This window comes from Arachis stenosperma, chromosome 5 (assembly GCF_014773155.1).
Source record: "Arachis stenosperma cultivar V10309 chromosome 5, arast.V10309.gnm1.PFL2, whole genome shotgun sequence".
NCBI classification, from domain to species: Eukaryota; Viridiplantae; Streptophyta; class Magnoliopsida; order Fabales; family Fabaceae; genus Arachis; species Arachis stenosperma.
Genome location: NC_080381.1, coordinates 141,740,718 through 141,812,806, shown reverse-complemented (window position 1 = coordinate 141,812,806; position 72,089 = coordinate 141,740,718). Strand labels below are relative to the sequence as shown.

At 35.6% G+C, this 72,089-nt stretch overlaps 1 protein-coding gene across 1 annotated transcript; it reads left to right on the top strand.

Moving 5' to 3' along the window:
• The first annotated feature begins 23,748 nt into the window (after positions 1–23,748).
• Positions 23,749–24,924, top strand: LOC130981608 (putative F-box protein At5g55150). Its single transcript, XM_057905184.1, has one exon. It carries the CDS (start codon positions 23,749–23,751, stop codon positions 24,922–24,924), a length of 1,176 nt encoding a protein of 391 aa, XP_057761167.1.
• Positions 24,925–72,089: the final 47,165 nt, after the last annotated feature.

Below are 72,089 nucleotides of genomic sequence, written 5' to 3'. Positions count from 1 at the left end.
GAAAATGCTAGAAAATCGTAGAAAACCATAGAAAACCCTAGAAAAACCTAGAAAATCCTAGAATACCCTCAGAAATCCCTAGAAAACCCTAGAAAACCCAAGAAAATCCTAGAAAACCCTAGAAAATCCTAGAAAAACCCTCGAAACCATAGAAAACCCTAAAAAACCCTCGAAAACCCTAAAAAAATTCTAGAAAATACTAGAAAAACCCTAAAAAACCCTCGAAAACTATAAAAAACCCTAGAAAATACTAGAAAATCGTAGAAAACCATAGAAAATCCTAAAAAACTATAGAAAACTCCTAGAAAAACCTAGAAAACCCTAGAATACCCTCAGAAATCTCTAGAAAACTCTAAAAAACCCAAGAAAATCCTAGAAAACCCTAGAAAATCCTAGAAAAACCCTCGAAACCATAGAAAATTCTAAAAAAACTCGAAAACCCTAAAAAAACCCTAGAAAATACTAGAAAAACCCTAAAAAACCCTCAAAAACCCTAGAAAACCCTTGAAAAACCCTAGAAAATCCTAGAAAAACCCTAGAAAAATTAGAAAACCCTTAGAAATCCCTAGAAAATCCAAGAAAACCCTAGAAAATTCTAGAAAAACCACAGAAAACCCTAGAAAACTTTAGAAAACTATAAAAAACCCTCGAAAATCATAGAAAACTATAAAAAGCTCTCGAAATTCCTAGAGAACCCTAAGAAAATCTTAGAAGTACCCTAGAAATCCCTAAAAAACTCTAGAAAACTTTAGAAAATCCCTAGAAAATCCTAGAAAATCCAAGAAAACCTCTGGAAATCCCTAGAAAAATCTAGAAAACCCTTAGAAATTCCTATAAAACCCTATAAAATCCAAGAAAACCTTAGAAAACCCTAGAAAATACAAGAAAAACCCTAAAAATCTTAGAAGAACCATAGAAAATCCTAGAAAACTTAGAAAACCCTATAAAACTCTTAGAAATCCCTAAAAATTGTAGAAAACCCAAAAACTTAGAAAACCCAAGAAACTCTAGAAAACCCTAGAAAATCCTAAACCATAGAAAACCCTAAAAAACCATAGAAACCCTATAAATACATAGAAAACCCTAGGAAATCCTAGAAAATACTAGAAAAACCATAGAAAATCGTAAAAACCACAGAAAACACTAGGAAATCCAAAAAAACTCCAAGAAAAACCTAGAAAATCCTAGAATAACCTCAGAAATTCCTAGAAAACCCAAGAAAATCCTAAAAAACACTAGAAAATCCTAGAAAAACCCTCAAAAATCATAAAAAACCCTCCAAATCACTAGAAAAATGCTAGAAAACCTTAGAAGAACCATAGAAAATCCTAGAAAAACATAAAAAACAGTATAAAACCCATAGAAATCCCTTAAAAATCGTAGAAAACCCAAAAAACCTAGAAAAACCAAGAAAACTCTAGAAAACCCTAGAAAATCCTAGAAAAACTACATAAAACCATACAAAACCTTAGAAAATTATAGAAAAACCCTCGAAAACCATTGAAAATCCTAAAAAACTCTCGAAAATCCTAGAAAACCTTAAGAAAATCTTAGAAAACCATAGAAATCCCTAGAAAACTCTAGAAAACCCTAGAAAATTTCGAGAAAATCCTAGAAAACTCTAGAAAACCCTAAAAACTCTTGAAAACCCTAGAAAACCCTAGAAAACTCCTAGAAAAACTAAAAAACCCTCAGAGATCCCTAGAAAACCTTAGAAAACCCAAGAAAATCCTAGAAAACCCATGAAAATCTTAGAAAACCCTAGAAAACCCTAGAAAAATCCTAGAAATTCCTAGAAAACCCTTAGAAATCCGTAGAAAACCATAGAAAACAAAAAAAAACCCTAGAAAACCCAAGAAAACCCTAGAAAATCCTAGAAAAACCACAGAAAATCCTAGAAAACCTTAGAAAATTATAGAAAAAACCTCGAAAACCATAGAAAACCATAGAAAACCCTAGAAAATCCTAGAAAATACAAGAAAAACCATAAAAAATCGTAAAAAACCACAGAAAACACTAGAAAACCCTAAAAAACTCCTAGAAAATCCTAGAATACCCTTAGAAATCCCTAGAAAATCCAAGAAAATCCTAAAAAATACTAGAAAATCCTAGAAAAACCCTCAAAAATCATAGAAAACCCTAAAAAACCCTCAAAAACCCTAGAAAAACGCTAGAAAAACCAAGAAAATACTATAAAAACCCTAAAAACCCTCGAAAACCCTACAAGAACCATAGAAAATCATAGAAAAACTTAGAAAACCCTATAAAATCCTTAGAAATCCCTAAAAAATCATAAAAAACCCAAAAAAACCTAGAAAACACAAGAAAACTCTAGAAAACTCTAGAAAATCCTAAGAAAAACTACATAAAACCATAGAAAACCCTAGAAAATTATAGAAAAACCCTCGAAAACCATAGAAAACCCTAAAAAAACTCTCGAAAACCCTAGAAAACCTTAAGAAAATCTTAGAAAACCATAGAAATCCATAGAAAACTCTAGAAAACCCTAGAAAATTCCTAGAAAATCCTAGAAAACTCTAGAAAACCCTAGAAAAACCTAGAAAACTCTTGAAAACCCTAGAAAACTCCTAGAAAAACCTAAAAAAAACCCTCAAAGATCCCTAGAAAATCTTAGAAAACTCAAGAAAATCCTAGAAAACCCTTGAAAATCTTAGAAAATCCTAGAAAACTCGAGAAAAACCCTAAAAATCCCTAGAAAACCATTAGAAATCCCTAGAAAACCGTAGAAAATCCAAAAAAACCCTAGAAAACCCAAGAAAACACTAGAAAATCCTAGAAAAATTATAGAAAACACTAGAAAATCTAAGAAAATTATAGAAAAACCCTCGAAAACTATACAAAACCATAAAAAAACTCTCGAAAACCCTAGAAAATCATAGAAATCCCTAGAAAATCCTAGAAAACCATAGAAAACCCCAAAAAACTCCTGGAAATCCCTAGAAAAATCTAGAAAACCCTTAGAAATTTCTAGAAAACCCTAGAAAATCGTAGAAAATCCTAGAAAAAACCCAGAAAACCCTAAAAAATCCAAGAAAATCCTAGAAAAACCCTTGAAAATCCAAGAAAACACGAGAAAATCCTAGAAAAATCCCAGAAAACCCTAGAAAACCATAGAAAATCATAGAAAAAACCTCGAAAACCATAGAAATCCCTAAGAAAACCATAGAAAATCCTAGAAAAATTCTAGAAAATCATAGAAAACCACAGAAAACACTAGAGAATCCTAATAAACTCCTAGAAAACCCTAGAATACCCTCAGAAATCCCTAGAAAACCTAATAGAATCCTAAAAAACACTAGAAAATTCTAGAAAAACACTCGAAAACTATAGAAAACCTTAAAAAACCCTCTAAAACCCTAGAAAAACCGTAGAGAATACTACAAAACCCCTAAAAACCCTCGAAAACCCTAGAAAATCTTAGAAAAACTTAGAAAACCCTATAAAACCCTTAGAAAATTCCTAAAAAACACTAGAAAATCCTAGAAAAACACTCGAAAACTATAGAAAACCTTAAAAAATCCTCTAAAACCCTAGAAAACCCTAAAGAATACTAGAAAACCCCTAAAAACCTTCGAAAACCCTAGAGAAACCCTAGAAAATCCTAGAAAAACTTAGAAAATCCTATAAAACCCTTACAAATCCCTAAAAAATCGTAAAAAATCTAAAAAAATCCTAGAAAACCCAAGAAAACTCTAGAAAACCCAAGAAAATCCTAGAAAAACTACATAAAACCATAGAAAACCCTAGAAGATTATAGAAAAACCCTCGAAAACCATAGAAAACCCTAAAAAACTCTCGAAAACCCTAGAAAACCTTAAGAAAATCTTAGAAAACCATAGAAATCCCTAGAAAACTCAAGAAAACCCTAGAAAATTCCTAGAAAATCCTAGAAAACTCTAGAAAACCCTAGAAAAACCTAGAAAACTCTTGAAAACCCTAGAAAACTCCTAGAAAAACCTAAAAAACCCTCAAAGATCCCTAGAAAATCTTAGAAAACTCAAGAAAATCCTAGAAAACCCTTGAAAATCTTAGAAAATCCTAGAAAACTTTAGAAAAACCCTAAAAATCCCTAGAAAACCATTAGAAATCCCTAGAAAACCGTAGAAAACTCAAAAAACCCTAGAAAACCCAAGAAAACACTAGAAAATCCTAGAAAAACCATAGAAAACACTAGAAAACCTTAGAAAATTATAGAAAAACCCTGAAAAACTATACAAAACCATAAAAAACTCTCGAAGAAAATACTAGAAAAACCATAGAAAATCGTAAAAAACCACAGAAAACACTAGAAAATCCTATAATACCCTTAGAAATCCCTAGAAAATCCTAAAAAATACTAAAAAATCCTAGAAAAACCCTCGAAAATCATATAAAACCCTAAAAAATCCTCAAAACCCTAGAAAAACGCTAGAAAAACCTAGAAAATACTAGAAAAACCCTAAAAACTCTCGAAAACTCTAGAAGAACCATAGAAAATCATAGAAAAACTTAGAAAACAGTATAAAACCCTTAGAAATCCCTAAAAAGCCGTAGAAAACCCAAGAAAACTCTAGAAAACACTTGAAAATCCTAAGAAAAACTACATAAAACCATAGAAAATCCTAGAAGATTATAGAAAAACCCTCGAAAACTATAGAAAACCCTAAAAAACTCTCGAAAACCCTAGAAAACCTTAAGAAAATCTTAGAAAACCATAGAAATCCCTAGAAAACTCAAGAAAACCCTAGAAAATTCCTAGAAAATCCTAGAAAACTCTAGAAAACCCTAGAAAAACCTAGAAAACTCTTGAAAACCCTAGAAAACTCCTAGAAAAACCTAAAAAACCCTCAAAGATCCCTAGAAAATCTTAGAAAACTCAAGAAAATCCTAGAAAACCCTTGAAAATCTTAGAAAATCCTAGAAAACTTTAGAAAAACCCTAAAAATCCCTAGAAAACCATTAGAAATCCCTAGAAAACCGTAGAAAACTCAAAAAAACCCAAGAAAACCCAAGAAAACACTAGAAAATCCTAGAAAAACCATAGAAAACACTAGAAAACCTTAGAAAATTATAGAAAAACCCTCGAAAACTATACAAAACCATAAAAAACTCTCGAAAACCCTAGAAAATCATAGAAATCCCTAGAAAACTCTAGAAATCCCTAGAAAATCCCTAGAAAATCCTAGAAAACCATAGAAAACCCCAAAAAACTCCTGAAAATCCCTAGAAAAATCTAGAAAACCCTTAGAAATTCGTAGAAAACTCTAGAAAATCGTAGAAAATCCTAGAAAAAACCAAGAAAACCCTAAAAAATCCAAGAAAATTCTAGAAAAACCCTTGAAAACCCAAGAAAACCCGAGAAAATCCTAGAAAAATCCCAGAAAACCCTAGAAAACCATAGAAAATCATAGAAAAAACCTCGAAAACCATAAAAAACCCTAAGAAAATCATAGAAAACCCTATAAATAGATAAAAAACCCTAGAAAAATCCTAGAAAATCGTAGAAAACCACAGAAAACACTAGAGAATCCTAAAAAACTCCTAGAAAACCCTAGAATACCCTCAGAAATCCCTAGAAAACCTAATAAAATCCTAAAAAACACTAGAAAATCCTAGAAAAACACTCGAAAACTATAGAAAATCTTAAAAAACCGTCTAAAACCCTAGAAAAACCCTAGAGAATACTAGAAAACCCCTAAAACCCCTCGAAAATCCTAGAAAAACCCTAGAAAATCTTAGAAAAACTTAGAAAACCCTATAAAACCCTTAGAAATCCCTAAAAAACACTAGAAAATCCTAGAAAAACACTCGAAAACTATAGAAAACCTTAAAAAATCCTCTACAACCCTAGAAAAACCCTAGAAAACCCTAGAGAATACTAGAAAACCCCTAAAAACCTTCGAAAACCCTAGAAAATCCTAGAAAAACTTAGAAAACCCTATAAAACCCTTACAAATCCCTAAAAAATCGTAGAAAATAAAAAAAACCCTAGAAAACCCAAGAAAACTCTAGAAAACCCTAGAAAATCCTAGAAAAACTACATAAAACCATAGAAAACCTTAGAAAATTATAGAAAAATCCTCAAAAATAATAGAAAACCCTAAAAAACTCTCGAAAACCCTAGAAAACCTTAAGAAAATCTTAGAAAACCATAGAAATCCCTAAAAAATTCTAGAAAACCCTAGAAAAACCTAGAAAACTCTTGAAACCCTAGAAAACCCTAGAAAATTCCTAGAAAAACCTAAAAAACCCTCAGAGATCCCTAGAAAATCTTAGAAAACTCAAGAAAATCCTAGAAAACCCTTGAAAATCTTAGAAAATCCTAGAAAACCCTAGAAAAACCCTAAAAATCCCTAGAAAACCCTTAGAAATCCCTAGAAAACCGTAGAAAACCCAAAAAATCCCTAGAAAACCCAAGAAAACACTAGAAAATTTTAGAAAAACCATAGAAAACCCTAGAAAATCTTAGAAAATTATAGAAAAACCCTCGAAAACCATACAAAACCATAAAAAAACTCTCGAAAACCCTAGAAAATCATAAGAAAATCATAGAAATCCTTAAAGAATCCTAGAAAACCATAGAAAACCCCAAAAAACTCCTGGAAATCCCTAGAAAAATCTAGAAAACCCTTAAAAATTCCTAGAAAACCCTAGAAAACCGTAGAAAATCCTAGAAAAAACCCAGAAAACACAAAAAATCCAAGAAAATCCTAGAAAAATCCTTGAAAACCCAAGAAAACCCAAGAAAATCCTAGAAAAATCCTAGAAAACCCTAGTAAACCATAGAAAATCATAGAAAAAACCTCGAAAACCATAGAAAACCCTATAAATACATAGAAAACTCTAGAAAAACCCTAGAAAATCGTAGAAAACCACAGAAAACACTAGAAAACCCTAAAAAGCTCCCAGAAAAACCAAGAAAACCCTAGAATACCCTCAGAAATCCCTAGAAAACCTAAGAAAATCCTAAAAAATATTAGAAAATCCTAGAAAAACGCTCGAAAACTATAGAAAACCTTAAAAAACCCTCTAAAACCCTAGAAAACCCTAGAAAACCCTAGAGAATACGAGAAAAACCCTAAAAACCCTCGAAAACCCTAGAAAAACCCTAGAAAATCATAGAAAAACTTAGAAAACCCTTAGAAATCCCTAAAAATCGTAGAAAATAAAAAAACCCTAGAAAACCCAAGAAAACTCTAGAAAACCCTAGAAAATCCTAGAAAAACTACATGAAACCATAGAAAACCCTAGAAAATTATAGAAAAACCCTGAAAAACCATAGAAAACCCTAAAAAACTCTCGAAAACCCTAGAAAACCTTAAGAAAATCTTAGAAAACCATAGAAATCCCTAGAAAACTCTATAAAATCGTAGAAAATTCCTAAAAAATCCTAGAAAACTCTAGAATACCCTAGAAAAACCTAGAACACTCTAGAAAACCCTAGAAAACCCCAGACAACTCCTAGAAAAACCTAAAAAACCCTTAGAGATCGCTATAAAACCCTAGAAAACCCAAGAAAACCCAAGAAAACCCTTGAAAATCTTAGAAAAATCCTAGAAATCCCTAGAAAAACTCTAGAAATCCCTAGAAAACCCTTAGAAATCTCTAGAAAATCGTAGAAAACCCAAGAAAACCCTAGAAAACCCAAGAAAACCTTAGAAAATCCTAGAAAAACCACAGAAAATCGTAGAAAACCTTAGAAAATTAGAGAAAAACCCTCGAAAACCATACAAAACCATAAAAAACTCTCGAAAAAGCTAGAAAACCATAAGAAAATCATAGAAAAATCCTAGAAATCCCTAGAATACCCTAGAAAATTCTTAGAAAATCCTAGAAAACCCCAAAAAACTCTTGGAAATCCCTAGAAAAATCTAGAAAACCCTTAGAAATTCTTAGAAAACCCTAGAAAATCCAAGAAAACCCTAGAAAACCGTAGAAAATCCAAGAAAAAACCCAGAAAATCCTTTAAAATCCAAGAAAATCCTAGAAAAACCCGTGAAAATCGTAGAAAACCCTTAAAAACCCTCGAAAACCCTATAAAACCCTAAGAAAACCTTAGAAAACCGTATAAATCTATAGAGAACTCTAGAAAAACGTAGAAAAACCTAAGAAAATCTTAGAAAATCGTAGAAAACCATAAAAAATCCTAGAAAACTCCTAGAAAAACCTAGAAAACTATCAAAGTTCCCTAGAAAACTCTAGAAAATCCAAGAGAATCCTAGAAAACCATTGATAATCCTAGAAAACCCTAGAAAACCCCTATAAATCCCTAGAAAACCCTTAGAAATCCCTAGAAAACCATAGAAAATGCAAGAAAACCGTAAAAAACCCCAAAAAACCCTAGAAAATCCTAGAAAAACTCTCAAAAATCATAGAAAACCCTAAGAAAACCATAGAAAACCCTATAAATCCATAGAAAACACTAAAAAATCCTACAAAATTCTAGAAAAATCCTAGAAAATGCTAAAAAATCGTAGAAAACCATAGAAAACCCTAGAAAAACCTAGAAAATCCTAGAATACCCTCAGAAATCCGCAGAAAACCCTAGAAAACCCAAGAAAATCCTAGAAAACCCTAGAAAATCATAGAAAAGCCCTCAAAACCATAGGAAATCCTAAAAAACCCTCGAAAACCCTAAAAAAATTCTAGAAAACACTAGAAAAACCCTAAAAAACCCTCGAAAATCCTAGAAAAACCCTAGAAAATACTAGAAAATCGTAGAAAACCATAGAAAATCCTAAAAAACTATAGAAAACTTCTAGAAAAACCTAGAAAACCCTAGAATACCCTAAGAAATCTCTAGAAAACTCTAAAAAACCCAAGAAAATCCTAGAAAACCCTAGAAAATCCTAGAAAAACCCTCGAAAACCATAGAAAATTCTAAAAAAATCCTCCAAAACCCTAAAAAAACCCTAGAAAATACTAGAAGAACCCTAAAAAACCCTCATAAACCCTAGAAAACCCTTGAAAAACCCTAGAAAATCCTAGAAAAACCCTAGAAAAATTAGAAAACCCTTAGAAATCCCTAGAAAATCCAAGAAAACCCTAGAAAATTCTAGAAAAACCACAGAAAACCCTAGAAAACTTTAGAAAACTATAGAAAAACCCTCGAAAATCATAGAAAACTATAAAAAGCTCTCGAAATTCCTAGAGAACCCTAAGAAAATCTTAGAAATACCCTAGAAATCCCTAAAAAACTCTAGAAAACTTTAGAAAATCCCTAGAAAATCCTAGAAAACCCAAGAAAACCTCTGGAAATCCCTAGAAAAATCTAGAAAACCCTTAGAAATTCCTATAAAACCCTATAAAATCCAAGAAAACCTTAGAAAACCCTAGAAAATACAAGAAAAACCCTAAAAATCTTAGAAGAACCATAGAAAATCCTAGAAAAACTTAGAAAACCCTATAAAACTCTTAGAAATCCCTAAAAAATTGTAGAAAACCCAAAAAACTTAGAAAACCCAAGAAAACTCTAGAAAACCCTAGAAAATCCTAAACCATAGAAAACCCTAAAAAAACCATAGAAAACCCTATAAATACATAGAAAACCCTAGGAAATCCTAGAAAATACTAGAAAAACCATAGAAAATCGTAAAAAACCACAGAAAACACTAGGAAATCCAAAAAAACTCCAAGAAAAACCTAGAAAATCCTAGAATAACCTCAGAAATTCCTAGAAAACCCAAGAAAATCCTAAAAAATACTAGAAAATCCTAGAAAAACCCTCGAAAATCATAAAAAACCCTCCAAATCACTAGAAAAACGCTAGAAAACCTTAGAAGAACCATAGAAATACCTAGAAAAACATAGAAAACAGTATAAAACCCATAGAAATCCCTTAAAAATCGTAGAAAACCCAAAAAACCTAGAAAAACCAAGAAAACTCTAGAAAACCCTAGAAAATCCTAGAAAAACTACATAAAACCATACAAAACCTTAGAAAATTATAGAAAAACCCTCGAAAACCATTGAAAATCCTAAAAAACTCTCGAAAATCCTAGAAAACCTTAAGAAAATCTTAGAAAACCATAGAAATCCCTAGAAAACTCTAGAAAACCCTAGAAAATTTCGAGAAAATCCTAGAAAACTCTAGAAAACCCTAAAAACTCTTGAAAACCCTAGAAAACCCTAGAAAACTCCTAGAAAAACTAAAAAACCCTTAGAGATCCCTAGAAAACCTTAGAAAACCCAAGAAAATCCTAGAAAACCCATGAAAATCTTAGAAAACCCTAGAAAACCCTAGAAAAATCCTAGAAATTCCTAGAAAACCCTTAGAAATCCGTAGAAAACCATAGAAAACAAAAAAAAACCCTAGAAAACCCAAGAAAACCCTAGAAAATCCTAGAAAAACCACAGAAAATCCTAGAAAACCTTAGAAAATTATAGAAAAAACCTCGAAAACCATAGAAAACCATAGAAAACCCTAGAAAATCCTAGAAAATACAAGAAAAACCATAAAAAATCGTAAAAAACCACAGAAAACACTAGAAAACCCTAAAAAACTCCTAGAAAAACCTAGAAAATCCTAGAATACCCTTAGAAATCCCTAGAAAATCCAAGAAAATCCTAAAAAATACTAGAAAATCCTAGAAAAACCCTCAAAAATCATAGAAAACCCTAAAAAACCCTCAAAAACCCTAGAAAAACGCTAGAAAAACCTAGAAAATACTATAAAAACCCTAAAAACCCTCGAAAACCCTACAAGAACCATAGAAAATCATAGAAAAACTTAGAAAACCCTATAAAATCCTTAGAAATCCCTAAAAAATCATAAAAAACCCAAAAAAACCTAGAAAACACAAGAAAACTCTAGAAAACTCTAGAAAATCCTAAGAAAAACTACATAAAACCATAGAAAACCCTAGAAAATTATAGAAAAACCCTCGAAAACCATAGAAAACCCTAAAAAAACTCTCGAAAACCCTAGAAAACCTTAAGAAAATCTTAGAAAACCATAGAAATCCCTAGAAAACTCTAGAAAACCCTAGAAAATTCCTAGAAAATCCTAGAAAACTCTAGAAAACCCTAGAAAAACCTAGAAAACTCTTGAAAACCCTAGAAAACTCCTAGAAAAACCTAAAAAACCCTCAAAGATCCCTAGAAAATCTTAGAAAACTCAAGAAAATCCTAGAAAACCCTTGAAAATCTTAGAAAATCCTAGAAAACTCGAGAAAAACCCTAAAAATCCCTAGAAAACCATTAGAAATCCCTAGAAAACCGTAGAAAATCCAAAAAAACCCTAGAAAACCCTAGAAAACACTAGAAAATCCTAGAAAAATTATAGAAAACACTAGAAAATCTAAGAAAATTATAGAAAAACCCTCGAAAACTATACAAAACCATAAAAAAACTCTCGAAAACCCTAGAAAATCATAGAAATCCCTAGAAAATCCTAGAAAACCATAGAAAACCCCAAAAAACTCCTGGAAATCCCTAGAAAAATCTAGAAAACCCTTAGAAATTCCTAGAAAACCCTAGAAAATCGTAGAAAATCCTAGAAAAAATTCAGAAAACCCTAAAAAATCCAAGAAAATCCTAGAAAAACCCTTGAAAACCCAAGAAAACACGAGAAAATCCTAGAAAAATCCCAGAAAACCCTAGAAAACCATAGAAAATCATAGAAAAAACCTCGAAAACCATAGAAATCCCTAAGAAAACCATAGAAAATCCTAGAAAAATTCTAGAAAATCATAGAAAACCACAGAAAACACTAGAGAATCCTAATAAACTCCTAGAAAACCCTAGAATACCCTCAGAAATCCCTAGAAAACCTAATAAAATCCTAAAAAACACTAGAAAATCCTAGAAAAACACTCGAAAACTATAGAAAACCTTAAAAAACCCTCTAAAACCCTAGAAAAACCGTAGAGAATACTACAAAACCCCTAAAAACCCTCGAAAACCCTAGAAAATCTTAGAAAAACTTAGAAAACCCTATAAAACCCTTAGAAAATTCCTAAAAAACACTAGAAAATCCTAGAAAAACACTCGAAAACTATAGAAAACCTTAAAAAATCCTCTAAAACCCTAGAAAACCCTAAAGAATACTAGAAAACCCCTAAAAACCTTCGAAAACCCTAGAGAAACCCTAGAAAATCCTAGAAAAACTTAGAAAATCCTATAAAACCCTTACAAATCCCTAAAAAATCGTAGAAAATCTAAAAAAATCCTAGAAAACCCAAGAAAACTCTAGAAAACCCAAGAAAATCCTAGAAAAACTACATAAAACCATAGAAAACCCTAGAAGATTATAGAAAAACCCTCGAAAACCATAGAAAACCCTAAAAAACTCTCGAAAACCCTAGAAAACCTTAAGAAAATCTTAGAAAACCATAGAAATCCCTAGAAAACTCAAGAAAACCCTAGAAAATTCCTAGAAAATCCTAGAAAACTCTAGAAAACCCTAGAAAAACCTAGAAAACTCTTGAAAACCCTAGAAAACTCCTAGAAAAACCTAAAAAACCCTCAAAGATCCCTAGAAAATCTTAGAAAACTCAAGAAAATCCTAGAAAACCCTTGAAAATCTTAGAAAATCCTAGAAAACTTTAGAAAAACCCTAAAAATCCCTAGAAAACCATTAGAAATCCCTAGAAAACCGTAGAAAACTCAAAAAAACCCTAGAAAACCCAAGAAAACACTAGAAAATCCTAGAAAAACCATAGAAAACACTAGAAAACCTTAGAAAATTATAGAAAAACCCTGGAAAACTATACAAAACCATAAAAAACTCTCGAAAACCCTAGAAAATCATAGAAATCCCTAGAAAACTCTAGAAATCCCTAGAAAATCCCTAGAAAATCCTAGAAAACCATAGAAAACCCCAAAAAACTCCTGAAAATCCCTAGAAAAATCTAGAAAACCCTTAAACCCTAAACCCTAAACCCTAAACCCTAAACCCTAAACCCTAAACCCTAAACCCTAAACCCTAAACCCTAAACCCCAGACCCTAAACCCCAGACCCTAAACCCTAAACCCTAAACCCTAAACCCCAGACCCTAAACCCTAAACCATAAACCCTAAACCCTAAACCCTAAATCCTAAACCCTAAACCCTAAAACCCTAAAACCCTAAAACCCTAAAACCCAGACCCCAGACCCCAGACCCCAGACCCCAGACCCCAAACCCCAAACCCCAAACCCCAAACCCCAAACCATAAATGCCAAACCATAAACCCTAAACCCTAAACCCTAAACCCCCAAACCCTAAAACCCCAAACCCCAAAACCCCTAACCCCTAAACCCCTAAACCCCTAAACCCCAAAACCCCTAACCCCCTAAACCCCCAAACCCCAAACCCCAAACCCCAAACCCCAAACCCCAAACCCCAAACCCCAAACCCTAAACCCCAAACAACAACTATCTTTCTATTCACCTGACTAAGATCTGCAAGATAACCACAGCTTGCTCAATCTAACAATCCTCGTGGGATCCACCCTCACTCACCTGAGGTATTACTTGGACGACCCGGTGCACTTGCCGGTTCAGTTGTGTGAGTTCTAATTTTGTGCACCAGTTAGTCATATGGTTGTGAAGAGAAAGAAGAGAGGATCATTTTCATCGGATTAGAATTTTGATTTGAGTGTTAGTTCAGAAGAAATCAAGCTTTGAAGACCAAGAACCAAGAACTTTTCTCTCTTTTTTTTCTCTCTTATTTTTGGCCATTCAAGGTGGAAATGAGCATCTTGGAGTGTCTTTGGGGTGAGAAAAAATGTGCTTAATAATGATTGGCTAGTTAGGGAGGTGGTTGAAAAATATCTCAAGTATATAATTACTAAAATTAGATGTATTAGAGCACACTCTTAACAATACATCTAGAGATTAATATCTGAGCTACTAGTATATATGACACTAGTAACATGATTAATATGAGAATAGAAGGTATGTGATGTAGTATTAGCATTGCTAAAGTCATCAGAGAGTGCTAGTATTAACCTGGTTAAACCGATCTGCTGTTTTTAACTAAAACAGATCAAATAATATTATTATTCAAGGATCTCTAATATTAATATATAATAATATTATATTACTATTTCTCTTCTTTCATGAATCGAGTTTAGCTCGTCAAACTGAGACTAACTACGGAAACCAGAGTCTAAAACTCCTAACCAATACGGCTCTAAAACTAGGTTCTTTGCGATTGTGTCGTCAAGCTTATCTCAAAAGAGGTTCTTACTTAGTGATGACATGATGATGATGAATATCGAGGTGCTTGATAATAAAACAGAGGTGCTTCCTTTACTAATCCTCTGGATAACTCCGTATCTATAGAAAAGGTCTCGTGTACACGAAAACTATGTTGTTACATTCTACTTTCCTAAAAAAAAATTTTGCCCTCAAAATTTTAGCCACGTGCAAGAATCCATCTTCAAGAGATCTATTTCTTTTAAACCATCCCACCAAAGAGATTATTCTGTTCCTTATAGCATCCAAATCTCACATAGCCATAGCCATGGAGATCATAACAGCTATGAAGATAGGTTTGCCTCACATCGATTCGTCATTCGGAGCTTGATGAAACTATGCCTATTCGTAGTCATTGAGGTCTTATCCGCACCAAACAATCAACATTAAGGTGATTAGTCTTAATATCTCAAGTTAAGCACGAACATGTCCAAAATGAGAGCTCATAGACATTCAGGCCAAATGTATCTTAAAGATACCCTAACAACATGAGACAGAAAAGTAGAGTATGCAATAAAGCATAGTCAATCCACTCCCCAGGCTCTACTGGAAACAAACTGCTCTGATACCGAATTGTAACGATCCAATTTTCAGTATGTTTAGATCATACCAGAAACTAGGTGCTACCAACTTGTCTTTCTAATTATTATCTATTATTTATTATATTAGCTTGAGTCATTGTTAAAAGCGTAGTTATTTTGTGAGGTACTTTTTTTTTGAAAATGTTTGTATTGATATACAAAATCATTCATAATCATTTCACACATAATAACAAATACAACAGTTATAAACAACCACACTTATATACATCTCAAGTAGTTAACAACATTCAGTTATCCGGCCTTTATTAGAGTATAGATCTTAGTTAGAACACTCTAGATATAGCTAGATAATAACTATATACATATATACATACAACATCCCAGGCCCTAACTTGTTCAAGAAGTCCCTAAGCTGGCGCCCAAGCTAGCCTAGACTCTATACTCACCTAAATCCCTCTAAACTACAAAGCGAGGGAAAGTATATTCTAGGTCTTCAAACCTCAAGTCAGGTGGGACATCATCAAAAGGCAGAACATCATCTACTACTCCTCTCCACGATCATACATTGTCATAGGACGTCTCACTCGTACTCCATCAAGTAGCCATATAACAGGAACCTCGTACAAAGGATTTAGGTTTAAGTTCGTATTCAAACAGGGTGCAGACGTCGGCTAGTCTCATAGTATTTGCATATAAACAGAGAACGGAGTTTGCCCTAGACTCAGAAGACTACTTAGAGCAGAATTCCCTTTGCAGAATGATCACTGATGCGTAAGCATCTTCTCTCTATTTTCTTATTATTTTGGATATGAATTTATTGAGTTTTGTTGATTTTTTAGTGTTTGAAGCCTATTTGGATGCTACTTTGAGGCACATTGTGGTTTTATTTATTTCAGGAAAATTCTGGACAAGTTTGGCAGAGTTCGTGCAGAAGAAAAAGGGAGAAATTCGTTGCTGCCAAGTTGGCACTAAACGCCACTACTGGGCGTTTGGTGCCAGATGCCTCGTATCGGGTGCAAGCTCTCTGCTAAGCTGGCACTAAACCCCACTGCTGGCATTTAGCACAAAAAACGTCATAATTCGTGCCTAGAATCAAAAGCAGTCAGCGCTAAACGCCGAGCCTGGCGTTTAGTGCCAGGAAGACAGAAACCTCTCTGCCCCAGGGGCACTAAATGCTAAAACTGGCGTTTAGCGGCAATAGCGCGGATTTGGATCATAAAGAAGGGCTTCATGGTTGAGGATTTGATTAATAAGTATTTGATTTTACTTTCTTATCATTATTATTATTATTTCAAAACACAATATTTTAGGTTTAGAATTTATTATTCTATTTTATTTTCAAATCAAATTTGGTTAGATATAAAAGGAAAAAGATTTAGCCTTTGGGCGACTCTCTCTCGACTTCATTCCATATTTTACACATTTTGGAACGCTAGTTTTTCTCTGAGTCATGAGAAACTAAACCTCCCCTGTTAAGGTTAGGAGCTCTGTTTATTCTATGGATTAATACTATTGCCATTCTATTTAAATTAATGTATTGATTTAGATTCAAGAATTTCCTTTCGTTCTTCATCTTAGGAATTATGGTATATTGGAAGATAACCCTTTTTCTACTTGACTTCTTGTTAAATCTTGGAAAAGTAATTTGCTTGGACAAAAGCTTGAAAGTAATTCCTCCTGAACACTAATTGCTTAGACTTAACGGGATACGTGACATATAATCCTCTTATAATTGGTTAATTAGGGTTTTTATGGCTAATAAACTAGAATCGGACTTGAATCTCTAATCGAAATTAAGTGACCAAGGAATTGGCGGTTAACTAGGTTAGAGGAGACTAAATTACTAAGGAATTACGGTTTAGTCAATTACAGTTTGTGGTGCACGAAATTGTAAATCACACTTTTCACAACTCGTACAACTAACCAGCAAGTGCACTGGGTCGTCCAAGTAATACCTTACGTGAGTAAGGGTCGATCCCACGGAGATTGTCAGCTTAAAGCAAGCTATGGTTATTTTGTAGATCTTAGTCAGGAGATTAATGAATAAGATGATTTTGTTATGAAAAATAAATAACATGAAAAAAAAGGTACTTGTGACTCAGTAATGAGGAACTGGTTGAGGTTTTGGAGATGCTCTGTCTTCTAAATCTCTGCTTTCCTACTGCCTTCTTCTTCATGCACGCAAGGCTCCTTCCATGGCAAGCTGTATGTTGGTGGATCACCGTTGTCAATGGCTACCATCTGTCCTCTCAGTGAAAATGGTCCAAATGCGCTGTCACCGCACGGCTAATCATCTGTCGGTTTTCACTCATGTTGGAAAAGGATCCATTGATCCTTTTGCGTCTGTCACTACGCCCAGCACTCGTGAGTTTGAAGCTCGTCACAGTCATCCCATCCCAGATCCTACTCGGAATACCACAGATAAGGTTTAGACTTTTCAGATCTCAGGAATAGCCGCCAATAATTCTAGCCTATACCACGAAGACTCTGATCTCACAGATTCGAATGCTCTGTTGTCAGGAGATGCACTCAAACACGTGAATCAGGAATCAAAGAGATACACACTCAATCTAAGGTAGAACGGAAGTGGTTGTCAGGCACACGTTCATTGGTTGAGAATGGTGATGAGTGTCACGGATCATCACATTCATCATGGTTAAGTACGAGCGAGTATCTTAGAACAGAAACAAGCGTGATTGAATAGAAAACAGAAGTAATGGCATTAATCCATCGAGACACAGCAGAGCTCCTCACCCCCAATCATGGAGTTTAGAGACTCATGCCGTAGAAGATACAAAATTCAGATGTAAAATGTCCTCCGGTACATAGTAAGTCTCTAAAAGTGGTTTTTATACTAAACTAGTGACCTAGGGTTACAGAAAATGAGTAAACTAAGATAGATGGTGCAGAAATCCACGTTCGGGGCCCACTTGGTGTGTGCTTGGGCTGAGCCTTGAGCTTTACACGTGTAGAGGCTTCTCTTGGAGTTAAACGCCAGGTTGCAGCCTGTTTGTGGCGTTTAGCTCTGGTTTGTAACCTGTTTCTGGCGTTTAACTTCAGAATATGGCAGGAAGTTGGCGTTTAAACGCCAGTTTGCATCGTCAAAACTCGGGTAAAGTATGGACTATTTTATATTCTGGAAAGCCTTGGATGTTTTGAAATTCTTTATTTTTCTACTTCTTGGTAAAAAAAAATCTTTTCTGTTTCAAAATTTGAAAATATAAAGTTTTCATCTTTTTCTTTTTGTCTTCCTAATATTGCTGGACTTTATTTTATTTTTTTATTTTAAATAAAAAATTAAATTTTTAAATTTAAAAATTAAAAAAATTGATAAATTTTGTTTTTGAAATCCAAAATTTTTTTTCAAAAATATATTTTTTTATTCACCGAATAACGCTATTTTTTCTCAAATATAGAATAAACTAATTTAAAAAATTTAAACTTTTTAAATTTTTTTATTATTGGGTATTGTTGAAATTCTTTATTTTTCTACTTCTTGGTAAAAGAATAATTTTTTTAGTTTCAAAATTTAAAAATAAAAAATTTTTATGTTTTTTTTGTCTACCTAATATTATTGGATTTTATTTTATTTTTTTATTTTAAATAAAAAATTATATTTTTTAATTTAAAAATTCAAAAAATGATAAATTTTGTCTTTTGAAACCCTAAATTTTCTTCAAGAATATTTTTTTTATTTTTTTATTCATTAGATAATGTTATTTTTTCACAAATATCGAATAAATTAATTTAAAAAATGTAAACTTCTTAAATTTTTTTTATTATTGGATATTTTTGAAATTCTTTATTTTTCTACTTCTTGGTAAAAAAATAATCTTTTCTGTTTCAAAATTTAAAAATATAAAGTTTTCATCTTTTTCTTTTTGTCTTCCTAATATTGCTGGACTTTATTTTATTTTTTTATTTTAAATAAAAAATTAAATTTTTAAATTTAAAAATTAAAAAATTGATAAATTATGTCTTTTGAAATCCAAAATTTTTTTTCAAAAATATATTTTTTTATTCCCCGAATAACGCTATTTTTTCACAAATATAGAATAAACTAATTTTAAAAATTTAAACTTTTTCAATTTTTTTATTATTGGGTATTGTTGAAATTTTTTATTTTTCTTCTTCTTGGTAAAAGAATAATTTTTTTGTTTCAAAATTTAAAAATAAAAGGTTTTTATTTTTTTTGTCTACCTAATATTACTGGACTTTATTTTATTTTTCTATTTTAAATAAAAAATTAGATTTTTTAATTTAAAAATTCAAAAAAATGATAAATTTTGTCTTTTGAAATCCTAAATTTTTTTCAAGAATATTTTTTTTTATTCATCAGATAATGCTATTTTTTTCACAAATATCGAATAAATTAATTTAAAAAATTTAAACTTCTTAAATTTTTTTATTATTGGATATTTTTGAAATTCTATATTTTTTTACTTTTTGGTAAAAAAATAATCTTTTCTGTTTCAAAATTTAAAAATATAAAGTTTTCATCTTTTTCTTTTTGTCTTCCTAATATTGCTGGAGTTTATTTTATTTTTCTATTTTAAATAAAAAATTAAATTTTTAAATTTAAAAATTAAAATAATTGATGAATTATGTCTTGAAATCCAAAATTTTTTTTTCAAAAATATATTTTTTATTCACCAAATAACGCTATTTTTTTCACAAATATAGAACAAACTAATTTTAAAAATTTAAATTTTTTTAAATTTTTTTATTATTGGGTATTGTTGAAATTCTTTATTTTTCTACTTCTTGGTAAAAGAATAATTTTTTTAGTTTCAAAATTTAAAAATAAAAAATTTTCATGTTTTTTTTTGTCTACCTAATATTACTGGACTTTATTTTACTTTTTTATTTTAAATAAAAAATTATATTTTTTAATTTAAAAATTAAAAAAAATGATAAATTTTCTCTTTTGAAATCCTAAATTTTCTTCAAGAATATATTTTTATTTTTTTATTTATCGGATAATGCTATTTTTCACAGATATCGAATAAATTAATTTAAAAAATTTAAACTTCTTAGATTATATTAACATATCAATAATAATATTTTAAATAAAAAGGTACAAAAAATATTTATTTAAAAAAATAATTTTTTAATAAATTAAAATCTTTCAAGTACGAACAAAATTAATATTATAAGTTTTTTTAACAAAATAAAATTAAAATAGTAATTTAAATACAAAATATTAAAATAAATAAATTCAAATATATAGAATAAAATCTTGAAACAAATTCAAATAAATAAACTTATATTGAAGTTAATATTAAAATTCATAGATTTCATTTTACTCATCTATTATGTGTAAGTGTTTATATTTAAAAAATAATAATTGATTATCCATCATCGATTTCTTTTAGCAAATTCATGAATCGAGTCACAAGAGCCCTCTTAACTGAGACATGTATTTTTTTAAAAAGTTTTTTAAAAAATTTAATTATGAGAAAATAACTTAAAATTAAAGAGTAACAACTTAAAAAAATAATAATAATTTATAATTTAAAAGAGTAATCTGTAAATAACTTAAAATTTAAAAAATAATAAACTAAGCAAATAACTTAAAATTTAAAAAATAACCACCTAAGCAAAATAACTTAAAATTTAAAAAATATCCATCTAAGCAAAACAACTTAAAGAAATAACTTAAGTTTAAAAAATAACAATCTCTTTTAAGGATAACGTTTTGTTTCTGTTTTCAAATTTAAGCTCTTATTATTTTGTTTTCGAACTTGTTTCTTAATTCTTACTATTACTTGCTTTTTGTTGTTTTGTTATTACTTTTAAATTGTTGATTTCAGTATTAAACAACCGTCTTAATTTTAAAATAATTTATAAATAACTTTGTTTAAATTAGTTCAATAATATTAAGATTTAAATATCTAACTACCTTGTTAATAAATTCAAAAACTAAATCTTTATTGATATTAATATCTAACAATCTAACCAAATAATTTATTAATTTTTTTAAAATTAGTTTAATAATATTAAGATTTAAATATCTAACTACCTTGCTAATAAACTCAAAAAATAAATCCTTATTATTATCTAACAATCTAACCAAATAATCTATTAATTTATAAATAAAATTACAAAAATTTTTAATAACGATATTTAAGAAAATAATCTCGAAACCCAACATATGAGCGTCACGTCAGCAAAAAGTCTCCCCATTTGTATTCAGTCTAGAGAAAAGATTATTTTAAATTTTAAAAGTAACAACTTAAGCAAATAATAAATTATAATTTATAAATAATATTTTTAAAAATTTTAGTGATGACACCTAAGCAAATTATTAGTTCAACAATATTAAAAATTAAATACCCAACAACCTAAGAAAGTGTATTTAAAAATTCAAAAGGTAACAACCTAAGTAAATAAAATATGTTATAATTTATAAATAAAATTTTAAAAGTTTCTAGTGTCGACATTTAAGCAAATAAATTCCTAAACTCAATGTATGAGCACCACGTCAGCATAAGAGGAGCTCCCTATTTGTATTGCTATTGCTATAAAGATAAAAATAAAGATAAAGATACGCTTATGAAATGTGTAATATAATATAAAAATATATATTTTTTAAAATAAGAAAATATTTGATTTATTTTATTTATTTAAAAAATCTGTTAAGCATTATATCGAGAGAATTGACATAATACTCCAAATTACTTTTCTAAATATTTTTTGTCAAAAAGTTTAGTTATAAATATATTTTAATCATAAAATATTTTATTTTACTAGATAAATGAGTTCTAATGTCAAAACTGTAGTAAAAAACTTTTAACAAATAATAAAAAGTTTAATCTCACAGTTAATAAATTTAACTAATAGTTAATTTTTTTTTGTTTCTTTAAATAATGAAATTGAAAAGGAATAGCTTATAATTAAAAAGAGAGAAAAAGATGAAAGTACCTCTATTGTTGTATAGAGACAATCTAAAAAATAATAATATAAATGGAGTAAAGAGAAAATTTATAAATGTGACAAATAAAAAAAATAAATTTAAAAATTGAAACGGTTAAGAAATCACTTAATTAGGAATTAGTATTAGAATTTCAAATTTCAAATTTTTAAATAGAATTTTCTAATTAGCTAATACAAATTTTAAATTTTTAAATAAAATTTTCTAATCAAACGTTCGTTGTCCATTAGGAATATAGAAATTTGTTAATTTAAAAATAATTTTTTTTAGTTTCATCATAAATAGTATTAATTTAAAAAGATTCATAATAAAATAAGTTAAATAATAATTTGAAAAGGTGAAAATATAAAAAATTTTAGATTTATAAAAATAAATATATGATTACCCATCATCAATCTCTAATTCAATAATAGTGTACTTGATAGATTTACCATTTTTTTCAAGAGTTCTCTCACTCCTAATTCCAGCAAGATATCCTACAATATCTAAAATGATTTAAAATAAAAAAATTGTTATCAATAAGTTTGTTAATAACAAAACACAGCCGAAATTATCAATAAAATAAATAAATTTTTATAAATAAATTATACTTTTTCTAAAACAATAAACTTACCAACTAAGTAGGTGTAATCGTACCGAGGTGTGTATTTTTCTTCCCTAGAATTGATAAACAAAAATCAAAGAACAATTAGACGAGGATAAACAAACAAATTTAAAATATAAATAATATAAATTTAAAATAAAATAAAAAAATATTAGTAGAAAACTCACGTCTTCATCGAACAAAACCATCTCAATTGAGCATGACAATGAAGAATTTTCGTAACTTGGTAGTGTCCATAACCGTATCACTCGTATACGTACACACAAACTATCGATTGTAGGTTTGATTTCTGCGATTTTGTGAATACCAGCCATTGGAATAAGTAGAGAAATTTTAGATTTTGGATGTATATAAAGAAAGAGTTTGATGTACTTTGAATTGTGGTGCTACACATATCTCATAACTTATACTTTTATAGTTGAGTCATAACTAAAATTTTTTAAATTTGATTGACTTTAATTTAAATTTAAATTAAATTTGTAGATAAAGTAAATAAATATATTAATAATTTTTAAAATTCTAAATTAACGTAAATATATTTAAATTTAGATATGTAGCTGCAATTTTTGAAAAAAATCTACAAAAATTTAAAAAATAGTGCTAAAAAGAATCAACAAATTTTTAAAAAAGTGTTAAAATTTTAAAAATAATAACCTAAGTAAAACAATTTAAAATTTTAAAAATAACAACCTAAATAAAATAATTTAAAAATTATAAAATAACAACCTAAGTATAACAATCCAAATAAATAATTTAAAATTTGAAAATAACAACCTAAGCAAACAATAATTTATAATTTATAAATATATATCTAAAAATTTATAGTGACGACACCTAAGCAAATAAACTCTTATACTCAACGTATAAGCGCCACGTCAGCATATGAGCTCCCCATTTGTATTACTATAAAGATAAAGATAAAGATAAAGATTATAAATAGATAATATGATAGGTGAAATTTTGTAAAAGATTTTGATTTAAATTAGTTTTTACACGATATATATTGTTTTTTTTTTCCGGTAATTGATAAAACAAAGTTAGGAAAAAGCTAATATTCTATGAGACATTTTATATATATACTTTTTGTAACAAAATATTAAACTTTAGATATTATATTATTATATTATTAACATTTAATTAGTAAAGATAATATATTTAAAAACTTGTTTACTTTGCCATGAATGAATGAATTAAAATTAAACTCAAATAATGATAACTTTAAAAGATTTCATCTATCTTTTAATAACAAATTTCGAACTTTGATCTTTATGTCACATTGATTTTGAAATATTATATTTTTATCTTATCTTTTAATCACGCAACAGAAACCTACCTTAATTTACAATATCATATTATTGTTATAAAAGCAACAATGCTTTGAAACTGACTAAACCTTCTTACTTTTATCTATCTATATAAGAAATTTTTTGGGTGTACTTATTGCGAGTCTAGCCAATTGACATAGCTTGAGGCTGACATACACGTATCATGGGAGAGGTAGTTGATCAATGGGCAAACATTCATCAAGATATGTTGGACGAATTCGCAAAGCGGTTCCATTTATATGATGACTATCTTCAACTTCGATTGGTATGTAAGCAGTGGAACTTCAAACTTCCGAAGATCCTCAATGGCAACAAAGCTCCATGGCTGCTGTTACCTATTGGCGGCGGTGCTGCTACTAACGAAGCTTTCAAAGTTGATACTCACAAAGAAATTCTTGAAGAGAAGGGGATTTACCATCTCACACTTCCCGAATTACAATACCAACTTATCCGTGGTTCTTGTTATGGATGGTTAATAATTGTATCCATGTACGAAGGCACCATAAGAATGTTGAATCCATTGACAAAAGTTTTCTTGGATCTTCCTCCAATCTCAAATCTGCCGGATGTAATTTATAACGAAGATCAATGTAGTTTTTACTTTCGTGGACACTACATGATCACCGAGAAAACCATCTTTGCAAATAAATTTCTAATTTGGAAGGTTATTATAAATTCAGCTCCCGATGACATTAATTTTATGGCGGTGGCTTTATATGGATCTTCTAGATTGGCCTTTTACAAGCCAAGTAATAAGAGATGGCTGAAATTACCAACAAGGGCTCTTCCATATTTTCAAGATGTCATATTTTTTCAACGGTGGATATTTGCAATAGAATATGATGGGCAGCTATACAGATTTGATACAATGACAAAAGCAGGTCCCATGGTAACAATTTTTAAACCCTCAACTCCCTTTCATACTGTTACTACAAAAGAGATTAATCAAAAATATCTGATTGTGACTGCTGATAGAAGTTTATTGATGGTGGTAAGACATCTTATTAATTTGATTTGTGAGGAAGAGGAACGTTCCTACAAGACTACCAAATTCGATATTTATGAATTGAAGGAAAATTCAAATGCATGGTCAAGGATTAGTAGTTTGGGAAATTATATACTGGTAATTGGATTTAATGCTTCTGTTCAAATGTTCGCTGGCAATCTTTTAAATTCCAAAGGAAATCAAATCTACTTTACAGATAGCTTGGTTGAAGAGCAATCGTTAGTAGAGACTTATTATCATAACATTGGCATCTTCAATTTAGAAGATGGGAGTTGCCAAGAAGTGTTATCAGATGTTAACTTTTTTTGTCCTCCTGTTTGGATACTTCCTTGATTTTGTTTTTCTTTTCTGATCTTAGACTCTTAATTTTTGCTTTTACAAAGTATTGTGTTTAGATCATTTGCAGACTCTTCATCATTGAATCTTTTAATTTATTCTTTGGTTAAGGCATGTTTATGCCTTTCTTTAAAATTAAGAGTATACAAGCTTGTGTGATATACAAAGTTAACTTATGTATAATAATATATAAAATTAATACAAAGAGTTGACTATCACTTTGGTTTCTAATTTTTTTGGACTATATTTATCTTCCAACAAATTATTTTATATAGCAAATTATAAGGACAAATTAGTCATAAAATTTATTTTAAAAAATCAAATAATCTCCCACTAAAATAAAATCAGTTTTGTTATTCTTATAACCATGATAACACATCTCTGAACAAAAAACAAATTGTTAATAAATCAAAAAATGGATTAAGTGAACATCAATTTCTTTACATTTTTCACCATCTTAATGTTTTGTTTAATTATATTAAAGTTTTTTTTTTTGTAACATTTTAGAAAAATCTACCAATTTTATTCTTCATGCACACTTTTATGTGTTTCTCCTTCAACACCCTCAATTGCATCACCTCCATCGTGTTGTATTGCCATCATTTACTGCAGTTGCAAATTTCATTCCATTTCACGCATAACTTATACTTATATTTTTCCTCTCTTCAGTTTGCTTATTTCCTTAATTTATATTTTCAGTAATTCATCTATCCATTTAATTCATTCCAAACTTTTCACTTAAAAAATAGTTCTATTTTTTTCTCTTATCAATTTGATGTAAAAAAAAAAAAAACGTTTTTTTATCTCATCAATTTGATATAGAAAGAAAATATTTTTTTTATCTGATATGTGTTCTTATTTTTGTTTACATATCTTTACTTATCAATGATGGAATGAAGAAGTTTGATAAATATTTTGTTAACTTATTTCTTTTAGATTGCTTTGTAATAATATTTTTTAAATTTTCTAAATTATTGATTATATAAAGTATTATATTTGACGAACCAAACTCGATTTAGTTTGACGAGGCAGACTCGATTTATAAGAGAAGAGAAATAGTAATATAATATTATTATTATCTTAATATTAGAGATGTTTGAATAATATTATAATATTATTTGATCTATTTTAGTTAAAAATAGGAAATCGATTTAACCGGGTTCACAGTTTACTGGTGCCGATTAATTGATAGAGGATAAATCTAGTGTTAAATTTTTGTACCCTAACCGGCCTAAACTTCGCAAGTCATGACTAGTGGCTATTTACTTATGTTACCTATATACATTTTGTCCTTATCTTATTCTTATCATTTTTTGAACGCGTTTTACCTTTTGTCTGCTATCTATTTATGAGAGTGTCTTTTCATTCGCGATTTTATTTTATTTTCCTTTCAGGCTTCTCGTTTACTAGTTCTTTCATTCAAACACACATATATATTCTTACTATTATTCCACCTTGAGTCGTACCACCGTAATATCGTTGACTTATGACTCGAGCATAAGGATCTATATATTAGGGTGTTACACTTAGAGCCTTGGACCTTATTTTTTATTTTCTTTTCTTTTTGTTGTTTATTTTGCTTCAAGGATCAACTTCTTACTCAATTTAGAGCATCCATGATATTTTTCTAAGTTCTTGTACCTCAAGAATCAGCATTCTTGACTTCAATATCAATTATGTACTATTCAATTCATACATTTAGAATCATAGATACTACCACCACATCAAAGTAATAAGAACAACTCAAAATATATAACTAAAGTCTCATGCATTTTACTACTTCTTTTCTTTTTCTTTTGATTTTTCAAGCTCAGTGAGCAATACATGAGATATTTTTCAAAATAAACATAAAATATCAATTTAAATAACTAAACTAGAAAAGCAATAAAAAACTACTAATGATCATTCAAAGGCTTCAACAGATAACAGGAAACAAGATAAAATACTGAAAAACAGAAAATAAATAAAGCAGCAGATAATGAAACTTAACCACCTCAGTTCTGGTGGCTACTCCCTCCCAGAATCCTCTCTAGCGCCTCAGCTCCTCTAACTCTCACCCATGGCTTTGCTATTCCTCCACTACCTAATGGAGGAGGGCAGAGTGATCCTGATACTCTATCCTCAGATGATCAATAGAAGATGTCAACTACCCAATAGATGTAGTCAGCTGATCCCAATAGTCATGAGGTGGGAAATAATATCCCTGAGGCATCTCAGGCTACTCCTACTGAGGAGGGGGAACTGGCTCCTGAGGTGGTGCTCGTCCAAGATCCTTGGTGTACTCCATACCGCTCCAAGTGATCGGCCTCTCAATGTCAATAGGGGTATCCCTATCAATGCGGACTCAGGCAGCCTCACATAAGCGGAAGATGAGGTGGGGGATGGCTAGTCTAACAGAGGTGGAGGCCTTCGCTGCTATGCTGTATAACTTCTGAGGGATCACATGGTGCACCTCCACCTCATTACAAAGCATAATACTGTGAATTATCACAGCTCAGTCAATAATAACCTCAGACCGGTTACTCATAGGAATGATGGAGCACTGAATAAACTCCAACCACCCTTGAGCAACTGGCTTCAGATCATGCCTGCCCAACTGGTATGGCTGACCTCTAGCATCCCTCCTCCACTGTGCTCCGAGGAGGCATCTATCAGTAAGAATCTAGTCCAGTCTCGTATCAGTGTTGACCCTCTGAGTGTAAGAGTGAGGGTCATCTCTGGATGGTGGCAGCTGAAGTATATCCCTCACCCTCTTTGGACCAAACTCTAAGATCCTCCCTCGGATCATAGTGCGCCAGTTCTTTGGGTCAGGGTTCACGCATTGGTGTAGAACTCCTTGACCATTAGAACACCCACATCTTTCACAGGATTGTGTAGCACTTGCCAACCCCTCCTCAGAATCTGTTCCCAGATCTCTGGATACTCATCCAGTTGCAAATCAAATCGGACCTCCGGGATCATCTTCTTTTTGCTCACAATCTCATTAAAGTGATCGTCGTGGGTCTTGGAGAAAAACCGGCTAAAGTCAAATGGATCGGTTGCAGGAGCCTTCTCTTTTCTCTTCCTTGAAGAGGATTCTCCAATTTTTGGTGCCACGTGGAAGATGACAGAAATGGAAAAATGGATTGCCTCAACACCAAAGTTAAAGCTTTTGCTCGTCACCGAGAAAATAAAAATGGAGATAAAAACGAGAAAGAAAGGGGAGGTCACACGGAAAGATGTGGTGGAAAAGAAGGAAGGGGAATGAAAGTAGAGGAAAATAGAGTGGAGTGGGGATAGTGGGTTGAACGGTCAAAGGGGAGGGGGTGTGGAAGTTACCGTTGTGGAAATTGAAGTTCCTCTTTCAAAGACTGATTCTGCATTGCCAGCGCTAAATGCCAGCCCTAACATTTAACACCACAATACTTCACGAAATATGCCATTCAGGGGGCGCTAAACACCAAGAAGGCTGTTTAGCGCCACCACACTTTTCAGGAATAATTTTTTTTTAGGACGAGGCCTGGCGCTAAACGCTTAGCTGGCATTTAGCGCCCTGTGAGGCATATACTATCTTGATTTGCGTGCTATCCATGGCGTTAAATGCCATGGAGGGCGTTTAATGCCAGCATCAGCAGTCCTTTTTCAGCCTGAATCAAATCCTTGCCTCAGCTCCCTCAATTTCAGTCAGAAAATACCTGAAATCACAGAAAAACACACAAACTCATAGTAAAGTCCAGAAATATGGATTTTGCCTAAAAACTAATAAAAATATACTAAAAACTAATTAGAACACTGTAAAATCTACATGAAATTACCCTAAAAAAGCGTATAAAATATCCGCTCATCACAACACCAAACTTAAACTGTTGCTTGTCCTCAAGCAACTAGATAAATAAAATAGGATTAATAGAGGTCAAGAAGCAATAATATCTCAGAGTCCCAAGTAAAGCTCAGATTCTAATTAGATGAGCGGGGCTAGTAGCTTTTTGCCTCTGAACAGTTTTGGCATCTCACTTCATCCCCTGAAGTTCAGAATGATTGGCATCTATAGGAACTTAGAATTTCAGATAGTGTTACTGAATCTCCTAGTTAAGTATGTTGATTCTTGAACACAGTTACTTTTGAGTCTTGGCCGTGGCCCAAAGCACTCTGTTTTCCAGTATTACCACCAGATACATCCATGCCACAGACACATAACTGGGTGAACCTTTTTAGATTGTGACTCAACTTTGCTAGAGTCCCCAATTAGAGGTGTCCTGGGTTCTTAAGCACACTCTTTTTGCTTTGGATCGCGACTTTAACCGCTCAGTCTCAAGCTTTTCACTTGACACCTTCACGCCACAAGCACATGGTTAGGGACAGCTTGGTTTAGCCGCTTAGGCCAGGATTTTATTCCTTTAGGCCCTCCTATCCACTGATGCTCAAAGCCTTGGATCCTTTTTATTACCCTTGCCTTTTGGTTTTAAGGGCTATTGGCTTTTTTTTTTCCACTGCTTTTTCTTGCTTCAAGAATCAATTTTCATGATTTTTCATATTATCAATAACATTTTTCCTTGTTCATCATTTTTCAAGAGCCAACATATTTAACATTCATAAACATCAAATTCAAAAGACATATGCACTGTTTAAGCATTCATTCAGAAGACAGAGAGTATTTGCCACCACATATACTTGATTAAAACTTTCTTATTAAAAACTCAAAAAATATAAATTGCCTCTTTATTCTAAAAATCTACCATTTTATTCATGTTTGCTGATGATGAGAAAAATAAATTATAACTTAATTGAAAATAAAATCAAAATAGACATCCTATTAACTACTCCTTATATATTCTTCCTAAGGTAAACTCCTAAAATGACTACTATCATAGAGTTAAAGCTAAAATTAGAATTTAACAACCTTTACTCTGGGAAGTGGATGTTCCTTTAATCTGTGGGGTGCTTGGTCCTTCAAGAGATAATTTCTGGCGCTTCAATTCCCTCAGGTCACGCCCCTGCTCCTCTTGTTCTTTAAGCAAATAGCCCAGAATTTCACTATGTTCCTTTTGTTCTTTCTTTATTTGTTCCACAGCTTCAAGTATCTTGGTGATGGACGTTTCAAGGTACTCCCAATATTCAGGTTGAGGGATTTCTGGGAGAGATTCCTGCGCCATCTTCTTGATGGGGTCTTCCTGTGCTTGTTGCCTTTCCATTGATGCTTTGGTGATTGGCCGCTCAACTGAGATATACTCAGTTACTCCCATCCTTACTCCAGCGTCTTTGCAGAGCAGAGAAACCAAGCTTGGATAAGCCAACCTGGCATCTTTGGAATTCTTGTTTGCAAGTTTGTAGAATTCCAGTGAAATCAATTGATGAACTTCCACTTCCTTTCCCATCATGATGCAATGGATCATTGCTGCTCTTCTGATGGTGACTTCAGAACGGTTGCTAGTGGGCAGCAGAGAATGCTCAATGAAGTCTAGCCATCCTCTGGCAACTGGTTTGAGATCTTCTCTCTTGAGTTGAATTGGGACACCCTTTGTGTTGGTGGTCCACCTGGCTCCAGGGATACATATGTCCTCTAGAATCTTATCCAGGTCAATGTCTGCTCTCATCATCCTCCTGTTGAAGGAGTCTGGATCATCCTTTAGCTGAGGTAGCTTTAATATCTCTCTGATCTTGTCAGGGGTGGTATGAACAATCTTTCCCCTGACCATGGTCCGAAATTCGTAGCAGGCAGTTCCAGATAGTCTTTGCTTGTCAGTCTGCCACATATTAGCATAGAACTCCTGGACCATGTTCCTTCCTACTTTCGTTTCAGGATTAGCTAGGACTTCCCAGTTCCTGATTCGAATTTGCTCCTGGATCTCCGGATATTCATCTTCTTTCAGATCGAATCTAACTTCCGGGATCACTGATCTCAGACCCATTACTTTAAGATAATGGTCTGAATGTTCTTTAGATAAGAACTTCCCTTGATTCCAAAGTGGTTTTGGAACGCTCTCTTTCTTGCCTCTTGGAGTGGGTTGTTTTCCTTTAGGAGCCATGATCTTAGTGATCTCGGATAAACACACCAAACTTAGAGGTTTGCTTGTCCTCAAGCAAAAGAAAAGAAAGGAGAGGGATAGAAGGAGAGCTAGGTGCAATTGTGGATGGGATGGGAGAGAGGCCGAACCCATATTTATAGGGAGAGGGGGGTGGGTTCGAAAATTTAGAAAAGATATGATAGAAAAGATTGTTTTGAAAAAGATAAGTATGATATGAAAAGATTTGATTTAGGATTAAGAAGATTTTAAAAGATATTTGAAAAAGATAAATTTGGGTTTTGAAAAAGATAATGATTAGATGAAAAAGTTTTTAAATCCTTAAAAATTTTGTTTTTGAAAAAAAAATTTGGATAAAAAGAGTTGAATTGGCTTATGAATTTAAGATACATTTGCTTTATAAAAAAAAAGGGTTTTAAGAAATTAGGGATTTTAGAAATCAGGATTTGTAACATGTTTATGCAAGAAATCATGATTGGAAACATAAAAATTGGATTTAAAATATAAAATTTGAATTAAAAACGAATTTACCTCTTCCCTGCCATCCTGGCGTTTAAATGCCCAAATGCTGCATGTTTTGGGCGTTTAACGCCCTGTTTACTGCCATTACTGGCGTTGAACGCCCAGAATCCTTTGTTACTGGGCGTTTTTCTGAACGCCCAGAATGCTGTAAATCTGGCGTTGAACGCTCAGAGGGAGCTTCTTTCTGGCGTTCAACGCCCAGATTGCTACCATTACTGGCATTTAATGCCCAGATGGCTATCCTTACTGGCGTTTTCTTGCCAGTGAGCTCTTTTTCTCTGTTTTGTGTGCTGATTCCTTCTGCAACTCTGTGAACTTATACAATTGAATTTTTACCTTAGCATCAATGAACTTTATATAAACAAATCAAATCAAGAATATGGCAAAATGCTTAGAGGATGTGATGCCCCATGGCTGGGTTGCCTCCCAGCAAGCGCTTCTTTATTGTTATTGGCTGGACTATCACTGAGATATTTTAATCAAGTCTCAGTTTTGAGCATTCTGGCTCAAAATTGTTTTCAAGATAATGCTTGATTCTCTGTCCATTAACAATGAACTTATTGTCAGAATCGCTGTCTTGCAATTCTACATAGCCATATGGTGACACGCTTGTAATCACATATGGTCCCCTCCACCGGGATTTCAATTTTCCGGGGAATAGCCTAAGTCTAGAGTTAAACAGTAGGACCTTCTGTCCTGGTTCAAAGACTCTGGAGGACAGCTTTCTGTCATGCCACTTTTTCGTTTTTTCCTTGTAAAGCTTGGCATTTTTGAAAACCATGAGTCTGAATTCCTCTAGCTCATTTAGCTAGAGCAATCTTTTTTCTCCGGCTAAAGTGGCATCAAAGTTTAGGAATCTGGTTGCCCAGTAGGCCTTATGCTCCAGTTCCACGGGCAAGTGACAGGCCTTGCCATACACAAGGTGGTATGGAGAGGTTCCTATAGGAGTCTTGAATGCTGTTCTGTAAGCCCACAGAGCATCATCCAAGCTTTTTGCCCAATCCTTTCTACGGGTATTTACTGTCCGTTCCAGAATTCTCTTTAGTTCTCTATTAGAGACTTCAGCTTGTCCATTTGTCTGTGGATGGTACGGAGTTGCCACCCTGTGACTGATTCCATACCGAGCCATAGCTGAGGAGAGCTGTCTGTTGCAGAAGTGAGAGCCCCCATCACTAATTAACGTTCTAGGGACCCCAAACCTGCTGAAGATATATTTCTGGAGGAATTTCAGCACTGTCCTAGTGTCATTAGTGGGTGTGGCTATGGCCTCCACCCATTTAGATACATAGTCCACTGCTACCAGAATATATGTATTGGAGTATGAAGGTGGGAAAGGTCCCATGAAATTAATTCCCCATACGTCAAATAACTCAATCTCCAAGATCCCTTGTTGAGGCATGGCGTAACCATGAGGCAGATTACCAGCTCTTTGGCAATTGTCACAGTTACGTACAAACTCTCGGGAATCTTTGTGTAGAGTAGGCCAGTAGAACCCACATTGGAGGACTTTGGTGGCTGTACGCTCACCACCACAATGGCCTCCATATTGTGATCCATGGCAATGCCATAGGATCTTCTGTGCTTCTTCTTTAGGCACACATCTACGGATTATTCCATCCGCACATCTCTTGAAGAGATAAGGTTCATCCCATAAGTAGTACTTTGCGTCAGTAATTAATTTTTTCTTTTGTTGCCTGGTGTACTCTTTGGGTATGAATCTCACTGCTTTGTAGTTTGCAATGTCTGCAAACCATGGCACTTCCTGAATGGCAAAGAGTTGCTCATCCGAAAAATTTTCAGTTATCTCCGTAAGAGGGAGGGACGCCCCTTCTACTGGTTCTATGCGGGACAAGTGATCTGCTACTTGGTTCTCTGTCCCTTTTCTGTCTCTTATTTCTATATCAAACTCTTGCAGAAGCAACACCCATCTTATGAGTCTGGGTTTTGAATCCTGCTTAGTGAGTAGATATTTAAGAGCAGCATGATCAGTGTACACAATCACTTTTGATCCTATCAAATAGGATCTAAATTTGTCAATGGCATAAACCACTGCAAGTAGCTCTTTTTCTGTGGTTGTGTAGTTTTTCTGTGCCTCATTTAGAACACGACTGGCATAGTAAATAACGTGCAGAAGCTTGTCATGCCTTTGTCCTAGTACTGCACCAATAGCATGACCACTGGCATCACACATTAGTTCAAAAGGTAATTCCCAGTCTGGTGCGGAGATGACTGGTGCTGTGACCAGCTTAGCTTTCAGGGTCTCAAACGCCTGCAGACACTCTTTATCAAAATTAAATGGTGTGTCAGCAGCTAGCAGGTTACTTAGAGGTTTGGCGATTTTTGAAAAATCCTTTATAAACCTCCTATAAAATCCTGCATGCCCCAGAAAGCTTCTGATTGCCTTAACATTGGTAGGTGGTGGTAATTTTTCAATTACTTCGACTTTAGCTTGATCCACCTCTATTCCCTTGTTCAAAATTTTATGCCCAAGGATAATCCCTTCAGTCACCATAAAGTGACATTTCTCCCAGTTTAAAACCAGGTTGGTCTCTTGGCATCTCTTTAGAACAAGTTCTAAATGGTTAAGACAGGAGCTGAATGAGTCTCCAAATACTGAAAAGTCATCCATAAAGACTTCCAGAAATTTTTCCACCATATCAGAGAAAATTGAGAGCATGCACCTTTGAAAGGTTGCAGGTGCATTGCACAGGCCAAATGGCATCCTTCTGTATGCAAATACTCCAGATGGACATGTGAATGTTGTTTTCTCTTGATCCTGTGGATCTACTGCAATTTGATTATAACCTGAATATCCATCCAGGAAGCAGTAATATTCATGACCTACTAGTCTTTCTAGCATCTGATTTATGAATGGTAAAGGAAAATGATCCTTTCTTGTGGCTGTATTGAGCCTTCTATAATCAATACACATACGCCACCCTGTAACTGTCCTTGTAGGAACCAGTTCATTTTTTTCATTATGAACCACTGTCATGCCACCCTTCTTAGGGACAACTTGTACAGGGCTTACCCAGGGGCTATCAGAAATAGGATAAATAATCCCAGCCTCTAGCAATTTAGTGACCTCCTTCTGCACCACCTCCTTCATAGCTGGATTTAGCCGCCTTTGTGGTTGAACCACAGGCTTGGCATCACCCTCTAATAGGATCTTGTGCATGTATCTGGCTGGGCTAATGCCCTTAAGATCACTGATGGACCACCCAAGAGCTGTCTTGTGTGTCCGTAGCACTTTAATTAGTGCGTCCTCTTCCTGTGGCTCTAAGGTAGAGCTTATAATGACAGGAAAAGTGTCACCATCACCCAGAAATGCATATTTCAGGGATGGTGGTAATGGTTTGAGCTCGGGTTTAGGAGGTTTCTCCTCTTCCTGAGGGAATTTCAGAGGTTCTATTATTGTCTCTGATTCCTCCAGATCAGGCTGAACATCTTTAAAGATGTCCTCCAGCTCTGATTCGAGACTCTCAGCCATATTGACCTCTTTTACTAAAGAGTCAATAATATCAATGCTCATGCAGTCATTTGGAGTGTCTGGATGCTGCATGGCTTTGATGGCACTCAACTTGAACTCATCCTCATTGACCCTCAGAGTTACCTCCCCTTTTTGGACATTAATGAGAGTTCGCCCAGTTGCTAGGAAAGGTCTTCCTAGAATGAGGGTTCCACTTTTGTGCTCCTCCATTTCCAGTACCACAAAGTCAGTGGGAAAGGCAAATGGCCCAACCTTGACAATCATGTCTTCAATCACGCCTGATGGGTATTTAATGGAGCCATTAGCAAGTTGGAGACATATCCGGGTTGGTTTGACTTCTTCGGTCAAACCAAGCTTCCTGATGGTGGATGCAGGTATTAAGTTGATACTTGCTCCGATATCACATAGAGCTTTCTTGGTACAAGTATCCTCTAATGTGCATGGTATCATGAAGCTTCCGGGGTCTTGAATCTTCTCAGGTAAGCTTTTTAGAATGACTGCACTGCATTCTTCTGTGAGGTAGACTTTTTCAGTTTCCCTCCAATCCTTCTTATGACTTAAGATCTCTTTCATGAACTTAGCATAAGAGGGTATTTGCTCAAGTGCCTCTGCAAACGGGATCTTTATTTCAAGAGTCCTGAGATAGTCTACAAAGCGGGCAAATTGCTTATCCTGTTCCACTTGGCGGAGTTTTTGAGGATAAGGCATTTTGGCTTTGTATTCCTCAACCTTAGTTGCTGTAGATTTATTACCTACAGATGTGGTTTGAGAAGCCTTTTTAGAGGGATTGCTATCAGCACTTATATGTGTCTGATCTCCCACTGGCAATTGACTGCCAGGGGTGGAGGATGGAGTGGCGTTAGACGCCAGCTCCTTTCCTGTTCCTGGCATTTGAACGCCAGAACTGGACCCTTTTTGGGCGTTCAACGCCAGTCCACTGCCCATTTCTGGCGTTGAACGCCAGTTTTGGACATGAGTTGGGCGTTCAAAGCCAGCTCTCCCCCTATTTTCTGACGTTTGAATGTCAGAATCATTCCTTTCTGGGCTCTTACTGTCCCTAGATGGAATTTGGGTGGTTTGCTCATCTCTTGTTTTCCTGCTGCCTTGAAGTGAGGTATTTAGTGTTCTCCCACTTCTTAGTTAAACTGCTTGGCACTCTTCTGTTATCTGTTTTGATAACTGTTGTCTTGTCTGATTTAATTGTGCCTCCATGTTTCTATAGTCCTTTTTAGTATCTAGTAGCATCTCCTTGAATTCAGCTAGCTGTTTTGCTAGAAAGTCCAATTGTTGATTGACTTCAGTAGCTTATTCAATAGGACTAAGTTCAGCAGTTATTATTTTAGCTTCTTCTTTCATGGAAGATTCACTGCTTAGGTACAGGTGCTGATTTCTGGCAACTGTATCAATGAGCTCTTGAGCTTCTTCAATGGTCTTTCTCATGTGGATGGATCCACCTGTTGAGTGATCTAGAGAGATCTGAGCTTTTTCTGTAAGCCCATAATAGAAGATATCTAATTGAACCCACTCTGAAAACATTTCAGAGGGGCATTTTCTTAGCATCTCTCTATATCTCTCTCAGGCATCATAAAGGGATTCATTATCTCCTTGTTTAAAGCCTTGGATGTTCAGCCTTAGCTGTGTCATCCGTTTTGGAGGAAAATAATGATTCAGGAATTTTTCTGACAGCTGTTTCCATGTCTTTATGCTGTCCTTAGGTTGGTTATTCAACCACCTCTTAGCTTAATTTTTTACAGCAAATGGAAACAGTAATAATCTGTAGACATCCTGATCTACCTCCTTATCATGTACTGTGTCAGCAAGTTGCAAGAACTGTGCCAGAAACTCTGTAGGTTCTTCCTGCGGAAGACCGGAATACTGGCAATTTTGCTGCACCATGATAATGAGCTGAGGATTCAACTCAAAGCTACTGACCCCAATGGAGGGTATACAGATACTACTTCCATATGAAGCAGTAGCGGGGTTAGCATATGACCCCAGAGTCCTCCTGGACTGCTCATTTCCACTTATGTCCATGATGGATAAAGGGAGATAACTTGGATTTATTTTTTATTTATTTTATTTTATAGAAAGAGAACAACTTAAATAAAATAAAAATAACTAAACAAAAAAAAATAATAAATTTCGAAAAACACAAATACAAAATAAAAATATTTTAAAACTAAAATAATTACTTAACTAAGAAGATTTGAAAAATTTTGAATTGATTTTTTAAAAAGAATTTTAAATTTTGAAATAAATACTCGAATTTTAAAAGTAAAATTCGAATTTTGCTTTAAAATAGAGAGAAAATATATTTTTGAATTTAAAGAGGAAAGAGAAAAACAATAAAATAGCACAAGATTTAAAATTTTTAGATCTAATGCTCCTTGTTTTCGAAAATTTGGAGGGAAAACACCAAGGAACACCAAACTTAAAAATTTTAAGATCAAGACACAAGGAAAACTCAAGAACACTTTGAAGACTCACAAGAACACAAGAACATGAAGAAAGAACACCAAACTTAAAATTTTTAGAAAACCAAACTAAAATTTTCGAAAAACAAAGAAAAATCAACAAGAAAACACCAAACTTAAAGTTTGGCACAAGATTTAATAGAAAAATTATTTTGAAAAAGATTTTTAAAAGAAAAAAAATAAGGATTTGAAAAAGAAAATTTCAATCAAAAATAATAAAAGACTCTAAACCAAGAAGAAAAATTTCCTAATCTAAGCAACAAAATAAACTTTAGTTGTTCAAACTCGAACAATCCCCGGCAACGGCGCCAAAAACTTGGTGCACGAAATTGTGATTATCAACAATATTTCTAGTCCAAGCAGCTTCACAACCTCGCACAACTGACCAGCAAGTGCACTGGGTCGTCCAAGTAATACCTTACGTGAGTAAGGGTCGAATCCCACGGAGATTGTTGGTTTGAAGCAATCTATGTTTATCTTGTAAATCTTAGTCAGGATAATAAAACAAGCAGTTTGAATTATAGGAGATTAAAAGGGCATAAAATAAATACTTATTGTAAAATAATGGAGAATATGTTGGAGTTTTGGAGATGCTTTGCCTTCTGAATCTCTGCTTTCCTCTGTCTTCTTGTTCATGCACGCATGTCCTCCTATGGCAAGCTATGTGTAGAGGTTCACCGTCGTCAATGGCTACTTTTCGTCCTCTCTGGAAAATGGTCCTCTGTGCTGTCACTGCATGGCTAATCGTCTGGAGGCATCACCCTTGTCGATGGCTAAGTCCCATCCTCGCAGTGAAAACTACGCTCACGCGCTCTGTCACAGCACAGCTAATCACTGGTTGGTTCCCGTTCCTACTGGAATAGAATCCCTTGATTCTTTTGCGTCTGTCACTAACGCCCAGCACTCGCGAGTCTGAAGCTCGTCACAGTCATTCGATCATCGGATCCTACTCGGAATACCACAGACAAGGTTTAGACTTTCCGGATCCTCATGAATGCTGCCATCAATTCTAGCTTATACCACGAAGATTCAGATTAAGAGATCTAAAAGATACTCATTCAATCATATATAGAACGGAGGTGGTTGTCAGGCACACGTTCATGGGTTGAGAATGGTGATGAGTGTCACGGATCATCACCTTCATCACAGTTAAGCGCGAATGAACATCTTAGATAGGAACAAGCGTGTTTGAATGGAAAACAGAAATACTTGCATTAATTCATCGAGACACAGCAGAGCTCCTCACCCCCAACAATGGGGTTTAGAGACTCATGCCGTCAGAGAATACAAAGTTCAGATCTAAAATGACATGAGATACAAAATAAGTCTCTAAAAGTTGTTTAAATACTAGACTAGTGACCTAGGTTTACAGAAATTGAGTAAACTGTGATAGATGGTGCAGAAATCCACTTCTGGGGCCCACTTGGTGTGTGCTGGGGCTGAGACTTAAGTAATTCACGTGCATAAGGACGTTTTGGGCGTTCAACGCCAGGTTTGGACCCATTTCTGGCGTTGAACTCCAATTTGTTGCCTATTTCTGGCGCTGGACGCCAGACTGCAGCCCAGAACTGGCGTTGAACGCCAGTTTACGTCATCTATCCTTGAGCAAAGTATGGACTATTATATATTTCTGGAAAGCCCTGGATGTCTACTTTCCAACGCAATTGGAAGCGCGCCATTTGGAGTTCTGTAGCTCCAGAAAATCCATTTTGAGTGTAGGGAGGTCAGAATCCAACAGCATCAGCAGTCCTTTTTCAGCCTGAATCAAATCCTTGCCTCAGCTCCCTCAATTTCAGTCAGAAAATACCTGAAATCACAGAAAAACACACAAACTCATAGTAAAGTCCAGAAATATGAATTTTGCCTAAAAACTAATAAAAATATACTAAAAACTAATTAGAGCACTCTAAAATCTACATGAAATTACCCTAAAAAAGTGTATAAAATATCCGCTCATCAGCATTCAAGTTGCAAATGCAGGCGCTAAATGCTCAACATGGTGTTTAGCGCCCAAATCGACGTGAAGTCACCTAGAATTACGTGCTCCTTGGCCTTAAATGCCTAGCCTAGCATTTAGCGCCACCCATCAGAGAGCTCATTGAGATTAGTGCCCTGTCTGGTGCTGAACACCCATCCTAGCATTTAATGCCAGAGCATCTGAATTGAAATCCTCTCTAGGGTGTTCTGTTCTTCTTCCAGACTCCTCTATCCCTGTTCTAAACACTTTGCACGACCACAAACATAAGTAAACCAAGGAAAACTATGAGTAGAAGTCATAAATAAATGAAAATTAAACTGAAAACAAAATCAAAGAATACTAGGGATTGAGTTGCCTCCCAATAAGAGCTTCTTTACCGTCACTAGCTTGACGGTCAGTTTAGCTAAGGTGAGAGTTGATCATAGTGCCTTAGCTCCTCACATCTCACTGTCAATCTTTTTCCTGTATCCTCATGGATTAACTCAATATGCTCAAGGAAGAGGATATTGTTCATCGTATGAGGCAATATTGGACTTTTGGTCAGCACCATTTTCATTCTTGGTGAGAAATCTTCAGTGCCTCGTTGTAGTATGGGGAGGATTGCTCCTCCCTCCATCGTTTCTCCCACTTCTTGAAATAATCCCAATTTGAATTCATCATACCCTACAACACAATCACAACCAAACTCCAAGCAACAAGGGTGATATCTCATAAAGAAAGTAAGAAATCAAAGCAAAGGACATTAACAAACAAGAAGACTAAACACCCAAATATTAACAAAAACAACCAAACAACCAAGAAGTAAGCTACCTACACTATGGACATATTCACATCAACCTAAAACATAACACCAATTTCATCCCCGACAACGGCGCCAAATTTGATAAGAGGATTTCCTTGTATAGTTTAGAATCAATCGAGACATGAATCAAATCGTTGGTAGCATAGTCCAAACCAACAATGAATCCTCATGATCAAATATTAAAATTCAAATCAATTATAAACCGAGATCAAGAGTAATTCAACCTCGGGTCGTTCTCCCTATGATGCAATTGAGGTGTTACGCTTTCGGTTATGGGGACAAAATAGAGTGGTTTTCAAATCAAAGAACTAAGAAATGAAAGAACTAAGCAACGATCAAAATTAATATTAAAGCAAATAAAAAGGAAGCAAGGTTAAAAATAGTGAAAATGCAAGATATGTAATAAAGAGCCTTGACATGGGAATGAGGAACCAAGGAATCCTATCATCACCATAACCACAACTATGGTAATTATGATGAGTCAATCTCGCCTAGTTAACCCCTAACATCGAGGAGCAAGTCAAGCAAGCATAATTGACCTTAATCCATAAGTCCTAGCTAACTTACCAAACTAGTTAATAAAATGCTAGCGTCAATGGAAACAAGAGTCAACTAACTACCCACCATTAAATGTCGGACATCATGACTATAGTATTCTAGGAACTCAAATCCCAAGCCAAGGTGTGAAAATCTACTCAAAATTACCAAGTGGCATTTTCACAAATACTTGGTGGGCATCAAACCGAAACATGAGAAATTGCAAGGAAAATTAGGGAACTATAACCAACTATTCACAAAATCAATAATAAACATCCAAACAAGCAAAAAGAAAGCATAAAACAGTAAATTCATCAATCAAACTTCAAGAACTCAAAATTGGAAATATAAACAAAGCACTTGAACCAAGAGGAAATGAAAATAAAAATAATGTAATTAAAGAGAAAATTGAGAATACTTACAATTAAATAAGCAAAATCCAAAATCAAAGCTTGCTATAAAATGCTACAATGAAAATGGAAATGAAACCCTAAGAGAGCATTCTACTCTACACTACTCCTACTCCTAATTATGTTCTAAAAAAAACCATCTAAGTGAGCTTCTTTTTCTAATTTCCTTCATATGTGTTGATATACCCTTCATATACCACTTCAATTCAGCCTTCAAGCCTTCCAAAATGGGCCAAAAGCCCTCAGAAATTGCGTAGCACGTGTTTCATTAATGCAACCACGTGCAGGGTCCTGTGCGTACGCACACTTCGCTGAATGTTCTCCTGTGCGTATGCACAGGTGCTTGTGCGCACGCACACATTCAGATTCCTTCTTGTGTGCACGCACACTTACTTGTGCGCACGTGATGAGCGGATAATTTATACGCTTTTTGGCATTGTTTTTAAGTAGTTTTTAGTATGTTTTCATTAGTTTTTATTATATTTTTATTAGTTTTTATGCAAAATTCACACTCCAGTACTTTACTATGAGTTTGTGTGTTTTTCTCTGATTTCAGGTATTTTCTGGCTGAAATTGAGGGACCTGAGCAAAAATCTGATTCAGAGGCTGAAAAAGTACTGCAGATGCTGTTGGATTCTGACCTCCCTGTACTCGAAATGGATTTTCTGTAGCTACAGAAACCCAATTGGCGCGCTCTTAATTCATTGGAAAGTAGACATCCTGGACTTTCCAGCAATATATAATAGTCTATACTTTGCTCGAGTTTTGATGACGCAAACTGGCGTTTAAATGCCAACTTTCTACCCTATTCTGGTGTTAAACGCCAGAATTGGCATAAAAGCTGGAGTTAAATGCCCAAACTGGCACCAGAGCTGGCGTTTAACTCCAAGAAAAGTCTCTACACATGAAAGCTTCAATGCTCAGCCCAAGCACACACCAAGTGGGCCCAGAAGTGGATTTCTGCATCATTTACTTATTTCTGTAAACCCTAGCAACTAGTCTAGTATAAATAGGTATCTTCGGATCAGTTTTTATGCTGTCTTAGACCTTTATGGAGGCTGGCCATTCAGCCATGCCTGGACCTTCATCACTGATGTATTTTCAACGGTGGAGTTTCTACACACCATAGATTAAGGTGTGGAGTTCTGCTGTTCCTCAAGTATTAATGCAAAGTACTATTGTTTTTCTATTCAATCCATGTTTATTCTTATTCTAAGATATTCATTCGCACACAAGAACATGATGAATGTGATGATTATGTGACACTCATCACCATTCTCACTTATGAACGCGTGACTGACAACCACTTCCGTTCTATCTGAAAACAAGCTTGAATGCATATCTCTTGGATCTCTCATCAATGATTCACATCATCTCTCCTGACAACAGATCATATGAATCTGAGATTAGAATCTTCGTGGTATAAGCTAGAATCAATTGGCAGCATTCTTGAGATTCGGAAAGTCTAAACCTTATCTGTGGTATTTCGAGTAGGATCTGGGATGGGATGACTGTGACGAGCTTCAAACTCATGACTGTTGGGCGTAGTGATAGACGCAAAAGGATCACAGGATCCTATTCCAACACAAGTGAGAACCGACAGATGATTAGCCATGCGGTGGCTATGCCTGGTATTTTTCATCCAAGACGAGAAATCCGACAGTTGATTAGCCGTGCAGAAACCGTAGAGGACCATTTTCACTGAGAGGACGGACGGTAGCCATTGACAACGGTGATCCCCCAACATACAGCTTACCATAGAAAGGAGTATGAATGATTGGATGAAGGCAGTAGGAAAGCAGAGATTCAGAAGGAACAAAGCATCTCCATACGCTTATCTGAAATTTTCACCAATGAATTACATAAGTATCTCTATCTTATTTTATGTTTTATTTATCTTTTAATTATCAAAACTCCATAGCCATTTGAATCTGCCCGACTGAGATTTACAAGATGACCATAGCTTGCTTCAAACCAACAATCTCCGTGGGATCGACCCTTACTCACGTAAGGTATTACTTGGACAACCCAGTGCACTTGCTGGTCAGCTGTGCGAAGTTGTGAAGAGACGTGTGAATCATGGTATTGTGCACCAAGTTTTTGGAGCCATGCCAGGGGATAACAATTTCGTGCACCAAGTTTTTGGCGCCGTTGCCGGGGATCGTTCGAGTTTGGACAACTGACGGTTCATCTTGTTGCTTAGATTGGGTAATTTTATTTTATGTTTAAGCTTTTTATGTTTATTTTTGAAAAAAATTTTCAAAAAAAAAATTTTGTTCTGTTCTTCAGAATTTTTAAGAATGAATTCTAGAGTTTCATGATGATATGTTGAAGCTTTGTTGGCTGTAAAGCCATGTCTAATTCTGTTGGACCGAGGCATCCATTTATCAATACAAAAGCATGTTAGTTGATTTCCATCAATTTGGTAGTTACACACAGAGCTAGTGTATACAATGTTCTACTAAAGCTTGGCTGGCCATTGGCCATGTCTAGTGTTTTGGACCGAAGCTTTCACTCAAAGCTTGGCTGGCTAGTAAGCCATGTCTAATTCCTGGACCGGAGCTTTAGACTAACATTGCATGATTCCTGGAATTCTCATTAAGAATTTTGAATTCCTTATTTTCTTTCTTCAAAAATACTTTCGAAAAATACAAAAAAAAATTATAAAATCTGGTGGACGAAATTGTGATCACATATTCTTTTGTACTTGTATGATTTTACTCTTAGGGCACTGTTTATTTTCACAACTCCGTTCAACTAACCAGCAAGTGTACTGGGTCATCCAAGTAATAAACCTTACGTGAGTAAGGGTCGAATCCACAGAGATTGTTGGTATGAAGCAAGCTATAGTCACCTTGCAAATCTCAGTTAGGCAGTTTAAAGGGTAATTGTGATTATTGGAATAAATATTAAATAAAAAGGAATAATAAAAAGGATAGAGATACTTATGCAGATTCATTAGTAGAGATATCAGTTAAGTATATGAAGATGCTGTATGGCTCAAGGACGCCTGCCCTCCTACTGCTTCCACTCAATCCTTCTTACTCCTTTCCATGGCAAGCTGTGTATAGGGGTTCACCATCAGCTGTGGCTACTTTCATCCTCTCGGGAAAATGGTCCTCTGCGGTTGTCAGTCGCATGGCTAATCGTCTGGAGGCATCACCCATGGTTGATGGCTACATCCCATCCTCACAGTGAAAGCTAATGCTCACGCACTCTGTCACAGTACGGCCAATCACTGGTTGGTTCCCGCTCCTACTGGAATAGAATCCCTTGATTCTTTTGCGTCTGTCACTAACGCCCAGCAGGTTACAAGTTTGAAGCACGTCACAGTCATTCATTACCGAAATCCTACTCGGAATACCACAGACAAGGTTAGACTTTCCGGATTCCCAGGATCCTACTCGGAATACCACAGACAAGGTGAGACTTTCCGGATCCTCATAAATGCCGCCATCCATCTAGCTTATACCACGAAGATTCTGTTGGGGAATCTAAGAGATACACATTCAAGCTCTGTTGCATGTAGAACGGAAGTGGTTGTCAATCACGCGCGTTCATAAGTGAGAATGATAATGAGGGTTATCTAACTCATTACATTCATCATGTTCTTGGGTACGAATGAATATCTTGGAATAAGAATAAGAGAGATTTGAATAAAAGAAGATAGAATTTCATTAATACTTGAGGTACAGCAGAGCTCCACACCCTTAATCTATGGTGTGCAGAAACTCCACCGTTGAAAAATACATAAGCAAAAGAGGTTCAGGCATGGCCGAATGGCCAGCCCTCTCCATGATCAAGTGACCGAATGAAAAAGACTTAAAGTGGTCAAAAGATGTCTAATACAATAGATAAATGTCCTATATATACTAGACTAGCTACTAGGGTTTACATGAGTAAGTAATTGATGCATAAATCCACTTCCGGGGCCCACTTGGTGTGTGCTTGGGCTGAGCTTGATCTATCCACGAGCTGAGGCTTCTCTTGGAGTTGAACTTCGAGTTATGACGTGTTTTGGGCGTTCAACTCCGGATAATGACGTTTTTCTGGCGTTTAACTCCAGACAGCAGCGTGTACTTGGCGTTTAACGCCAAGTTACGTCGTCATTCTTCGAATAAAGTATGGACTATTATATATTGCTGGAAAGCTCTGGATGTCTACTTTCCAACGCCGTTGAGATCGCGCCAATTGGAGTTCTTTAGCTCCAGAAAATCCATTTCGAGTGCAGGGAGGTCAGATTCCAACAGCATCAGCAGTCCTTTTGTCAGCCTTTTTCAGAGTTTTGCTCAAGTCCCTCAATTTCAGCCAGAAATTACCTGAAATCACAGAAAAACACACAAACTCATAGTAAAGTCCAGAAATGTGAATTTAACATAAAAACTAATGAAAACATCCCTAAAAGTAGCTTGAATTTACTAAAAACTACCTAAAAACAATGCCAAAAAGCGTATAAATTATCCGCTCATCACAACACCAAACTTAAATTGTTGCTTGTCCCCAAGCAACTGAAAATCAATTAGGATAAAAAGAAGAGAATATACTATAAATTCCAGAATATCAATGAAAATTAATTCTAATTAGATGAGCGGGACTTGTAGCTTTTTGCTTCTGAACAGTTTTGGCATCTCACTTTTTCCTTTGAAGTTTAGAATGATTGGCTTCTCTAGGAACTTAGAATTTCGGATGGTGTTATTGATTCTCCTAGTTAAGTATGTTGATTCTTGAACACAGCTTCTTATGAGTCTTGGCCGTGGCCCTAAGCACTTTGTTTTCCAGTATTACCACCAGATACATAAATGCCACAGACACATAACTGGGTGAACCTTTTCAGATTGTGACTCAGCTTTGCTAGAGTCCCCAGTTAGTGGTGTCCAGAGCTCTTAAGCACACTCTTTTGCTTTGGATCACGACTTTAACCACTCAGTCTCAAGCTTTTCACTTGGACCTTCATGACACAAGCACATGGTTAGGGACAGCTTTGATTTAGCCGCTTAGGCCTGGATTTTATTTCCTTGGGCCCTCCTATCCATTGATGCTCAAAGCCTTGGATCCTTTTTACCCTTGCCTTTTGGTTTTAAGGGCTATTGGCTTTTTCTACTGCTCCTTCTTTTTTTTTTTCGCAAGCTTTTTTTTTTTACTGCTTTTTCTTGCTTCAAGAATCAATTTCATGATTTTTCAGATCATCAATAACATTTCTCTTTGTTCATCATTCTTTCAAGAGCCAACAATTTTAACATTCATAAACAACAAGATCAAAAGACATATGCACTGTTCAAGCATTCATTCAGAAAGAAAAAGTATTGTCACCACATCAATATAATTAAACTAAATTCAAGAGCTATTTTTGAAATTTATGTACTTCTTGTTCTTTTGAATTAAAACATTTTTCTTTTAAGAGAGGTGAAGGAGTAATGGATTTTATTCATAGCTTTAAGGCATGGTTACATACTAATGATCATGAAATAGAGACACAAAACATAAATAAACTCAGCATTAAAAACCGAAAACAGAAAGAAATAAAGAACAAGGAATGAATCCACCTGAGTGAGGGTGGCACCTTCTTGAAGGTCCAATGGTGCTCTTTGAGCTCCTCTATGTCTCTTCCTTGCTTCTGTTGAATGATTCATAGTAATTTTGGTGTTTCTACCTTTAGTTGCTTCCAATATTTGTGTGGAGGATAACTTATCCCCTGAGGTATCTTAGGGATTTCTTGATTTGCAGCCACATGTTCTAACCAACTGAGCTATTCCAGCTTATATTAGTCTTTCCATCTCCTAAGACTCAGAGGTGGAAGCTTTTGTATTCCCTTTGAGGTTTCTCTGGCCTTAGGTGCCATTAATGGTAATGGAAAAGCAAAAAAAAGCTATGCTTTTACCACACCAAACTTAAAAGATTGCTCGCCCTCGAGCAAGAGAAGAAAGAAGAGAAGAAGAAGAAGAAGAAGAAAATGGAGGGGAGTGAGGGGAGATGGATTCGGCTATATGGGTGGGATTGGGTGGGAAAGAATTTTGAATTTTGAAGGTGAGTGGGGTTTATGGGAAAGGGTGAGTGGTGAATGAAAAACAGAAGGGATGACCATGAATGGAGAGAGAGAGGGCGAGGTAGGTGGGGATCCTGTGAGGTTCACAGATCCTGAGGTGATCCTGTGGGGTCCACAGATCCTGAGGTGTCAAGGAATTCCATCCCTGCACCAAATAGGCATGTAAAATGCCTTCATGCATCATTCTGGCGTTTAAACGCCCATTGGTGCATGTTCTGGGCGTTCAACGCCCATGTAATGCATGTTTCTGGCGTTGAACGCCAGTTTCATGCTTGTTTCTGGCGTTCAGCGCCAGTTTGTCCTCTCTGTGCACCTTCCTGGCGTTTAACGCCAGGTTGTTGCTTGTTTCTGGCGTTCAGCGCCAGAATGGTGCTCTGTTCTGGCGTTGAACGCCGGCCAGATGCACCTTCCTGGCGTTAAACGCCAGCCCGTGCATCCTCCAGGGTGAAAAAAATTTTTTCTTCTGTTTTTGACTCTGTTTTTAATTTTTTTGATTTTTTCGTGACTCCTCATGATCATGTACCTAATTAAACACAAAAATAACACTAAAACAAAATAAAATAAAATTAGATAAATAAAATTGGGTTGCCTCCCAACAAGCGCTTCTTTAATGTCAATAGCTTGACAGTGGCTCTCATGGAACCACAAGGTGATCAGGTCAATGTTAGTGTGTAGTCCCAACACCAAACTTAGAGTTTGGATATGGGGTTTGAACACCAAACTTAGAGTTTGGTTGTGGCCTCACAACACCAAACTTAGAGTTTGACTGTGTGGGCTCTTCTTGACCTTGAACTGAGAGAAGCTCTTCATGCTTACTCTCTTCTGTCACAGAGGGATGGCCATGTGCCTTAAACACAAGGTAGTCCCCATTCAATTGAAGGACTAACTCACCTCTGTTGACATCTATTACAGCTTCTGCTGTGGCTAGGAAAGGTCTTCCTAGGATGATGCATTCATCATCTTCCTTCCTAGTGTCTAGGATTATGAAATCAGTAGGGATGTAAAGGCCTTCAACCTTTACTAACACGTCTTCTACTATTCCATAAGCTTGTCTTAATGACTTGTCTGCCAGTTGTAATGAGAACAAGGCAGGTTGTACCTCAATGATCCCCAGCTTCTCCATTACAGAGAGTGGCATTAGATTTATCCCTGACCCCAGATCACATAGAGCTTTTTCAAAGCTCATGGTGCCAATGGTACAAGGTATTAAGAACTTGCCAGGATCTTGTTTCTTTTGAGGTAGAGTTCTCTGAATCCAAGTATCTAGTTCACTAATGAGCAAGGGAGGTTCACTTTCCTAAGTCTCATTACCAAACAGCTTGGCATTCAGCTTCATGATAGCTCCTAAATATTGAGCAACTTGCTCTCCAGTCACATCTTCATCCTCTTCAGAGGATGAATAGTCTTCAGAGCTCATGAATGGCAGAAGGAGATTTAATGGAATCTCTATGGTCTCTAGATGAGCCTCAGATTCCTCTGGATCCTTAATAGGAAACTCCTTCTTGCTTGAGGGACGTCCTAGGAGGTCTTCCTCACTAGGATTTTCGTCCTCCTCCTTCCTTGTGCATTCGGCCATTTTGACTATGTCAATGGCCTTGCATTCTCCTTTTGGATTCTCTTCTGTATTGCTTGGGAGAATACTGGGAGGAGTTTCAATAACTTTCTTACTCAGCTGACCCACTTGTGCCTCTAAATTTCTAATGGAGGATCTTGTTTCATTCATGAAACTGAAAGTGGCTTTTGACAGATCAGAGACTATATTGGCTAAATTAGAAGTGTTTTGTTCAGAATTCTCTGTCTGTTGCTGAGAAGATGATGGATATGGCTTGCTATTACTTAGCCTATTGCGTCCACCATTGTTAAAACCTTGTTGAGGTTTTTGTTGATCCTTCAATGAGAAATTTGGATGATTTCTCCATGATGAGTTATAGGTGTTTCCATAAGGTTCACCCATGTAATTAACCTCTGCCATGGCAGGGTTCTCAGGATCATAAGCTTCTTCAGAAGCTGCCTCTCCAGTACTGTTGGATGCATGTTGCAATTCATTCAGATTTTGAGAGATTATGTTGACCTGTTGAGTCAACATTTTGTTCTGAGCCAATATGGCATTCAGAGCATCAATTTCAAGAACTCCTTTCTTCTGAGGTACCCCATTATTCACGGAATTTCTCTCAGAGGTGTACATGAACTGGTTGTTTGCAACCATGTCAATGAGTTCTTGAGCCTCTTCAGGCGTTTTCTTCAGGTGAATAGATCCACCTGCAGAATGATCCAATGACATTTTCGAAAATTCAGAGAGACCATAATAGAATATATCTAATATGGTCCATTCTGAAAACATGTCAGATGGACATCTTTTGGTCAGCTGCTTGTATCTTTCCCAAGCTTCATAGAGAGATTCACCATCCTTTTGTTTGAAGGTTTGAACATCCACTCTCAGCTTGCTCAGCTTTTGAGGAGGAAAGAATTTATCCAAGAAGGCAGTGACCAGCTTATCCCATGAGTCCAGGCTATCCTTGGGTTGTGAATCCAACCATACTCTAGCTCTGTCTCTTACAGCAAAAGGGAAAAGCATGAGCCTGTAGACTTCAGGATCAACTCCATTTGTCTTTACAGTCTCACAGATCTGCAAGAACTCAGTTAAGAACTGATAAGGATCTTCAGATGGAAGTCCATAAAACTTGTAGTTTTGTTGCATCAATGCAACTAGTTGAGGCTTAAGCTCAAAGTTATTGGCTCAAATGGCAGGAATGGAGATGCTTCTTCCATCAAACTTGGACGTTGGCTTTGTGAAGTCACCAAGCATTCTCCTTGCATTATTATTATTATTTTCGGCTGCCATCTCTTTCTCTTGTTCGAAAATTTCTAGAAGGTCTCTTCTGGATTGTTGTAATTTAGTTTCTCTTAATTTTCTCTTCAGAGTCCTTTCAGGTTCTGGATCAATTTCAACAAGAGTGCCTTTATCCCTGTTCCTGCTCATATGAAAGAGAAGAAAACAAGAAAAGAAGAGGAATCCTCTATGTCACAGTATAGAGATTCCTTTATGTTAGTAGAAAAAGAAAGGGGTAGAAGAATGGAGATGAAGAGTGGATTCGGATTTTTGGATGAAGAGAGGTGAAGAGAAGTGTTAGTAAATAAATAATTAAATAGAAGAAAAGAAGGAAAGAGAGAATTCGAAAATAATTTTGAAAAAGAAGTTAGTAATTTTCGAAAATTAGAGATAATTTGTAATTAAAATTAAAACATGAAACAATTAATTAATTAAAGAGAATTTTTGAAAAAGAGAGGGGGAATTTTCGAAAATAGGAGAAGGATAGGTAGTTAGTTGGTTTTGAAAAGGATAAGAAACAAACAAAAAGTTAGTTAGTTGATTGAAAAAGATTTGAAATTAAAATTTTAAACAGATAAGAAGATAAGAAGGTAGATGAGATGTTTTGGAATCAAATTTTGAAAAATAAAATTTTGAGAAAGATAAGATAAAAAGATAAGAAAAAAAGATATTTTGAAAAAGATTTAATTTTTAAAATGACTTAACTAACAAGAAACTACAAGATAAGGTTCTAGAATTTAAAGATTGAACCTTTCTTAACAAGAAAGTAACAAACTTCAAATTTTTGAACCAATCACATTAATTGTTAGCTAATTTTTGAAAATTTGATATAAAGATAAGAAAAAGATTTTTGAAAAATAATTTTTAAAATTTCGAACAAAACAAAAAAATAGAAAAAATTGAAAAAGATATGATTTTTGAAAAAGATTTTGAAAAGATAAGATTTTTAAAATTGAAATTTTGACTTGACTTGTAAGAAATAACTAATTTTGAAAATTTTTTTGACCAAGTCAACCAAAATTTCGAAATTTTGGAGGGAAGTAAGGAAAATATATTTTTTTGATTTTTGAATTTTTAATTATGAGAGAGAAAAACAACAAAAATACTCAATGCATGAAATTTTTAGATCAAAACCATGAATGCATGCAAGAATGCTATGAATGTCAAGATGAACACCAAGAACACTTTGAAGATCATGATGAACATCAAGAACATAATTTTGAAAAATTTTTGATGCAAAGAAAACATGCAAGACACCAAACTTAAAAATCTTTAATGCATGGAAAATATGAATGCAAAAATGCACATGAAAAACAACAAACAACACAAAACAAGAAAACATCAAGATCAAACAAGAGGACTTATCAAGAACAACTTGAAGATCATGAAGAACACTATGAATGCATGAGATTTTCGAAAAATGCAAGAAAAATTTTTAAAAGCATGCAATTGACACCAAACTTAAAAATTGACTCAAGACTCAAACAAGAAACACAAAATATTTTTGATTTTTATGATTTTATGATTTTTTTGTATTTTTATTAATTTTTTTTTCGAAAATATAGTTTTGAAAAACGAAAAATAAAAAGAAAAATTTTTGAAAAAGATTTTTGAAAAGAAAATTACCTAATCTGAGCAACAAGATGAACCGTCAGTTGTCCATACTCGAACAATCCCCGGCAACGGCGCCAAAAACTTGGTGGACGAAATTGTGATCACATATTCTTTTGTACTTGTATGATTTTACTCTTAGGGCACTGTTTATTTTCACAACTCCGTTCAACTAACCAGCAAGTGTACTGGGTCGTCCAAGTAATAAACCTTACGTGAGTAAGGGTCGAATCCACAGAGATTGTTGGTATGAAGCAAGCTATAGTCACCTTGCAAATCTCAGTTAGGCAGTTTAAAGGGTAATTGTGATTATTGGAATAAATATTAAATAAAAAGGAATAATAAAAAGAATAGAGATACTTATGCAGATTCATTAGTAGAGATATCAGTTAAGTATATGAAGATGCTGTATGGCTCAAGGACGCCTGCCCTCCTACTGCTTCCACTCAATCCTTCTTACTCCTTTCCATGGCAAGCTGTGTATAGGGGTTCACCATCAGCTGTGGCTACTTTCATCCTCTCGGGAAAATGGTCCTCTGCGGTTGTCAGTCGCATGGCTAATCGTCTGGAGGCATCACCCATGGTTGATGGCTACATCCCATCCTCACAGTGAAAGCTAATGCTCACGCACTCTGTCACAGTACGGCCAATCACTGGTTGGTTCCCGCTCCTACTGGAATAGAATCCCTTGATTCTTTTGCGTCTGTCACTAACGCCCAGCAGGTTACAGGTTTGAAGCACGTCACAGTCATTCATTACCGGAATCCTACTCGGAATACCACAGACAAGGTTAGACTTTCCGGATCCTCACAAATGCCGCCATCCATCTAGCTTATACCACGAAGATTCTGTTGGGGAATCTAAGAGATACACATTCAAGCTCTGTTGCATGTAGAACGGAAGTGGTTGTCAATCACGCGCGTTCATAAGTGAGAATGATAATGAGGGTTATCTAACTCATTACATTCATCATGTTCTTGGGTACGAATGAATATCTTGGAATAAGAATAAGAGAGATTTGAATAAAAGAAGATAGAATTTCATTAATACTTGAGGTACAGCAGAGCTCCACACCCTTAATCTATGGTGTGCAGAAACTCCACCGTTGAAAAATACATAAGCAAAAGAGGTTCAGGCATGGCCGAATGGCCAGCCCTCTCCATGATCAAGTGACCGAATGAAAAAGACTTAAAGTGGTCAAAAGATGTCTAATACAATAGATAAATGTCCTATATATACTAGACTAGCTACTAGGGTTTACATGAGTAAGTAATTGATGCATAAATCCACTTCCGGGGCCCACTTGGTGTGTGCTTGGGCTGAGCTTGATCTATCCACGAGCTGAGGCTTCTCTTGGAGTTGAACTTCGAGTTATGACGTGTTTTGGGCGTTCAACTCCGGATAATGACGTTTTTCTGGCGTTTAACTCCAGACAGCAGCGTGTACTTGGCGTTTAACGCCAAGTTACGTCGTCATTCTTCGAATAAAGTATGGACTATTATATATTGCTGGAAAGCTCTGGATGTCTACTTTCCAACGCCGTTGAGAGCGCGCCAATTGGAGTTCTGTAGCTCCAGAAAATTCATTTCGAGTGCAGGGAGGTCAGATTCCAACAGCATCAGCAGTCCTTTTGTCAGCCTTTTTCAGAGTTTTGCTCAAGTCCCTCAATTTCAGCCAGAATTTACCTGAAATCACAGAAAAACACACAAACTCATAGTAAAGTCCAGAAATGTGAATTTAACATAAAAACTAATGAAAACATCCCTAAAAGTAGCTTGAATTTACTAAAAACTACCTAAAAACAATGCCAAAAAGCGTATAAATTATCCGCTCATCAAAATCATAAAACAAAAAAAAAATTCGAAAATTTTTCCCCCTCTTATCTCTTTCTATTTAATCACTAACACTTCTCCTCTACTAGCAATTCGAACCCTCTTCCTTCTTTATATGTTCGAATTCTTCCTTATCTACCTCATTCTTCTATTCTTATTTTCCTCTGACACCTCAAGGAATCTCTATACTGTGACATAGAGGATTCCATATTTTCTTTGTTTTCTTCTCTTTCATATGAGCAGGAACAAGGATAAAGGCATACTTGTTGAAGCTAATCCTGAACCTGAAAGGACTCTGAAGAGGAAGCTAAGAGCAGCCAAAGCACAATACTCTGAAGAGGACCTAACTGAAATTTTAGAAAAGGAGAAGGACATGGCAGCCGAACCCAACAACAACAATGCAAGGAAGGTGCTTGGTGAGAAGCATCTCTATTCCTGCTATTGGAGCAAACAATTTTGAGCTTAAACCTCAATTAGTTTCTCTGATGTAACAGAATTGCAAGTTTCATGGACTTCCATTGGAAGATCCTCATCAGTTCTTGGCTGAATTCTTGCAAATCTATGACACTGTTAAGACCAATGGAGTTGATCCCGAGGTCTACAGGCTACTGCTTTCCCCTTTGCTGTAAGAGACAGAGTTAGGATATGGTTGGACTCACAACCTAAGGAAAGCCTGAACTCCTGGGAAGCTAAAGCACAACTCCCCGGAGATAACCTTATAGAAATTTTCGAAAAAGAAGGAGACATGGCCGAACCCAACAACAATGGTGGAGATGCAAGGAAGATGCTTGGTGACTTTGTTGCACCCTCTTATGACTTCTATGGAAGAAGCATCTCAATTCCTGCAATTGGAGTAAACAACTTTGAGCTTAAGCCTCAATTAGTTTCTCTAATGCAGCAGAATTGCAAGTTTCATGGACTTCCATTGGAAGATTCTCATCAGTTTTTAGCTGAATTCTTGCAAATCTGTGACACTGTTAAGACCAATGGGGTTAATCCTGAGATCTACAGACTAATGCTTTTCCCCTTTGCTGTAAGAGACAGAGCTAGGACATGGTTGGACTCACAACCTAAAGAAAGCCTGAACTCTTGGGAAAAGCTGGTCAATGCCTTCTTGGCCAAGTTCTTTCCACCTCAAAAGTCGAGTAAGCTTAGAGTGGAAGTCCAAACCTTCAGGCAGAAGGAAGGAGAACCCCTCTATGAAGCTTGGAAAAGATACAAGCAATTGATCAGAAGGTGTCCTTCTGGCATGCTTTCAAAATGGAGCATCTTATGTATATTCTATGATGGTCTGTCTGAATTGTCCAAGATGTCATTGGACAACTCTGCTGGTGGATCTCTTCATCTGAAGAAGACGCCTGAAGAAGCCCAGGAACTCATTGAAATGGTTGCAAATAACCAGTTCATGTACACTTCTGAAAGGAATCCTGTGAATAATGGGATGACTCAGAAGAAGGGAGTTCTTGAGGTTGATACTCTGAATGCCATATTGGCTCAGAACAAAATATTGACTCAGCAAGTCAATATGATTTCTCAGAGTCTGACTGGAATGCAAGCTGCATCCGGCAGTACTAAGGAAGCCTCCTCTGAAGGAGAAACTTATGACCCTGAGAATCCTGGAATGGAAAAAGTGAATTACATGGGAGAATCCTATGGAAACACTTATAATCCTTCATGGAGGAATCATCCTAATCTCTCATGGAAGGATCAACAGAAGCCTAATCAAGGCTTCAATAATAGTAATGATGGGAGAACACGGTTTGGCAATAGCAAACCTTTCCCATCTTCTTCTCGGCAACAGACAGAGAATTCTAAGCAGAGCCTCTCTGACTTAGCAACCATAATCTCTGATCTAAGTAAGACCACTCTCAATTTCATGACTGAAGCAAGGTCCTCCATTAGAAATTTAGAGGCACAAGTGGGTCAGCTGAGTAAAAGAGTTACTGAACTCCCTCTTAGTACTCTCCCAAGCAATACAGAAGAGAATCCAAAGAGAGAGTGCAAGGCCATCAACATACCCTACACGGCCGAACCTGGAGAGGAGGAAGAGGCAGTGATTTCCAGTGAGAAAGACCTCAGTGGACGTCCACTGGCCACTAAGGAGTTCCCTCATGAGGAACCAAAGGAATCTGAGGATCATACAGAGACCATAGAGATTCCACTGAACTTACTATTGCCATTCATGAGCTCTGATGAGTATTCTTTCTTAGAAGAGGATGAAGATATTATTGAAGAGCAAGTTGCTCAGTATCTAGGAGCAGTTGGTACGCAGAATTGTGATCTCTGGTAATGGCTCCAAAAACTTGGTGCTCTTATCTTAATTCATAATTTGTCACAACTCTGTGTAGCTGACCAGCAAGTGCACTGGGTCGTCCAAGTAATACCTTACGTGAGTAATGGTCGATCCCACGGAGATTGTTGGTATGAAGCAAGCTATGGCCATCTTGTAGATCTCAGTTAAGTTGACTCATATGGGCTACAGTATTAATGGATAGATAAACATAAAATAAAATAGGATAGAGATACTTATGTAGATTCATTGGTAGGAATTTCAGATAAGCGTATGGAGATGCTGTATGGCTTTAGAATGTCTGCTTTCCTATTGCTTCCATCCAATCCTTCTTACTCCTTTCCATGGCAAGCTGTATGTAGGGTGTCACCGTTGTCAATGGCTACTTCCCATCATCTCAGTGAAAAAGGACCACATGCTCTGTCACGGCACGGCTAATCATCTGTCGGTTCTCGATCATACTGGAATAGGATTCTTCGTCCTTTTGCGTCTGTCACTACGCCCAGTACTCGCGAGTTTGAAGCTCGTCACAGTCATTCGATCATTGAATCCTACTCGGAATACCACAGACAAGGTTTAGACTTTCCAGATTCTCATGAATGCCGCCATCAATTCTAGCTTACACCACGAAGACTTTGATTCCACAGAATGTGAAGCTCGGTTGTCAGGCGAGTCGACTATGCATCGTGGGTCAACAATCCAAGAGATATGCGCCCGGTCTAATGTAGAACGGAGGTGGTTGTCAGGCACACGTTCATAGGTGAGAATGGTGATGAGTGTCACGGATCATCACATTCATCAAGTTGCAGTGCAACGAATATCTTAGAATAAGAACAAGTTGAATTGAATAGAAGAAAATAGTAATTGCATTAATACTCGAGGTACAGTAGAGCTCCACACCTTAATCTATGGAGTGTAGAAACTCTACCGTTGAAAAATACATAAGCTATGAAGGTTCAGGCATGGCCGTGAGGCCAGCCCCCCTAAACGTGATCAATAGTCTCCTAAGATAAATAATGGAATAAAACTGAGACCAAAGATGAAAATACAATAGTAAAAAGTTCTATTTATACTAAACTAGTTACTAGGGTTTACAGAAGTAAGTCTAAGTGCAAAAATCCACTTCTGGGGCCCACTTTGGTGTGTGCTTGGGCTGAGCTTTAGCTATCCACGTGCAGAGGCTATTTCTGGAGTTGAACGCCAGGTTGTAACCTGTTTCTGGCGTTCAACTATGGTTCGTGACGTGTTTCTGGCGTTTAACTCCAGACTGCAGCGTATAACTGGCATTGAGCGCCAGTTTGCATCGTCAATTCTCAAAAAAAGTATGGACTATTATATATTGCTGGAAAGCCTTGAATGTCTACTTTCCAACGCCTTTAGAAGCGTGCCATTTTGAGTTTTGTAGCTCCAGAAAATCCATTTCAAGTGCAGGGAGGTCAGAATCCATCAACATCAGTAGTCCTTTGTCAGCCTTTCTTTCAGAGTTTTGCTCAGGTCCCTCAATTTCAGCCAAAATTCACCTGAAATCACAGAAAAATACACAAACTCATAGTAAAGTCCAGAAATGTGAATTTAGCATAAAAACTAATAAAAACATCCCTAAAAGTAACTAGATCCTACTAAAAACATACTAAAAACAATGCCAAAAAGCATATAAATTATCCGCTCATCACAACACCAAACTTAAATTGTTTCTTGTCCCCAAGCAACAGAAAATCAAATAGGGTAAAAAGAATAGAACATACTATAAAGTCCAAAATATCAATGAATATTAATTCTAATTAGATGAGCGGGACTTGTAGCTTTTTGCCTCTGAATAGTTTTGGCATCTCACTTCATCCTTTGAAGTTCAGAATGATTGGAATCTATAGGAACTTAGAATTTCAGATAGTGTTATTGATTCTCTTAGTTAAGTATGTTGATTCTTGAACACAGCTACTTTTGAGTCTTGGCCGTGGCCCAAAGCACTCTGTTTTCCAGTATTACCACCGGATACATACATGCCACAGACACTTAACTGGGTGAACCTTTTCAGATTGTGACTCAGCTTTGCTAGAGTCCCCAATTAGAGGTGTCCTGGGTTCTTAAGCACACTCTTTTTGCTTTGGATCACGACTTTAACCGCTCAGTCTCAAGCTTTTCACTTGACACCTTCACACCACAAGCACATGGTTAGGGACAGCTTGGTTTAGCCGCTTAGGCCAGGATTTTATTCCCTTAGGCCCTCCTATCCACTGATGCTCAAAGCCTTGGATCCTTTTTATTACCCTTGCCTTTTGGTTTTAAGGGCTATTGGCTTTTTCTGCTTGCTTTTTCTTTTTCTTTCTATTTTTTTCTCTTTTTTTTATACTGCTTTTTCTTGCTTCAAGAATCAATTTTATGATTTTTCAGATTATCAATAACATTTCTCTTTATTCATCATTCTTCAAGAGCCAACATATTTAATATTCATAAATAACAAATTCAAAAGACATATGCACTGTTCAAGCATTCATTCAGAAAACATAAAGTATTTGCCACCACATCAATATAATTAAATTAAATTCAAGGATAAATTCGAAACTCATGTACTTCTTGTTCTTTTGAATTAAAATAATTTTTTTTTTATTTAAGAAAGGTGAAGGATTCATGGAATTTATTTATAGCCTTAAGACATAGTTACTAAATACTAATGATCATGAAGTAGAGACAAAACATAAATAAACATATAGCATAAAAATCGAAAAACAGAGAATTAAGAACAAGGAATGAGTTCACCTTAGTGATGGTGGTGCCTTTTTTGAAAGGGGCAATGGTATCCTTGAGCTCCTCTATGTCTCTTCCTTGCCTTTGTGGCTTGATTCATAGTGATTTTTGGTATTCCTATCCTCAGTTGCTCCCAATAATTATGTGGAGGAAAATGTATCCCCTGAGGTATCTCAGGGATCTCTTGATTTGCAGTCAAATGTTCTACCACTGAGCTATGGAAGCTTTTGTCTTCCCTTTTCTCTTCTTTTTCTTCTCTTTTTTTTTGGAGGTTTCTCTGGCCTTAGGTGCCATCAATGGTTATGGAAAAGCAATAAAAGCTATGCTTTTACCACACCAAACTTAGAATGTTGCTTGCCCTCGAGCAAAAGAGGAAAGAATAGAAGAAGGAGAAGAAGATATGGAGGAGAGGGTGATCCAGGATTATTAGGAGGTAAGGTGGGAATATGTTAGGTGGGGATCCTGTGGGATTTCACAGATCCTGAGATGATCCTGTGGGATCCACAGATCCTGAGGTGTCAAGGATTTACATCCCTGCACCCATTAGGCATGTAAAACGCCTTTGCATATAATTCTGGCATTTAAACTCCAGATCGATGCTTGTTCTGGGCGTTGAACGCCCATCTGCAGCATATCTCTGGCGTTGAACGCTAATTCCATGCTTATTTCTGGCGTTCAGCGCTAGCTTCTCCCAGGGTGTCTTCCTGGCGTCTGAACACCCAGATGCTGCTCGTTTCTGGCGTTCAGCGCCAGAACCATGCTCTGTTCTGGCGTTGAACGCCAGCCAGATGCTCCTTACTGGCGTTTAAACGCCAGTAAGGCCTTCCTCCAGGGTGTGATTTTTTTTCTACTATTTTTTATTCTGTTTTTAATTTTTATATTTTTTTCGTGACTCCACATGATCATGAACCTAATAAAACATAGAAGAACAATAAAATAAAAATAAAATTAGATAAATAAAAATTGGGTTGCCTCCCAACAAGCGCTTCTTTAATGTCAATAGCTTGACAGTGAGCCCTCATGGAGCTTCACAGATGTTCAGAGCATGATGAGGGCCTCCCAACACCAAACTTAGAGTTTGATTATGGGGGCTTTGTTTGACTCTGTATTGAGAGAAGCTTTTCATGCTTCCTCTCCATGGTTACAGAGGAGGATCTTTGTGCTTTAAACACAAGGTGGTCCCCTATTCAATTGAAGGACTAGCTCTCCTCTGTCAACATCAATCACAACTCTTGCTGTGGTTAGGAAGGGTCTTCCAAGGATGATGCCATCATCCTTATCCTTCCCAGTGTCTAGGATTATGAAATCAGCAGGGATGTAAAGGCCTTTAACCTTTACCAACATGTCCTCTACCAATCCATAAACTTGTTTCCTTGACTTGTCTGCCATCTCCTCTTCTTTTTCAAAAATTTCTGTAAGGTTTTCTCTGGATTGTGGTATTTTAGCTTCTCTCAGTTTCTTCTTCAGAGTCCTTTCAGGTTCAGGATCTGCTTCAACAAGAATGTTCTTGTCCTTGCTCCTGCTCATATGAAAAAGAAGGGAACAACAAAGAAGGTATGGAATCCTCTATGTTACAATATAGAGATTCCTTATGTAAGTAGAAGAAGAGAGGAATAGAAGAGAGAAGAGAGAATTTCGAAAATAATTTTGAAAAAGGGTTAGTAATTTTCGAAAATTAAGAGAAGAAATAAAATTAAAATTAAAAATTGAAACAATTAGTTAATTAAAAAGAATTTTTTTGAAAAAGAGGGAGGTATTTTCGAAAATTAGAGAAGGAAGAATAGTTAGGTTGTTTTGAAAAAGATAGGAAACAAACAAAAAGTCAATTAGTTAGTTGAAAAAGATTTGAAAATCAATTTTGAAAAGATAAGAGGATAAGAAGTTAGAAAAGATTTTTGAAATTAAAATTTGAAAAAGATATGATATGAAAAGATATGATTAAAAAGATATGATTTTGAAAAGATAAGATTAAAAAGATATTTTTGAAAAGATATGAATTTAAAAGATATGGTTTTAAAAAGATATAATTGAAATTAGTTTTGAAAAAAGATTTGAATTTTAAAATCATAATTAATGACTTGACTCACAAGAAATCACAAGATATGATTCTAGAACTTAAAGTTTGAATCTTTCTTAACAAGCAAGTAACAAACTTGAAATTTTGGAATCAAAACATTAATTGTTGATAATATTTTCGAAAATTAGGAGATAAAAATTAAGAAAAAGATTTTTTGAAAAATATTTTTAAAATTTTTGAAAATAAATAAAAAAATGAAAAAGATATGATTTTTGAAAAAGATTTTGAAAAGATAAGATTTTTAAATTGAAAATTTGATTTGACTCATAAGAAACAACTGGATTTTAAAAATTTTTGAAAAAGTCAATCCAAATTTTCGAAATTTTTTGAGATAAAAAAAGAAAAAATATTTTTTTATTTTTGAATTTTTAATGATGAGAGAGAAAAACACAAATATGACCCAAAACATGAAAATTTTGGATCAAAACACATGATGCATGCAAGAACACTATGAATGTCAAGATGAACACCAAGAACTCTTTGAAGATCATGATGAACATCAAGAACATATTTTTGAAAAATTTTTTATGCAAAGAAAATATGCAAGACACCAAACTTAGAAATCTTTAATGCATGGACACTATGAATGCAAGAATGCATAAATTTTAGAAATATGCAATTGACACCAAACTTAAAAATTGACTCAAGACTCAACCAAGAAACACAAAATATTTTTGGTTTTTATGATTTTATTAATTTTTTGTATTTTTTTATTAATTTTTTTTCGAAAATTATATTTTTGAAAAACGAAAATAAAGAAAAATTTTTGAAAAATTTTTGAAAGCTTTTTGAAAAGAAAGTTACCTAATCTGAGCAACAAGATGAGCCGTTAGTTGTCCATACTTGAATAATCCCCGGCAACGGTGCCAAAAACTTGGTACGCAGAATTGTGATCTCTGGTAATGGCTCCAAAAACTTGGTGCTCTAATCTTAATTCATAATTTGTCACAACTCTGTGTAGCTGACCAGCAAGTGCATTGGGTCGTCCAAGTAATACCTTACGTGAGTAATGGTTGATCCCACGGAGATTGTTGGTATGAAGCAAGCTATGGCCATCTTGTAGATCTCAGTTAAGTTGACTCATATGGGCTACAGTATTAATGGATAGATAAACATAAAATAAAATAGGATAGAGATACTTATGTAGATTCATTGGTAGGAATTTCAGATAAGCGTATGGAGATGCTGTATGGCTCTAGAACGTCTGCTTTCCTATTGCTTCCATCCAATCCTTCTTACTCCTTTCCATGGCAAGCTGTATGTAGGGTGTCACCGTTGTCAATGGCTACTTCCCATCCTCTCAGTGAAAAAGGACCACATGCTCTGTCACGGCACGACTAATCATCTGTCGGTTCTCGATCATACTGGAATAGGATTCTTCGTCCTTTTGCGTCTGTCACTACGCCCAGCACTCGCGAGTTTGAAGCTCGTCACAGTCATTCGATCATTGAATCCTACTCGGAATACCACAGACAAGGTTTAGACTTTCCAGATTATCATGAATGTCGCCATCAATTCTAGCTTACACCACGAAGACTTTGATTCCACAGAATGTGAAGCTCGGTTGTCAGGCGAGTCGACCATGCATCGTGGGTCAACAATCCAAGAGATATGCGCCCGGTCTAATGTAGAACGGAGGTGGTTGTCAGGCACGCGTTCATAGGTGAAAATGGTGATGAGTGTCACGGATCATCACATTCATCAAGTTGTAGTGCAACGAATATCTTAGAATAAGAACAAGTTGAATTGAATAGAAGAAAATAGTAATTGCATTAATACTCGAGGTACAGTAGAGCTCCACACCTTAATCTATGGAGTGTAGAAACTCTATCGTTGAAAAATACATAAGCTATGAAGGTTCAGGCATGGCCGTGAGGCTAGCCCCCCTAAACGTGATCAATAGTCTCCTAAGATGAATAATGGAATAAAACTGAGACCAAAGATGAAAATACAATAGTAAAAAGTTCTATTTATACTAAACTAGTTACTAGGGTTTACAGAAGTAAGTCTAAGTGCAGAAATCCACTTCTGGGGCCCACTTTGGTGTGTGCTTGGGCTGAGCTTTAGCTATCCACGTGCAGAGGCTATTTGTGGAGTTGAACGCCAGGTTGTAACCTGTTTCTGGCGTTCAACTCTGGTTCGTGACGTGTTTCTGGCGTTTAACTCCAGACTGCAGCGTATAACTGGCGTTGAGCGCCAGTTTGCATCGTCAATTCTCGAACAAAGTATGGACTATTATATATTGCTGGAAAGCCCTGAATGTCTACTTTCCAACGCCGTTGGAAACGCGGCATTTGGAGTTTTGTAGATCCAGAAAATCCATTTCGAGTGCAGGGAGGTCAGAATCCATCAACATCAGCAGTCCTTTGTCAGCCTTTCTTTCAGAATTTTGCTCAGGTCCCTCAATTTCAGCCAAAATTCACCTGAAATCATAGAAAAACACACAAACTCATAGTAAAGTCCAGAAATGTGAATTTAGCATAAAAACTAATAAAATCATCCCTAAAAGTAACTAGATCCTACTAAAAACATACTAAAAATAATGCCAAAAAGCGTATAAATTATCCGCTCATCAGCAGTCATGAAGCTGAATGGCAAGTTATTTGGTAATGAGACTTGGGAGGATGAACCTCCATTGCTCATGAAGGAACTGAAAGATCTGGTTCAACTGAAATTACCTCAGAAGAAACAAGATCCTGGAAAGTTCTTAATACCTTGTACCATAGGCACCATGACCTTTGAGAAGGCTCTGTGTGACATGGGGTCAAGTATAAACCTCATGCCACTCTCTGTAATGGAGAAACTAGGGATCTTTGAGGTACAAGCTGCAAGAATCTCACTAGAGATGGAAGACAATTCAAGGAAACAGACTTATGGACTTGTAGAGGATGTATTAGTGAAGGTTGAAGACCTTTACATCCCTGCTGACTTCATAATCCTTGACACTGGGAAGGATGATGATGAATCCATTGATAAACCACTATTTTATGGTTTATGTTGTGCTAGTTTGAGTGGTTTTTATCAACTCTTTACACACTTATTCATACTAATTGCATGGTTTTAAGTTTTCCTTCCTGATTTTGTGCTATGAGTGAAAACATGTTTCTTTGGTCTTACTTTTTCTATGTTTAATCCTCTCTTATTACCATTCAATACCATGATATGTGTGTTAAGTGATTTCAGAATTTATAGGGCAGGAATGACTTAGAGGATGGAAAGGAAGCATGCAAAAGGTAAACAAAGGTCCAAATGATGCGGTTCTAGTTGCGTTAGAAAGCTAACGTTCGGGGCTTCACAACGATATATAATTTGCTATAGCTGCCACGAAGCCAGGCGACGCGAACGCGTACTCCACGCAGATGCGTGACCTGGCAAAAACCCAATCCACGCTAACGCATGGACGACGCTTCCGCGTGACTTTGCAGCGACCTATACGTACCAGAAATTGCTAGGGGGCGATTTCTGGGCTATTTTTGACCCAGTTTTTGGCCCAGAAAACACAGATTAAAGGCTATAAAGTAGGAAAATGCATCCATTCATGGGGAACAATTCATCATTCATTCAATTAACAACTTTCAAATACACAATTTTAGGTTTTTAGATGTAGCTTTTAGAGAGAGAGGCTCTCTCCTCTCTCTTAGGATTTAGGATTAGGATTAGGATTTAGGATTTAGGATTTTTATTATGATTAGGCTACTTCTCTTTATTCCAGGTTCAATGTTCCTTTAATTTATTTTCTACTTTTATTTATTCTATTACTTTAATTGTTATTTATCTTTTCAATTTGGCTTATGAACTCCATGTTAGAATTGATTTCTTTATTTAAATTTGAGGTATTTCAGATTTATGATTGCTTTCTTCTATTTATGATATAAATAATTTATACTTTTCTCCCTTTGCTTTGGTTGAGTAATTGGTGACACTTGTGTTGTCAAACTCAGCGGTTGATTGAAAATTGAAAATTGCTAATTGACTTGGATCCCTCTAAAGCTAGTCTTTCCATAGGAGTTGACTAGGACTTGAGGAATCAAGTTGATTAGTCCACTTGACTTTCCTTTATTTAGTAAGGTTTAACTAAGTGGGAGCAATAAACAATTCTCATCACACCTGATAAGGATAACTAGGATGGGATTTCCAGTTCTTATACCTTGCATTGGTGTTCATGATAATTAATTTACTTCCTTGCCATTTAAATTACTCGTTCCCTATTTCAAAAACCCAAAAATATACCTTTTTCCATAACCAATAATAAATCATACTTCCCTGCAATTCCTTGAGTAGACGACCCGAGGTTTAAATACTTCGGTTATAAATTTTATTGGGTTTTGTTACTTGTGACAACCAAACTTTTGTACGAAAGGATTTTTGTTGGTTTAGAAACTATACTTACAACGCGATTATTTTTGAGAATTTCTTTACTAGCAGAAATCCGATCGTCAAAAATGGCGCCGTTGCCGGGGACTTGCAAACGTGTGCCTTATTATTAGTTATTGTAAATATTTCTCTTTTGCTTGTTTATTTATTTTTATTTTTGTTTTTAATTTTTATTAGCTACTATGAGTTCTCACCCCCGTCGCTTTGAGTTTGGTTCTAATGTTATTGAAAGGAATGGAAGCTATAATAGGAACATGCATCAAGGTCAAAATAATCAAAGATGGAAGGAGCCACGAGGATCTGATCAACCCTTTCGGCAACCACACCTTCCAAGATACCATGGACAACGACCATCCTACAATGCATGCCAAGACAATAGTTATGGTGGACTCCTCTGTGACAAACCACCTGCACCAAATTACTATGGTCAAGAGCCATTCCAGAGAGCATACCAAGATGATGAATATGGTGGACCCCCTTGTAGTTACCAACAAGGCCCACCATATGCTTATGAACTGCCTCCCCAACATACCTTTGAACCACCATACTCACAAGCCCCCTACAACCAAACACCACCATATGACCCTAATCCTTATCCACCACACCAACCACCATATGAATCACACCCAGAACCACCACCTCAATATTCACCATCTCCATATCCTTATCAAGAAGAACCACCTCCGTATTATGAGCCCTCTCTCCCAACCAATGAACCCTCATATCCACCCTAATCTCCAATGGATGACATCCTTCGTGGTCTTCTTCAAGGGCAAGCGAAGATGAAAAGGGATGTACTGGAATTCGCGACTGCCTTAACCGAGGTAGTAAATCAATTAGCTTCCCAACATCTGAGCACTCAAAGTACTCCCATGGCTACATGTGGAGAATCAAAAGAAGAGCGTAGCATGAAGGAGACACTAGAAACTCCGGTGGACAATGAGGAACATGGCTTTGTATTAGAACAACTGGAAGAAGCTACGCCTGCCAAAGAAGAAGTGGAGTTAGTTGAAGACTTGGGAGATGAAGAATCTCCATGGGAAACTCAAGTCATAGAGCCTCCTTCTAAGTCGTTTGCAATTGATGTTGAGGAGGGTGTACAACCTCCAAGGCATAGCCTGGTTGAAGACTTTGAAGGGGATGATCAAGAGATGGATTCAATTATTAATGAATTCTTATCTACATATGAATCCTCTCCATTGGACTTGACATGGAGATTAAAGAAGAAGAAGCACAACCTCCTATGCCCTTGGTGAACAATGAAGAAGAGATCGAATTAGAAGAAAGCTACCACGAGGAAGAGGTTGATATTGAAGAAGCTTGCAAGGAGGTGGAAGTTGTCAAAGAGGAGTTCAAGGGAACGGAGCTGGAAATCACCTTGCCAAAGTTGTTGGAGACCTCTCCCCCAAAGCCATCACCATCCATCCCTTCATTCAAGTAGGTAAATCTCTCATCTCTAAGTTTAATTAGCTCACTTGAATATGCTTTTCTTGAAACAGATGGTCAGCTTAGAGCTCTTTGTGGCTATAAGAGCAAGTGGGAGATGGTTAGTGGTAGGAAATATCATGCAAGGTTCAATATGGTTGCATGCTCCAAATTGAAGTACAAAGGTTGGTACAATTCTCAATTGAATGGGTCTAGGAAGCTGTTTGGATGTCTCAGTGAGAATTCAAACTGCGTGCCACCCGGATGGAATCATGATGATCAACAAGAAGACGGGTGCAAAAGCAAGGTTTGGGACCCTGGGATTCAGTCTAACAATCAATACTCTTGGGGCCTTGTCACTTGCTTCAACTTGCTTGAAGGCTTTCTGCGCCTAGTTTGGGATCCCGGTGGCCATTGGAATTACAAACATTGGTGGGGATTCAAGGATCAGTACAAGCACAAGCCACTATGATGAGGAGCTCACCAAATGTCCAACTTAAGGACTTTAACTAAAAGTGCTAGGTGAGAGACAACCCACCATGGTATAATCGTTCTTTTTTAGTCTTAGTTTTATTTTACTTTGTTTTCTTCTCAATTTTATTTTATCCTATTTTTATTAGTGCTCATTCATCATGTCAGCATCTGCATTAGCATTCTGCATTTTACATTAAAAAAAAAACAAAAACGCACACGCGACGCGTAAGCGTCGCTGACGCGTCCGCGTCACAGGTGCGTTGGGAAGAAACCAAAAATTGAACAGAAAGTCACGCAACAGCGTGGCTGGAGGCGTGACTTAGGCACAAACATGCCCACACGACCGCGTCATTTTGAAAATAGCCTCCCCACGCGACCGCGTCATTTTGAAATTAGCCTCCCCACGTGTCCGCGTCATCCACACGAACGCGTGGCTCTGTAAAATCGACGTAACGAGGTGTATGGCAGAGAGTTATGATGGAGCTGGGCTAGAATAATGCTAGAAGCACAAGCCCTATCACACGAACGCGTGCCCCACGCGTCCGCGTCATTTTCAAAATATAGCCATTCACGCGATCGCGTCAACCACGCGAACGCGTCACCCAGATTTTTGGCAAAATGCATTTAAACAGAGAGTTGTGCGAACGCGAGGCTGCACTCGCGCCACTAGCACAAATCGAGTCACGCGAACGCGTGCCCCACGCGTCCGCGTCACTTGAGAATATCACAAACCACGCGACCGCGTGCTCCACGCGTTCGCGTCACATGCGACGTACAACTTATCCGTATCAGCGCCAACTATCTTATCTTTTCTTCCCCAAATCCAAATCTTTTCTTTCCCTTCTTATTTCTTTCTTCTTCCTTTCTTATTTTCTTTAACTTCTCATCCCTCTTCACTTCCATTCTATTTTACTTAATTTATTTGCATATTTCATTCATTGTATTTTAATTTTGTGCATATTTTTATTTTTTTTTCTAAATTTATCATTTTTCCATTGGTGTCACATGTTCTTATTTAACTGTTGTATCTTTTCTGGTATTATTTTGGTGCTCAGTGACTTGTTTTACACTGTTGGGTAATATTATTTAAGTCAATGCTAATCTTTTATGATACCTGTATTAATTTTGCATTGACATGAGTTTATATTGTCTTTCATTACCCACACTCTTCCCCATTGTTGCAACTTTTCCACTATTGATATGCCATTTGCATCCACTATTTTCTCACTTGCATGTTGTAGCTACCATGTAATTGAGACCCTTATTATTTGGCATTAACCCACCCATACTTTATTTATTTTCTTATCTTTATTTCTGGGTTACGTTTCTTCCCTTTTTTCTTTCAGGATGGCCACCCGGAAGGAAACTGGAAGACGTTTACATGGGGAGACTACCAAGTCCATCAACAAAATCTTTGGAGAAAAGCATCAGTTGGAATCGCCCGTCCACCTGCACATCTTAGCATGCACCGAGGATGGTGCAATCTTTAAGTGTGGGGAGGTCGATACCGATCTCCATGGGTTAGTTATTATCTTCTCAACACCAATGTATTATTTTCTTTATTAGTTCATTATTGCATTGCATAATAGATTGCATGTGTAGTTGATTGTTTTGCATTTAAGTACTACTTGGTTGAGAAATAATAAGTTTCTTTCTAGGACCCTATTTTTGAAAAATTTCACTAATTTAAATTAAAAATTAAAAATTTTTTATGTGTTAAATTTGTTTGAAGTTGTATTTGGAACATAGTTTTTGAGCCAAAGAACACACAACCTGTGAGATTTTGAGCTTATTTACATGGTTACATTATTTAACCATAAAATTTTATTCTTGTGTGTTTTTTTCCCTATGATTGCAATCTTTGCTTTGTTCCATTCTATATGTCCATTATTTAGTGTATTTACATGCTTGCATATGATTGAGGCCATTATTTGTTTTTGCTCACTTATCCCAAATAAGCCTACCCTTTTATGTCACCCTTGTTAGCCACTTTGAGCTTTTTAATCCCCTTCTGTTCTATAACCACATCACTAGCCTTAAGCAGAAAAACAAATTAATTACCCCAAATTGAATCTTTGATTAGTTTAAGATAGAGATGGTGCATTAACTAAATGTGGGGAAACTGTGGGAACATGGGTTAATAAGGGAGTGTATCATGTTTCTAATTTATTTGAATATCGGGAATTTGGGAACCTACTCATGGAAAACCAAAATAGAAAAATAATGGAAAATCCATGTGCATTGATAAGTTATGTTTATTTTTCTATTAAAAAAATCCAAAAAAATATTCAATAAATAAGTAAATAAATAAGGGGACAAAATTATCCCAATGCTAAGTTAATGAAAAGATCAATGCACATGTGATAAAAGTAAAGAAATATAAAAAATTTGGTACATGAGTATGTGATACAAAAGTGAGAATTATGGGTAGCTAGGTGTGATTTTAGAATTACATAGAGTATGTGTGTGTTAGGTAAGAGCTTAGGTTAGTCAAAGATTCATATTTTAGCTCACTTGGCCATACATGCATCCTCACCCTTACCTTAGCCCCATTACAACCTTGAAAAGACCTCATGATGTTTGCATTGGTACATTAAATATTGTTGATTGGTTAGGTGAAGAACAAAGTTTAGAAATCATGACTAGGGAAGACTAGAGTGAATTACCCTATACACTTGAGAGATTAGAGTGATATACACTACCAGTGAGGGTTCAATGCTTGATTCTATGTTCCCTGCTTTCATGAGCTATCTTCTTACAAGTTTACTTATTTTTACTGTATAATTTGAATTAGTGGAATTTGAATTATTTTTGTCTTGGAGAACTTGTTTACTTTTAACCAAGTAGATAGAAACATCTTAGCATATAGTTGCATTCATATACATACGTTGCATTTCATACATTTTACTTTCCCCCATTCACTCTTATAGTTCTCTTGAGCTTAGCATGAGGACATGCTAATGTTTAAGTGTGGGGAGGTTGATAAACCACTATTTTATGGTTTATCTTGTGCTAATTTGAGTGGTTTTTATCAACTCTTTACTCACTTATTCATACTAATTTCATGGTTTTACGTTTTCCTTCCTGATTTTGTGCTATGATTGAAAACATGTTTCTTTGGTCTTAATTTTGCTATGTTTAATCCTCTCTTATTACCATTCGATGCCGTGATATGTGTGTTAAATGATTTCAGGATTTATAGGGCAGGAATGACTTAGACGATGGAAAGGAAGCATGCAAAAGTGGAAAGAATACAAGAAACTGAAGGAACTGCTAAAGCTGTCCAGTCTGACCTTCTGATACTAAATCGACCACAACTTAAGCTATAGAGGTTCAAATGATGCGGTTTTAGTTGCGTTGGAAAGCTAACATCCGGGGCTTCGCAAAGATATATAATTTGCTATAGTTGCCCCGAAGGCAAGTGACACGAATGCGTGCTCTACGCGGACGCGTGACATGGCAAAAACCCATTGCAGCGACGTGTACGTACCAGAAATCGCTGGGGGCGATTTTTGGGCTGTTTTTGACCCAGTTTTCGGCCCAAAAAACATAGATGAAAGGCTATAAAGTGGAGGAATGCATCCATTCATGGGGAACAATTCATCATTCATTCAATTAACAACTTTCAAATACACAATTTCAGGTTTTTAGATGTAGCTTTTAGAGAGAGAGGCTATGTCCTCTCTCTTAGGATTTAGGATTAGGATTAGGATTTAGGATTTCTATTATGATTAGGCTACTTCTCTTCATTCCAGGTTCAATGTTCCTTTAATTTATTTTCTAATTTTATTTATTCTATTACTTTAATTGTTATTTATCTTTTCAATTTGGCTTATGAACTCCATGTTAGAATTGATTTCTTTATTTAAATTTGAGGTATTTCAGATTTATGATTGCTTTCTTCTATTTATGATATAAATAATTTATACTTTTCTCCCTTTGCTTTGGTTGAGTAATTAGTGACACTTGAGTTGTCAAACTCAGCGGTTGATTGAAAATTGGAAATTGGAAATTGCTGATTGATTTGGATCCCTCTAAAGCTAGTCTATCCATAGGAGTTGACTAGGACTTGAGGAATCAAGTTGATTAGTCCACTTGACTTTCCTTTATTTAGTAAGGGTTAACTAAGTGGGAGCAATAAACAATTCTCATCACACCTGATAAGGATAACTAGGATGGGATTTCTAGTTCTTATACCTTGCATTGGTGTTCATGATAATTAATTTACTTCCTTGCCATTTAAATTACTCGTTCCCTATTTCAAAAACCCAAAAATATACCTTTTTCCATAACCAATAATAAATCATACTTCCCTGCAATTCCTTGAGTAGACAACCCGAGGTTTAAATACTTCGGTTATAAATTTTATTGGGTTTTGTTACTTGTGACAACTAAACTTTTGTACGAAAGGATTTTTGTTAGTTTAGAAACACTACTTACAATGCGATTATATTTGAGAATTTCTTTACTAGCAGAAATCCGATCATCATCCATCATCCTTGGAAGACCCTTCCTATCCATAGCAAGAGCTGTGATTGATGTGGACAGAGGAGAGTTAGTCCTTCAATTGAATGATGACTACCTTGTGTTTAAGGCTCAAGGATCTTCTTCTGTAACCATGGAGAGGAAGCATGAAAAGCTTCTCTCAATACAGAGTCAAACAGAGCCCCCACACTCAACTTCTAAGTTTAGTGTTGGGAGGCCACCATCAAGCTCTGAATCTCTGTGAGGCTCTCTATGAGCCCACTGTCAAGCTATTGACATTAAAGAAGTGCTTGTTGGGAGGCAACCCAATGTTATTTAATTATATTTATTTATTTTCTATTGTTATTTTATGTTTTCTTTAGGTTGATGATCATATGGAGTCACAAAAACAACTACAAAATTAAAACGGAATCAAAAATAGCATGAAAAATAGCACACCCTGAAGGACAGGCTTACTGGCGTTTAAACGCCAGTAAGGATAGCAGAATGGGCGTTTAACGCCCAGCCTGGCAGCATTCTGGGTGTTAAATGCCAGAATGGGCATCATTCTAGGCGTTTAACACCAGAAAAGGGTGTCTGGCATCTGGCTGGTGTTAAACACCAGAAATGGCAGACAGGCTGGCGTTTAACGCCAGAAAAGGGTGTCTGGCTGGCGTTAAACGCCAGAAAGGGGCAACAGACTGGCGTTTAACGCCAGGAAAGGTAGCAGAGCTGGCGTTTAACGCCAGATTTGGCACACAGAGGGCGTTTAAACGCCAGAA

What these genes read in the sequence shown, in the direction of transcription:
- LOC130981608 (XM_057905184.1), top strand. Translation starts at nt 23,749, where the DNA reads ATGGGAGAGGTAGTTGATCAATGGGCAAACATTCATCAAGATATGTTG.